General features: G+C 44.4%; 1 protein-coding gene across 1 annotated transcript; it reads left to right on the top strand.

Moving 5' to 3' along the window:
* Nucleotides 1-27,220: 27,220 nt before the first annotated feature.
* Nucleotides 27,221-71,737, top strand: GJA9 (gap junction protein alpha 9). Its single transcript, XM_083171136.1, has 3 exons — nucleotides 27,221-27,387; nucleotides 30,567-32,161; nucleotides 71,544-71,737. The coding sequence occupies exon 2, from the start codon at nucleotides 30,588-30,590 to the stop codon at nucleotides 32,157-32,159; it is 1,572 nt and encodes a 523-aa protein (XP_083027262.1). The 5' UTR covers nucleotides 27,221-27,387; nucleotides 30,567-30,587; the 3' UTR covers nucleotides 32,160-32,161; nucleotides 71,544-71,737.
* The last annotated feature ends 352 nt before the right edge of the window (nucleotides 71,738-72,089 follow it).

The following is a 72,089-nucleotide window of genomic DNA, read 5'->3' as shown; positions in this document are numbered from 1 at the left end:
CTGCCAATGTGACAATGATTTATGGTGCTGAGCATCGGGAGCCAAGGCACACTGATTGCACAAGTGTGCAGTGCATTTCTGGGAGTTAACTAAGTCCCATGACACTTTGCACCAGAGGACAGAGGCTGAGAAGTTTGTGCTGAGCTCTGATTGGTGGAGCTCATTACATGCTTCTCAGGTCCATGGAGAACAGCAGCAGCAGCTTAGTCATAGGAGGGTTTTTAATCAGAGGCAGCACTAGGACTGTGAGGTCTCCTCCAGAGTAAGGGGCAGAGGGACAAACACAGGCTTTTCATGTGGTGTGTGTATATATATATATATATATATATATATATATATATATCCCCTGCAGGTAACCATTGACCAAGTTTATTCTGCCTTTACTCTGTGTTTTTACAGTATAATATTCGCCCATGCAGTGTGCGGCCAGTAATGACAAGTGCAAGGGGGACCCCCGCTCTAAAGTACCCCGGGCCCCCCAAAGGCTTAATCTGCCACTGGTGCAACTTAAATGTAGAGATTGTTTTGGTAATAGTGTGTGAGGCCATGCGGATGCATGCTTTACAAACATAGCTGTAGGCCTATAATTTGTACAGCAATGTCCTAAATTTAAAATAGTAAGGAGTGCTTAAGCCACAACAATGTCATAACCCTTAAATAGCACAGGCTAATTGTGAGGTTAGAGGACAGTCCCCCAAAACCAAAGTACCAATTGGGATACAGCATACATTCATTGATGAAGGAGTAATTGAATTAATGTTATTTACTATGTACAGTATGTGTGTGTTAACATATTATTTTTTAGTACTGTGTTTACAGCAGACCCATCTTCAATGTAGTTTACAAATGTATGTGGCCTTCACACATAACTCTGAACTTTTTATTATGTACAAATACAACAAACTTTTGTGTATGTTATATATTAATTTTTTTTTTTTTTATCCCTTCACTACAGACACTGAACAGCAGCAGGAGGAGGTGGCAGCCCTAATGCGGGAGATCGTCCTCACCCTCCTGTACCTCCAGATCCTGTTTGGCCTTCTGGAGGCCCGCATTTAATTTTTTTTTATCCCCCCCCCCCTTATTATTTTTGTTATCAATAAAAGTTTATGTACAGTTCGAAATTGCCTGTGTTTTTAATCAGAAATATGTTAGAGGGCTTGTAAGGGTAGGTACATACAGATGTGTACTGTAAGTTATACTTGTAATTTGAGGTGAGGGGTAATGATTGATGTGTGAATGTGTGTGTTTTTGAGTAAAATAACACATAGTGAAAATGCATGAATGTTTAATGTTGTTAGATTAAAACATCACACATAACATCAGGGTAGGTATACATGTTACACATTGTGGACAAAGTAATTATGGACATAATTTAGTACATATACAGAAACACCAACATAACTTGATTTAAAAGTAACAGCAATATGGGGACACATAGATAGTGATTAAAATGCCACATTAGAACATAACAAATATACATGTAATGAGGGTTAAAATGTAGTTTTATTAGGTCTTTATTAAGGTAGACAATTGAGTTAATAGAAAACAATAATTGAATAACAAATAGATTAATTAATCAATTGTCAGATTAGTAGTTGAGAGGCAAGATTTGCAGGTCCATATATGTGAAGGGTATGGCAGCGTACACGGACGTACGCTCACTCTCACGAGCGGTGACATAACCTGTGTTTTCCATTGAAAACAATAGGGAGCCGTCTGTGCAAGCTGGCGTACGCTCAGATCTCCGCAGGAAGACGGTGGGAAGATGGACGAAAGACGTCCGTAAACGGCGGCGTACGCTCAGTTGTACGCCTGTTGTCGGAGAGCAAGGGCTGGCCCGTCCGCGTACGTTGCCGTACGCTCATGTGTACGCCACTCCCCTTCTACGTTATTTCTGCCCGTACGTAAGCGGCTGATTTGTGGGTGGACCTAACCCTAACGGCCGCGTACGGCTAGCGTACGTTAATAGCGAACGTACGCACGTTTGGCCGCTCCGATCAGAATAACCTCCTAAGTGAGAGCCGTAGGGGGTAAATTTAGAAGGATGACTTTATGTACTTGTTCAGCCTAACCGACGAGTCCATGTAAGCCTCCCAGGCTCGGTGTTCCTATGTCTCAATTAGATCAGCCTCAACCCCTAGATCAGTGGTTCCCAAACTATGGGCCTAGGCTCCCTGGGGTGCCCCAGGATACTGGCAGGGGTGCCTCGGGTTGGTGGTCCGGGACCAATTCAAACTATTTATGTTCAATTATTTCTGGACAAAACCAGTGCTGGTGGCTGCCAATCATAAAATGTGTACAATCGGAAGCAAATCCTGCCCTTTACCACATAACTGACCCTAAGAGAAATATATCAACAGAATCTACTTGATTTGATATATTTTTGGGGCCTGGGGGTGCCTTGGAAAAATTCTGATACTCTAGGGCATGGGTCCTCAAACTGCGGCCCTCCAGATGTTGTGAAACTACAAATCCCAGCATGCCTTGCCACAGTTTTAACACTCCCTTATAGCAAAACTGTGGCAAGGCATGCTGGGATTTGTAGTTTCACAACATCTGGAGGGCCGCAGTTTGAGGACCCATGCTCTAGGGTGTCGCAATTAGAAAAAGATTGGGAACCCCTGCCCCAGATACAGCGTTCCTAATAAAGTAGTTCAGCTCAGGGACCATCCTTCTCCAGGGTATTTCTCCAGAAGGGTGTGATTATTACTGCAGAATAAATAGATTACATAACATGGCGGTGGAAGCGCAGTACCAGCTAATGAGTTATTTAGGAGCATCAGCCTCTAAAGCTTGGATTAGCTGTATTCTAAGGTACAAGACCTGTCATTTGCTTTGCAATGCTAAAATTACGATGAGTGAGGGAAAGGTGACATGATTGGCGGTAGAACACATCAGGTAAGCGCATGGGCAACGCTGTGTTCTCGCACAGTAATATTCCCTTCTAAAAATTTCCAGCGCTCCAGGCTATGCTACGGACGCATATCTGGATTAGGGGTCGTTCAAATCAAAATATTTGCTTTTAGAATGTGTCACAAGCAGCAAAATAAAGAAAGGCAAAATTTCTAGCATTGCAGTAATAATCATTATTTTCGATAATAATATTCCACAATAATACTTCTAAAATGTATTGGATGCCAAGAACGAAATGAGTTTTGGTGGGCATACGTGTACAGGTGAATTAAAATATAGACTTTAAGTTCAAGGCAGCAATCTATGGGTGCATACGTCCCCTGTAACGCACTACGTAGTATGGGAACAATGTACATCACCACTACCAATTAAATAGCAGCAATGCCATGAATAAATAAATCAGGATTATAACACCTTTAGCCTGTTATTCACTAGCCTTAGCGAACGGATCTGCTGTGGAGAGGCGAGGAATACTTCATCGTCAAGTATTCGATGGGGTGTTCCATTTCTCGCGCATAATTTAAGGGGTTACACACCTTTACACCGGGGCGTTGAAGTGTCCCCGTGTCAGGGCTGTATCTCTCACTACCTTTAGGAATTGCTTTTTGTTGGCCCTGCTTATTCTGAACGCTGCGCTAGGCTCCTGGGTGGTTTCCGTTCGCTATTCGGACATTTTGGTGTGCTAATTGCTGATGTTGGAATGGAGGAGCGGTTACTTACCTGTCCTTTCTGGGAATCCAGATTGCCGCTGTGTATGACCTCTGTTACCTGAAGTCATTTGTACCCATGGGTCACTTGTCTGCCACTCACTAATAAGGGCCGCTGCGGGCGTGGCCAGATCCCATCATCTGGTTCGCTTGTCTACCGTAATTGGGCAGGATGGAATCCAGCTGGCTCTAGTAGTTGTCAATGCAGGGCTGCAGCCATCTACCCACTAGGCCGGGTCTTCTTGGTTGTGTGGGCTAGGGGCAGCTCGCCCTGCAATGTTTGCACTTCGCAATTCTATTTAGGGAAAGTATGTTCCGGGCGTTGGGTTGGCTGATCTGCGCAGTCAGGAACTGCAGGGTGGTACTGGCGCATTACCTAATGGGTATTTTCTTTTTGATTTTTCCAAAAAATGCCCTCCCCTCCCCACCACCCCATCACCTTTTGCTTGCTGCTGGTTTAGGTTTAGGGTTGCGCAGACTCTGCTTACGATACGCTATTGTCCGGGAGGAGTCTATCCTTGCTGTTTTGCTACAGCTGCATGGTGCCCCTCGGGTGTCTTATCTGGTAGTGCTTTCTAGGACCCGCGCTGCGTTTTTTGCTGACATCAGATATCCGACTAGTCCCCGGGGTTTGGGGGTTTAAGATTAGGCGGCCGAGATGGATCTGACGGCTGGGGGCGGAAGTGTGTCCTTGGTTCCTGTGGTGCCCTAGGTCATCCTCCCAGTGGCCTTGGCAAACATTTATACACTGGTCAGGCTTTCCTTTGCAGGCTCTGGCTCCTGCAGTTTGGTGGCTCTCTGATGACCTGATGTCAGTTTGCTGGGTCGAGGTGGCGTTGTCCAGCTAATTTCCATTGGGAATTTGGAATCCATTCCCACTGCCTTGGGGCTGCCACATCGGCTATAGCCGCTCAATTGGCCTTGTCGAGCTTTAAATCGCTAGGAAGATGGCGCTCCGCAATTTAAATAGTACATTAGGCCTCACCTACTGCGCTGTAGGTCCTTGCGCTTTGTATGTATGTGTTTGATTGAGGTCATTTGTTTATTCCCCCATCCTTGTCCATCCTACTCGGGGATTAGCTACGCTCTGCTGTTGGGCCAGCGTCCGGAGTTTTCTCGCTTTTTGCCTGAACTGACGGACTGAATTAGATCACTCTGATTCGGCTATAGTCTCAATTAAGAGTCCCTCAGCAGGTCCAGTCGTTTTTTCTCCGGCCGAGTACACCCGTTTTTTCCTTATACCCTTCCATTACCTTGCCCTCCCCCTGTTTGTCTCTTTCCATCTTTGTTTCCTGGTATGGCTTCAATTGGTATTGGAGCATGTCTTAAGCACCTAAAATTGTGCTTCAACATAACAAATTTATTTTCTTTTTGGCAGATCCTCCTATTATACTTAGGTCAACCCTTTAATATAAATACTACTAGTCTCCTCTTATAGCTTCTCCTTTAGAGGTATGGAGAAGGATAGGCTCAGAGTGTGCATAGTTGAACATTCATTTGTGTATTGGGCAGCCGGCTGGGCCTCATCTGGGGGTAGGCCGGTTGCGAATTCTCTGTTAGTCTGGTGGCTTGGAGTTCGAGGGCCGTACTGGCTTGAGTTTAGAGGCGTTCCTTGATGTGAACGTCCGCCAGTGTCTGAGGTCTTTGGTACTTCAGCTGGAGGCAACAATTTGGGAAAATGTCCCGATTGAAGCGGTCGGCCTTGATCTTGAGTGATCTTGCAGCCATTAATACAGCTTGGTTTTTCTGCACCTTGGTTGGTCTCCAATTGTTTCCCCGACTCCGTTTTGAGAGATGTTAGAAATGGTAAGGCTTCAAATGAGGCTCGGAAGCAGCTATATCGGCGGTGGCACAGTGGGTTCTAGCTGCCAGAGGTGCTGTTGACCCACAGGAGAGGATTAGGTTTTGGTGCCATCAGGTCTTCCTGCCTAACGGGGTGCATTTGGTTAGGGATGGTTCATTAATTTTGGAGGATCTATCTCTGGTTGTAGCTCAGTGCGTTAGGTTGGTGGCCGGGCGGGGATTCTGGGCTCAGAGTCCCCGCTTTGGCGGGAAAGAACGGCAGGTGAATAGAATTAGTTCTTATTCAAATGATGATGCTACGTATATGTTTGCTTTTCGGTGCGCTCGCCTCTTATTGGCTTAGGCCTTCGCTCGATCTCCCGCTCGGGGGGCAGCGAACCCATCAGATGGGTGGGTAGTCAATGCAGTAGGTCAAGCGGATACCGCTTGTTAGGGTAGGCTTGATTACGTATGCAGATTGTGTGGGTGGAGCTTAGTTAATTAGCCATTCTTTCTGGGCCACCATTAATTAATTCATTATTAATAAATTAATCTAGCTTAAAAGTGCTAAAATAAATCAGCTAACAATTTCTGCCAAACCTAAGTCTCCGAGTCTTTATTTCAGGTTTAGTTTGTAAGTTTTGAAATGTGATGTATATACATGCTAGAGGTCACACACATCAGATGCTAGGATGTTTAATGTGTGTGTGGGTGTACATGTGGTAGGGACTGATGGGAATAATCAAATATTCTCTGTAAAGTGCTGCAGAATATGTGTGCGCTATATTCATAACTGGTAATAAATAAATACAAAATAAAAAATCTGTAATGTAAATATCTGCAATGGCTTATTATGGACAATATTATTTTTTCACAACATGTCTTTCAGATATGAGAACATTGCTGTTATTCTCACAAAATATGATGTTTTCAGGGAAGAATTAAAACTATACTCGGATAGTAATTTGGCAAAGACTGACAGGATGCAGAATAGCATTAACTGTTTAATCTGTTTCGTATTACAGAGGATGTGCAAGTTGTCAAACGGAATACAGTCTCAAGCAGTTTATTATTACAATAAAACTCAAATAGCTATTTGTGTTCATTTAGTCTGTTTACTGCAGAATGCTGCTTGAATAAATTGGGGCAGGGTTTCCATTTAACTATGAAATCGGACATGACCGATTGATTGACTTTCTGTTGCTCACTGCCAGACTATGCGACTATTGATTGAGCTTGGTCCTATGCAGAGTAAATGCTGGGAGTTAAGTAGAATTATAAGCATCAGCGCTGAAGAGTCTATGGGATACTGATCACGCTATTATGTGATGACCACGCATTTTATGTCAAAGAATGACAAATCAAATACATGAATGTTGGTATTAACTAGTATACTTAATGGGCCTGATTCAGAGATGGACTCTACTGAAGGGGTGTACACACAGTAGGATGGCAATGCAATTTTGACTAGGGGGTTTATTCTGGTTCACTCCTTCTGGCAAATTCCTCGTTAGATGGACAAAACCATGTACACTGCAGGGGGGCAGATGTAAAATGTGCAGAGAGAATTATTTTGTTTCTGTGCAGGGAAAATACGGACTGCTTTTTTACACTGCAATATAGATCTCACTTTGAAGTAAAACCCCACCCAAATCTAACTCTCTATGCACAAGTAACATCTACCCCCACCTGCAGTGCACATGGTTTTGTCTATCCAAGAAGGAATTTGCCAGAAGGAGTGAACCAGAATAATCCCCTAATTCCATAATGGCTAAGCCCATGGGTGATTTTGACCAAGGCCCATGGGCGGGCCCTGTCTTTAGGAGGGAGGGCCGCTGATCTCCTCAGGGCCAACATAACGCTGAGTAAGTCTTGACTTATGCGACGCTGCTGAGTATGGGTTGTCTGGTGATCACAGTTGATTACTGGATCTTTTATGCTAAGGCGTAACTCCCGGAGGCAATGGAGACTTTTGCCGCCGGGCGTTAGCCATCAGGGGGGGCGAGTGACAGGAGAACCCCCCGCTCCCCCGCTCTGTACATGTCTCCTGTCACTGCGGCCCCAATGCTCTCCTGTCAACCCGTCCCGTCAGATGGTGGTGCCGCTGCTGCAGAGCTAGTGTGTGGACAGCTGAGCAACGGCTCAGCTGTCCAATGATAATTGATCCTGCAGCATGCGACAACCTGATTGGCTGCCCGGAGGAGGAAGAACGTGGATCCCTGTGTGCACAGAGCAAACTCAGCGACGGCACGCAGCGGCAGCGCTGAGTTTGCTCTGTGCACACACACAGGGATCCACGTCCTTCCTCCTCCAGGCAGTCAATCAGGGTGCCGCAGGTTCAATTATAATGGCTGTCCACACTAGCTCTGCAGCAGGGGGATGCCGAGTGAGTGCTCCTGCTCTATGTTACAGTAAACGTAAGACTGGCTGTATTGTATGATATATATATATATATATATATATATATATTAATGTGTGTGCGTGTGTAATATGTATGTGTGTGTATATATATATATATATATATATATATATATATATACAGTACATAATAAAATGTATGGTAGCTACTTCATTTGAACTTACGCCACTTGAGGCACACGCCTCATTTACCACTAAAGCTAGAGGGGTAGCCATACTCACACATAAAACACTAGCTGCAAAAACTAATAAAAGTATTGTTGACCCGGAGGGACATTTTATTATAGTGGAGATATCCATACATCAAGAGCAATTTGTCCTATGTAATATTGATGCCACCAACGATTATTCCAAATTTTTCTTTGCTAACCTTCTGTCAAAATGATACCCTTATGCTGATTGACACTTGATAGTGGGAGGAGAATTTATTATGGTAGATATACCCTCACTGGATAAATCATCAAACCCTAAAAAATCTCCCCCGCAGCCTGCACTGGGCATTCGAGGATTTACAGACCAGCTTCACTTGATTGATAGCTGGAGAATGTTACATCCAAAGGAGAGAGATTATACGTCTTTCGGCCGCACATGGCACGTTGTCACGTATCGATTTTCTGCTTCCGTCCATTGGTCTTTGTGGCAAGTTGCTAGATGTGGATATTGAACCCATATGTCTCTCGGACAATTCCATGATATGGCTTACATTGGAGAACGCCTTAGATGTTGGAACGCACCGCCAATGGCGGTTCCCCTCCTATTTGGCAAATTCCAAGACATTTAGGGAAGCCATAGTGGCCAAGTGGATGGAATATCAACATACTAACAAAGATAAGAATTCTGATCCCCTGATGTGGTGGCAGGCGGCTAAGGCAGTGTTGAGGGGGGAGATAATATCCTTTATCAATAAATATCATAAAGATAGATCAGTAGATATAATACAAGCCCAAGATACATTAACAAACACATATGCTATTTATAAATCTTCTCCTAACCAAGCTAATAAGCTACTACAGAAAGAGTAGTAGATAAGTGGAATAGCCTCCCATCAGAGGTGGTAGAGGCAAATACAGTAGTACAATTTAAACATGCTTGGGATAGGCATATTGATATCCTTACAAAAAATAAGGATCAAATATGGTTTGAGGTAACATGTTTAAAAAAGGGGCACACTAGATGGGGCAAGTGGTTCTTATATGCCGTCAAATTCTATGTTTCTATAAGGTATACACAGGCAAAGACCCAATTTGATTTACTATTAGAATCTCAGACACTGAAACAAATAACCAACACTAACTTCCAGTTTTACCGTTACGGTAATAAAAATGGACGTTTATTATCCAATTTAATAAGAGGATCTAGACCCTCCGCGTATATCAAAACTCTGAGAGACACTGGGGATAATAGACACCATAAAGGATCAGAGATACTTAAAATCCTTCAGGAATTTTACGTTAAGCTTTACTCCCAGGAAGAACGGAAGTACCTACTAAAATATCCTACCCATTTAAACTCAAAACGAGATCCATTAAATATTTAGGTATACATGTCCCTGGAAATATATCGCAGCTATACCAACTGAACTATACTCCTATTATCATAGAAATCATAAGGCTGTTAGATGTATGGAGATCCCTGCCGTTGTCATTGTTGGGAAGGCAGCCGTTTTACAGTCAATAGTCTTCCCCAGTCAATTATCTCATTGCATACAAATGCTCCCAATGAAACTAACAGACGTGTTTGATCCTAACAGACGTGTTTGATCCTGTGGGACAGCTATTGTCTTTTCAAGATATGTTGAGTAAAAATTCTTTACCAAAAAGGGACTTTTTCATGTATCTCCAGGTCAGACACTACATACAGACCAGACATAGCCCCATGTTAATAGCTAAGAAGACAGATACTGTATAATGCAACAGGTGCTCAGTTTGAGTTCTACTGGGCCTTACAGACTGAAGTACTTGTATAGTGATCTTCTTCCATCTAATCCAGAGGCTATCTGGACTGAGATGCTACCTAAATGGCAGGCAGATATCCCGGGTATCACCTCGGTTGAGGTGCTAAATAAACAAATTGAAAAAATGCTAAAAGTCTTGCACTCAGCCATGCTACAAGAAGTAGACATTAAAATACTGCACAGAGCATACATCTCACAGACTCAAAGGAAATACTTTGAACCAGGGGAGAACCGAAGGTGCTTAAAATGTAAAGGCTCTAATGCAACCTTTTTCAAAGCGGGAAAATTAGGAAATTCTGGCATAAGGTAATGATGTTTATTAACAACACATGTAATGTACATCTAATTAAAGATCCCCTAGCCATGCTATGTGTTAACTTCTCCAATTGGAACATTCAGGGGAGGAAGGTGGAGTTACTCCCATTTCTCACCCTAACAGTTACTGTAGCTAAAAAAGTAATTCTGAGCAATTGGACCATCTTGTCCCCACCCTTTTTAGGGGAGGTCAAATTAGCCTTAACACAGTTTAACACATACTTTGACAGAAGAGCTACCCTGCCCCTGGTGGAGGAAGGTGTGAAGAAGTTTCATGCAAAATGGGGAATCTACATTTCCTCACTGGATGATGCTACACAGACTCATGTGATGAAGTTGTTCGAGGGTACCACCTGGTACCTGCTTAGGATAATTAGAATGCACCGAGTCTTGAACGAGGGTGGGAAGAGGGAGGGGGAATTGGGAGGTTAGGTGTAAAGATAAATTGTTCGTAATAATTAAGATATGACAAATAAGATGTATACAACACAATTTAATTGATACATTTATCGAAAATATTGTTAATTGGATCACATACTTTGATACATATAACTTTTGCCATCAAGAAGATGGATAGAGGGTTATGCCGAATAAACTTTACGTTTGATATGCTGCAAATCACTAGATTAATACTGGATTATGTGATCTGAAATGTTGTCTCCTGCATACAAAAATTATACATAATGCTGTACCATTGGACCAGATGTAAGTATATGTTTTGATATAACCAATAAAATTGTTTTATAAAAAAAAAAAGGTAGAATTATGAGCAGGAAACATAGAATTTGACGGCAGATAAGAAACACTTGGCCCATCTAGTCTGCCTCTTTTTTAAACATGTTACCTCAAATATTTGATCCTTATTTTTTTTTGTAAGGATATCAATATGCCTATCCCAAGCATGTTTAAATTGTACTACAGGTTGAGTATCCTGTATCCGTACATCCCTTATCCGAATTATTCCAAAAACCATGGTTCTTGGAATCATTCAATTTTTTTTTTTTAACCCCCTAACCCTCTTTTTATACTTACCAAGTCCCCAGGCGTCCACAGCAGGCCTCCGGCATCTTCTCCAGGGTCTCCAGCATTCGGTGACCCTGCATCGAGCATTTTGGATAGGGGATACTCAACCTGTACTGTATTTGCCTCTACCACCTCTGATGGGCAGCTATTCCACTTATCTACTACTCTTTCTGTGAAGTAATTCTTCCTCAAATTTCCCCTGAACCTTCCTCCCTCTAGTTTCAGTGCATGTCCTCGTGTTCTGTTGCTCCTCTTCCTGTGAAGAATGTCTCCCACCTGTACCTTGTTAAAGCCCTTGATATACTTGAAAGTTTCTATCATGTCCCCCCTTTCCCTTCTCTGCTCCAAAGTATATATATTAAGATCTTTTAGTCATTCCTGGTACGTTTTGTGATGTAGGCCATGCACCATTTTAGTTGCTCTTCTTTGTACAGTCTCTAATGTATTTATATCCTTCTGGAGATATGGGATCTAGAACTGAACACAGTACTCTAGATGAGGTCGTACCAATGACCTATACAGTGGCATTATTACTTCTTTCTTTCTACTGCTGATACCCTCCCTATGCAACCAAGGAGAGGGCATGATCTGTGCTGTGCTTAGTGAGATCTGCACATGCACTCTACAGAAAACACATGGATACATATCAGTATGTATCTCAGTATGGTAGTTCTCGAGGACTGGAGTTGGCTACCCCAGGGTTAGAACATCACTACTTAGCCTACTCTGGGTGAAGGCAGCCAGCTCTGGCGGCAGGGAGGCGGGGACGTTGTTGTGACAAGAAAGGGGTGGACCTATGAGGGTAAAGCACTGTTTTGGGCATTGCTAGCACGATTGTGTCACCGTGGTCACGACCCCTCTGTGCAATGCCGGTATTACCGGCATTGCACAGCAGTGGGCGGGCAACAATGATGTGATCCACGTCATTTGGTCCCACAAACTTCCCACTGAGAGTGAAGGGGTCACAGGAAACTGGTGGCAATGCAAGGGACTTGACCCCCTTTCCAGGCGGCAGGAGGTGGACCTGGTTTATGTTCTGGAAGTGTAAGCAACCCTGGTGCATATGCAATAGACTATCCGGCAGCCTACATTATGTAAAGTATATGTAATGTTAATGTATGTATAATGATTTCTATACAAAGCATTTCTAGACCTTTTAGAATATGGATTATTTAAACATACAATATATATACAGTATTCCCTTCAACATCTACACTTTTAATTTTCTTCTGTCCTGGTGTGTGTATAAATAGGTTAGAACAGTGGTAGCCAACTCCAGTCCTCGAGAGCTACCAACAGTTCACATTTTCCAGACAACCTAGCTGCTGCACGGGTGCACTCATTGATAGCTGAAACATTTTAAAAGACCCACAGGTGGAGCTAATTACTTCAGTTGTGATTCTGTGAGGAGATCTGGAAAACACTGGGGGTGATTCTCTAAGACAGAAATGCGGTAAAAACCCCGTTATCGGGTTTTTACCGCATTTCTGTATGCTTTGTCCCCCCTCCGCAGTGGCAGCGCTGCGGAGGGAATCGCCAGCAAAAGCTGGTGATTCCCTGCAGAAGCCTATGGGCTTCTTACCGCAGCGCTGTTTGATGGATTGGATCCTTCCTAGCATGCCCTGCGGCCGGCGCGTCACTCTGCGCATGCGCAGGTGGACACCCCGGTCACAGACCCGGAAGTCCAGTGCCGGCGCCGCATCGCTAGGGACAGCTCTTATCGCAAGAGCTGTCCCTTGCGTTAATAACCGCATATGTTAGAGCAGGGCTGGGCAATTGCGGCCCTCCAGATGTTGATGAAATACACATCCCAGCATGCCTTGCATCAGTTTCAGCATGGCCACATAGCAAAACTAATGCAAAGCATCCTGGGATGTGTAGTTCATCAACATCTGGAGGGTCGCAATTGCCCAGCCCTGTGTTAGAGCATATGCCGTTATTAATAATGCGGTGGCCGGTGAAGGGGGGCGAACAGGGCTGCGGATGTTACAACATCCCGCCCATTATCTGTTGGTAGCTCTCGAGGACTGGAGTTGGCTACCCCAGGGTTAGAACATCACTACTTAGCCTACACTATTTAAAGTAAGTTCTAATCAAATCTCATATATGTAAATATAGGCATTTTATTCAGGTTGCAGTAACTGTCAATATTATAGGACTCTTGATTTACTGTAATGATGGAAGAATGATTTAGTTCTATTTATAGACCCAGACATACAGTATGGTATGGAGATACCCAGACACAATGACTTGGGGAGGCAGGATGTTCATATATGTAGATCAATACATATAGATTAGAAAACATTGTGTAACCAACATTTCAATGTAGGAATTACTAAAAACTGCAGTGAATACAGAGTAGATACAGTAGCTTACTGCTTGCTTTATCTGGATAATAGTGTAAGTCAGTGGTTCTAAAACTGGTTTGCCTCAGGACACTTGCAGGGGTGCCCTGTGTTGGTGGTTCAGGACCAATTCAAATTATTAATGGTTAATTATCTATGGACAAAACCAGTGCTGATGGCTGCCAATCATAAAATGTGTCCAAACAGCAAATCCTGCCCTATACCAGATAACCGACCCTAAGAATCGTATATAAACCTACTTAATGTTATATTTATTCTGGTTTTTTTTTGGGGGGGGGGGGGGGGGGGGGCTAGGGGTACCATGGAAAAAACTCTGATACTTTAGTGTGCCGTAATTCAAAAACGATTTGGGGCCGCTGGTGTGATTCCATAAGTCACTTGAGTGCATTTACCAAATGAAAGACATTATTTGTTCTGTAATATTCTCTGAGGACTTAAGGTTTTAATTAAAATAATTGTGTTCAAACAAGAGTAAAACATACAAACCATTTTCTATCGAGATTGCTGTACAGTAACAATACAAACCAACATTAACAGTTTTGATCCAAAAATAATAATACTTTAATATTGTGCCTATAAGCATTAACCTGCATAGAGCTCCTAAGATTGTCCCTGAGGTACTCGGAACTTTGTGGCAGTGTGTAAACATAGAGGACAAGGTCATGCCAGATTTGGGAGAGGTCACAGTGTTGGGGGGGTTGTGCCTTTCCCTTCCTGAAAAACAATGAAGCTTTACATGTGTGCATCACTGGCATTTGCACTCAATGTATGTGCACCATAGTGAGGAGGAAATAACTCCCAACTTCCCAGTACTAGTAGAAGGGACAAAGCAGCCTGCCTAAATTGGCACAGTTAAAGGGTCTACACACATAGCAAGTGTGCAGAGTGGTCTGAGCGATGCTAAATCACTCAGCACATAGCACTGTGTGCTGAGTGAGCTGCTCCGGTAAGAGAACACTGGCAATGACTAGATTTATGGTCCCTGCTCATTCTTATGTTACTGACTATAGTGATGACGTGCGGGGCCGCAAATCGCTATCACTATGGCACCTACACGCACAGTCATAGTCATATTGCTTAGAAAATGGCTAAAAATCGCTATGTGTTTAGGGCCCTATTACACTATTAGAAGTTATCAAGCTGTGCTGTAGAAACCTGAAACTTTACACTTGGAGAGTATACCCAGCACATATAACACAATTCAAACAGCACATATAGAATCTGTTGTAATTCCTACACCCAGGGCCCCAGGCGGGAGGGGTGCCCCGACGCTCAAGTGCTCCACGGGGTGTGTGTGTGTCCGCGATGTGGCTTCCCTGCCGGTGGGGGCGCGATGTGGCCGCCAGGCCGGTGGGGGGTGGGGAGGTGCGATGTGGCTACCCAGCCGTGCTACTGGAGGGGGGTGTTAACTCACCGAACACCTGCTCCTTCCTCCGGCTCTCCTGCTCCTCTGGCCTCTGCACCTCTGCTGCTGTGGTGGTAGCTTTCCAGCTCACTAACGCCTTCGAGTGCCTACAGCATTCATCTGATTTGGATGTAAATACCCTCAATTTAAAGCTAAAAGTCTGCAGTTAAACACATCTTGTTTGTTTCATTTCAAATTAATTTCGGTGGCGTATAGAGCTGAAAATATGAGAATTGTGGCAATGTCACAATATGTATGGACCTGACTGTATTTTTGTTATACTGCTTGGATTGCACCTGAAAATATTTCTTAGTTAAAGTGCAAGATTAAGGTGAAAATTAAGAAAAGTACGGTACAGTAGGTTTGAGTACCAAAGGCCAACCGCTCTGGGCATTGGCAAAATTATGTGGTTGAAATGGCTTGGAACATCCGCCAAACTCTATAATAACCTGGTTCCATAACTGGTTTTCCAGAACCTCAGGTGACGTGTGGAGGTGGCACCTTAGAAGTCCAACACCTGCTGTTTACATTATGTTCAACAAGGATTCCTCTCTCACAGTCATCATGCATTTTGGAGACAAGGAAATGCAGAGAAGATAAACTGGACTAGAGAATAACCAGAAAAACTGGACTAGAGTTGCTAGAAGACAAACTTTAACTGTACAGACTTTAACCTGGAACACTTGAAGAGTTTCCTTCTATGGCATAACCCAGGAGCACAGATACATGCAGCACGGGTTGAGAGTGATGTCAAGCCCCGTACACACGGGGGAGATATATTGCTCAGCAATATATTGCTAGCAATACATTGCTGAGCAATATATTGCCCAGTGTCTCCTTTTCATCAGCGACCAGAGATGGTCGTTGATGAAAGGGAACCTCTGCCGGCGGTGCCGCAGAGGTAATCAGCTGGTCGCGATTAGAATGGGGCTGAAAACGGGAGCGCGCACTCCCATCACTGGCAATATGGTCACCTGCGACCATATTCCCAGCGATTCCAGCCCCTATCGCCCCCGTGTGTACGGGGCTTTACACTCTCCATTTAAGCCAATTATTAAGTGGAATTTAGATGGCTGAATATAAGCTGATTGGTACTGCAGTCAGGTGATTCAAGGATAGTGCTGTGAGTGGTGGAAGAACTTGTGCTCTATATATTACTTATAAGCCCATGTGTATACCATCATATTAATCCATATTAACCAGTCAGACCATCTGCGATTACCGTACTGTGGATACATATACAATATAAGCTTTGTCGGCACTTGGATGTCAACCAAAGTGAGCTGGAACCAACAGTATATTTGGTCTAGAACACTGATACTAACATTACTCACAGCAAATTTATCCCCAAAATACTCATGGGAAACAATTACTGTTTACATCCAGATGCCGACCAGTAGGTACTGCAACTAATATATTGAGCACATAACCGACACACTGGGGAGGCATTAACAAGCTGTCTGATCTGATGTGGAAATAGTTCATTCTTTCTGACAAAATCCTTCTTAGATGGACAAAACCATGTGCATTGCGGGTGGGGCAGATGTAACTTGTGCAGAGAGAATTAGATTTGGGTGGGGTTTTTCTTCAAAGTGAGATCTATATTGCAGTGTAAAATCATGCAGTCAGTATTTTCCCTGCAGAGAAACAAAAAAACTCACCCAAATCTAATTCTCTCTGCACATGTTACATCTGCCCCCTGCAGTGCACATGGTTTTGTCCATCTTAGAAAGATTTTGTCAGAAAAAATGAACTAGAATAAACCCCTAAGTGTGAATTTTAAGACATATCATATTATTAGTTGACACACTGTCGACAATTGCTGTCTGTTCTGATGAAGCAACAAGTGTGGTTTCTTTATTCATAAGCCACACCAATATTATATAATTAGTCGACACACTATCGATAATTGCAGCTCAATTATAAAAATACAACCCAATCCCAGGGGAATCAAGCTGCTAAATGTCCTTATCTCTCATGACAAGTGATTCTATACTCTATACAGATCTCTGGTTGCCAATACTCATATCCTTCAAACTCTACAGCAGGGGTAGGCAAGTAATTTTTAACGGAGTCCGGATAGTTCAAATTATTTTGATCGAGGTCCACAAAATCAAATACAGTATCAGTATTGTAATTAAGGGTCACCTTCTGATGACAAAAACCAAACTGCCATACAAAACCTCATTCCCTGTGCCCCTCAGGACTGCCCCCCCCCCCCCCCCCATACAAAAAAAAAAAGTTACATTTTTTCCCATGGGGGCCACAAAGCTCCATCCCATTGAACTGGGATGAACAGATTACCCCCTTCTCCACCCCCTCCACAGCAAGCAGCAACCAAATTGAAAGAAAAAGAAAGAGGCAAACATTTTAAACTTACACAGCAGTATTCTGCCCACTGCTGCCGCAGCTGTATTCTGCCCACTGCCGCCCCCACTGTGTTCTGCCCGCTAACTCCGCCGCTGTATTTTCTGCACCGCCACTATTCCTGCCTCTGTTGCTTGTGTTCCTGGGCAGACTGCCAGAGATTCTCAGCCCTTGCATTGCGCGGTGACATCACTGGTGCATCCGCGCAATGCATCACTGGGACCGCTGAAGCCAGAAGAGGCTTCAGGAGGCGAATGGGGCCAGGAGAGAGGTAATGGCCACATCTCGCCAGTCCACCGGTCCGCATTTTTGCCCTTTGTGGTCCGGAGGTGGACCGCGGTCCGCCAGTTGCCTACCCTTGCTCTACAGTATCGATACCCCAAGGTCTGTATCCATGAGCATAAGAGTTGGGTATCTTTCTCTGTCTCATCCTCAAATGGAACCCTCTACAGTACCATGTCCCAGCGAGTCTTCAGAAACCTCTAACCAGGGAAAAGAGGTCTTAGCTCTAGATACGGATTCTAGCTCCGATTATGAGGATGATAATGACTCGACTTCTTTCTTTAGAGATCCTAGTCTACCTAACCATTTATTTCCCCAGTAACAAATTCCATTGAATTTTACAGGTTGTTATCCGAAAGCCCCTGCCCATCGTACAAGAGTTAATTTGAGCCTTAGTGTCCAATTTTCTCGCTCCTTAGTTCCAGACAAAGACATTTCCACTTACGTCAATGATGGATGGGCAGAATTGTGACTATTTTTGAAGTTTCCTTAGGTGTCCAGGGCCCACTGAAGAAGGGCAGTCTCCCCACTATAGGTGGGCCATGAAACTTGCTCGGTACTTATGTAATATCTGGGCTCCCGTTTTTCTTATGAGACCACGTTCCCTCGCGGGGCTCGCTGCGCTCGCCACGCTTCGGGTACGGTGGCTCACTGCGCTCGCCACACTATATAAAATCAACTCCATGCGTAGTTGGATAGTAGGGGTATGAAAAAATGGCCTGCATTTAACATGGGAGCCCAGATAATACATAAGTACCACTTGCTCCTTATGTCATTGGCCCTTATTCCATTATCAAAGTCATAAATCCTGTTACATATAAGTTAAAGTGTCTATCGGCTCTGGAGATATCCAATTCATTCCATATTTCTCTCTTAAATTCATTATGCCTTAACCGCTTTCAGAAGAAATTCCTAAGACACCAGTAATACATTTTTATAAGGGTGAAGAATTCGAGATTTATAAAAAACAAACCACATTTTTAGATTTTCGTAAGGTTAGGTCTCCTTGGCAGTATTTAGTGGAATGGAGTGGCTTCAGGCCTGAATATAATTCTTGGGTCGATGTTTCTGATGTCCATGCACCAAAGTTAATTAATCAATTTCATAGGTTACATCCTCAAATTCTAGCTGGGTGCCCGGAGGTCACTCGAAAAGGAGGGGGTACTATCATGGTTACTCTCCCGCTCAGCGGTGGCTTCCCTTTCACTGGATGGGGGTCTGATGCCATGTTGGAGGTTGGTAGTCTCGACAGAGGCCTGCAGGAGTAGTGTGGTTTGGTTTCCGATCGGTGCTGAGAGGCCAGCGCCCCCATCTTGAATATGGGCAATGTACCTTTGACCAGTCTGCACTCCCTTTCCTGTGCCTCCTGACCTATAGGAGGTGAGTGCTGGGTATTTAGTCTGGACTCTCTGACTAGAAAGCGGTCAGTCCAAAGTGAGCATCTTTGCACTACTTGGAGCCTGCAGATTCCCTTAGGCCTACAGTAGCGCACGCAGGGGGGGGGGTTCTGAATACCCAGAAACCCCCCCCCCAGGGGTCTAAGGGCCCGAGGCTCAAAGCTGAGGGTCCCCTCTTCTCATGGGTACAAGAATTCTGAAAATCGGCCCTTGGGAACCGGAGATATCTGACTTCAAAGCAGTGGTCCCCATCCAAGCCTGTTAATTGCTTTTCCCAGTCAGATATTTCAGGTTCTGGGAACTGGAGATATCTGCAGTCAAGCAAGCTGTCCTCCCACCAGAAAATTATGAATAATAAGCCCACTCCACTATACACCCCTCCTCTATGTATTAAACATCCTCTACCACCCTGGAAGTTATGTATCAGGGCCCCTTCATTCAGCCCAATGCCCCCTTCTCCCACCATCTGTGCAGTAAAGGGGTAATTAGTGGAAATTAATGATCCAGGCCCTACATGCTGAGCGATTGATATAATACCCCCTACCACCTGCGGGACATCAAAGCTTCCCCCACCCCTACCGTTGGAGGATCGGTAGGGGCCCCAATACATTGCTATGCCCACAGGTCTACACTGCTGTTGACACCCATGTATGTATGTAAATATATATATATATATATATGTATATTTTATTATTATTATTATTTATATACATTTGGTCTATCTACTTTAACTGACCCGGCATATACTGGGTCACCTAAGTGTCCATCTCCGTGCTTTGCTCCCCCCTTTAGAAACCCCCTTCTGAAAATCCTGTGTTTGGCCCGGGCCTATGCTGTTTACTCTGCTCAGCCTGCCACCGCTTTCACCTGAGGATCATTCTTGCTACACCTGCTGATGATATCATCTCTCCTGTTGGTGTTTATCCCATCTGCACAAGTGGACGACCCAGTGCTACCTCTGTCCTCTTTGGCTCCTTCATCTGCATCTTTCCAAGTCATCTGGATTCAGCTAAGTCACAGTATTATCATTGTTCTTCAAAGCCAAAGTTAAAGCATTACAGAGACTTTCATTGTTTATCTTAAAGTCACAGTATCATCTTTCTACAAAGCCAAAGTTTAAGCATTTTGAGACGTCATTGTTTCTCTTAAAGTAACGGTATCATTGCTTCTTCAAATTCTAACTTGGTTTGTATCTTCATGAGCAAGAATTACATAAACCTTGCAAGCTTTAGCCTCAAGTCGTCTGTCTCCTGCTGCATCACCGACTCAAACAAACACTACAGCTGTGAATATATATATATATATATATATATATATATACACATATATCTTATACAATTGCCCAGAACTGTCACTCTGTGAGTGTATAACGCTCGGGGGAGTCATAGCGTGAATAGCCTATCAGGTACTGATCTATGACAGTGGCAGGTCTGGCCTGTATGACTATGTAGGAGATGAGCCTCCGTCTCTCACCTCTCTGGTGGTGTTGCTGTGTGGGGGTGTCTGCCTGCGGCCTTCACACATGGCGCTACAGCCGCTGCCCAGCATTTCTCCGCTACCCGCAGCCTGCAGCCACCCTGGTGCAGTGCTGTATGCCGCAGACCTGCTCCGAGGGTGTTGATGTGTGCGACTGTGGCTCGCACATTACATGGTACATGGCACTCATACCTCTGCCCGGCTGTCCTCCGTTACCCGCAGTCTGCAGCCATCCAGGTGCCCTGTCCAGCGCTGTACACCGCAACCCCGCTGCCCTGGCACACACACCAGGTACAGGGACAGACTGTATCAGGTGGGAAGCAGGTGGGAAGCAGGTGTTCAGCCGAAGTGCGTGTTCGGCCACCTCCCACCGCTGTGTGTAATACAAGGGAGGTAGTTGCAACCACTGTATGTAGTGTAGGCAGGGCTATTTTTGTGCAGGCTCCAGCAGGAACTGAGGCCCTTATTCTAGTTCACTCTTTCTGACAAAATATTTCTTAGATGGACAAAACCATGTGCACTGCAGGTGAGGGGATTTTTTTGCCGAAAATCGCGTCGAATCGCATCTAATTGTATGCCTTAAGGTAAGGCATACAATCCCAAAATCGGGAGCCCAGATACTACATAAGTACCGAAATTATTTTTGGGCACCATCAGCCCACGCAAAACCACCTTTTGAACCTGCGCCCAGGCCCCCCCGGGTCCTAATACTCCGACGGGGTGGGGAAGTGGGCGAGCAACTTACTGGGGTGCTAGATACACTACTAAGTGTAGATGCTGGTGCACCTATGACATTGACTTCCATTTGCTGTATTTGTGCCTGCATACCTATTAAGGCATTGGTCTGCGCAGTACACGATTGGCTAAGTGCAGCTATACTTTGCGCAAGGCTGCCAATATGGCTATTCTGTTCCCTTACAGCAGAAGTAAGATCTGCAAAACGGGTGTCAATGCTAATAGCCATGCGCACATGAGTACCTACACCAACCCGTACACTCCTTGAAATTTTTCTTAATTGAAGAAAAGTGTGACGCATGTACCCCTGGATGTTGCCTATTTGCAGGCTTTGGGAGGTCATAAACTCAATTTGTTTCTCCTTGAAATTTAACAAAGAGTTAGCTACTTGTGCAGCAGAAGCTGCTGTATGGGGTGTCTTTGTGGGTGGGGGTGGGTTGGGAGTCACCCCACTTGGTGGAAGATCACTCTGTGATGACGTCTGTATTTCCTCCTCAGCCGCGAAAAGGTCTCCACGGGTTCTAGAATGATGTCCATTTCGTCCATCATCATATCAGAGGATTCTGTTGGTTGTGTTCCTAGTTGTACAGTACCTGTGGATACAGATGAAGAGGTAAGTACTGATGCATATATAGGCCATTCTCTCTTCAGTACTGTTTTTGAAAGGGCTTGAGATGCTGAACGCACATACCTAGGGGTATTATGTACTTACACATGTACCCCGATACTGCATGTAACATTGACATTAATAATAAGTGAGATGGCTAGGTCAGATTACATTCATTTCAGTTGCAATGTAGCAGCAGGAGATGAATGTAGTGTGAGATATTGTTGATGTGACATGGGTGTGTGTACTGTATGTGTAATGGCCTGTTTTTTGTTACTTTACCTGCTTCCACAGATTCTGCTCCAACAGGCCTTCTTTTCTGTGATGCGTGAGCACTTCGGGACGGACAATCTGTGAAAGAAAAGATGGGCAGCCATTATTTACCTTGCAATGGATAAGCATTTATGCCAAATATGCATTGAAATGACATTACTGGACAAAACTTCCTTTGGTTAAGTATACAAAGAAAAATTTGGGATAAAATACTGCGCTTAGGGACAAGCTTGAACCTGTACGGCGAGTGTGTCACCAAACACACCAAATGTAACAATGGAGAAAAGGAAGATACCGACAGTTTTTTCAAGCGCTCCTTCTATTTATACAGCCAGATGTCACTCCGTCCCAGATGTTTCTGATGATGACTCATGTGACATAAAAGGAAAGAAACCACATATAGTGTAATACCTTCAAGTGTGATTTCTAACACTTATGAATTCTATATGTTAAGCACCGTACCCTATGTGATGGTCCACTAAATGAATGGTGGACAAATCACACTCTGGTTTGAGGGAGTGATATGACTCCAATGGATACTCCAATATTCTCCAAGTTGTTCCACATAGAAGAACCAGAAAATATGTGTCCAAATGGTGAAAGAACGTTTTAATAAGTAAAAAAGAAAACAATAAAAGATTGGGTGTAAACAATGGACTCTCACCAGATCAATAGGTCTACTGTGCAAAAGCAGACATACATAGCATAAGATGATATACCACAGGCGTCCCTAGATGCTTCTTGCAGATGTTCAAATCCTGGTGTATTGTCCAGTGTCTACTGGACAACGCGTTTCAGACTATATGTCCTTTATCAAGGCATATGTCCAAACCTGGGTCTTTATACCCACAACTCCATTTAAAAAGCAAAACCTATTGCCAGACATGGATTCCTATCCTCTAAAACATTCCCTTTTGCCGCTGCATTATGTGTCCACTTTGTAGATCAAACACTGTCTCCCAGGTGCAAATCCTAATTACATGTGCGCTGTTACTTCCTCCTTTGTCCGTCGCCATCCGCCGAAACTTCCTTGCGTTCCACTGACGTCGGCGCCGGAAGTCGTCTGCGTTCCCCCACAAATTCTGTCTCTCGGCGGACATTCCCCTCCGTCCAGCCTACTTTCAAGTATGTTCCGTCTTGTGGGGGATCACGTGTGCGTTCCACAGATTATAACCAGGATGTTCATGCAGTTCACCGCGGTTTTTGTCCTTAGGTCCGCATGTGTATGGGAAACTTTCAAGTAAAGTACTAGAATCAATATTGCAGTGTCCCAGAAATTCAAACAAGAAGAAAATACATATTATTACACACTCTTCAAAACACTATTTTAAAAATACATAAAAATGAAGTCATTTAAAGTGCAAGGTACATCGATAAAATATTAAGATAAAAATACAATAAAATTTATAAGAACCACTTCAATTCAAAATATTCATTGAGGCCACCAGATATTAATGTTTTATATTGGTAAATCATATTAATTTCAGTCCTAGCTAGTTTTGTCGCAGTATTACCGCCTCTATCGCCAACACTGATCTTTTTGAGGGCTGCAAAATTTTTTATATGTTTAGGGTCACATTGGTGCTCTTCTTTAAAGTGCAACGAGAGTGCATGTGTTTCCAAGCCCTTTTTTATATTACGGAGATGTTCTCCGATTCTAATCTCCATGGACCTGCTTGTCCGACCAATATAAAACTTTCCACAGGCACACTCTATAATATATATATAATATTAACAGAGTGACATGTCAAAAAGTCCTTAATATTGCACTTTTGCCCATTAATTAATAATTCGGTAAGTTTAGCCCCGAAAGTGTTGGTCACACATTTACAACCTAAACATGCTCCACATCTAAAGAAACCCTTGGTATGTATTATATCTCTTTTTGGTGAGCTTGGGCACAAGCTTTTGGTAAGTTTAGACTTTAGGTTTGGTGCCCTTCTAAAAATACACTTCGGTATATCAGGCAATAGGTGACCAATTACTGGGTCTTTCTTTATGATCGACCAGTGTTTCCTGAAGATAGTTTTAACCTTACTATGTTGAGTGGTAAAATCTGAGATGAATGACCACTTAAACATATCTGTTTCTGATGTACTCGGGGGTTATTTTTTCTTTAATAAATCTTTGCAGTCAATATTTTGTACGACTGACATGGACTTGTCCAAGCCCTGTTGTTTATATCCACTGGATAAAAATTCCTTTTCATCTCCTCGGCTTGACTCGTATACACATCCGGCTCAGAGCAATTCCTCTTAAGTCTTTTGAATTGCACGATGGATATCGAGTCAAGCCACGTTTCCTGGTGGCAACTGTCTCTGTTTATATATGACCTGGAATCTGTCAGTTTGATGAAGTTTTTAGTCTTGTATGTCTGCTTTTGCACAGTAGACCTATTGATCTGGTGAGAGTCCATTGTTTACACCCAATCTTTTATTGTATTGTTTTTTACTTATTAAAACGTTATTTCACCATTTGGACACATATTTTCTGGTTCTTCTATGTGGAACAACTTGGAGAATATTGGAGTATCCCTTGGAGTCATATCACTCCCTCAAACCAGAGTGTGATTTGTCCACCATTCATTTAGTGGACCATCACATAGGGTACGGTGCTTAACATATAGAATTCATAAGTGTTAGAAATCACACTTGAAGGTATTACACTATATGTGTTTTTTTTCCTTTTATGTCACATGAGTCATCATCAGAAACATCTGGGACGGAGTGACATCTGGCTGTATAAATAGAAGGAGCGCTTGAAAAAACTGTCGGTATCTTCCTTTTTTCCTTTGGTTAATGACAACATTATTTAGTTCCCACATTATTTGACATATGTTTTACACCTGAAATTTGCTTAAATTATTATTAAACTATTTGACACATTACAACTGGTGCAAAATCTGTGGTATGTAGGCGTGGCACCTAAACCACCAGTACACCAATGTTTTTGGGCCACATACATGTTAAGCTGCTAGAAAGAATGTTAAAGTGTTGATCAATATCAGCAGTTGTGGAACTACAAGGCCCAGCATTATGACCAATTTGAAAGTAGGAGCAGCCAATTTTTTTTGTCTGACCTTGATGGCCTATGTAGTTCCACAGCAGCACTTTACTTAGCATAACAATACAAGCAAACATTACAGTTTAAAAACATTGCCATGTATGCTTAAGATTGCATGTGGTCACACTTACCAGCTCTGGGTGGCATCGCCGGCCTATCGGTATCCGCGACGTGCATGCCAGGCAGGACCTCAGGGGGTATGATTCTTTTTAGCTTGACCTCATAGGACGTATAGCAGACAGTGGTGGGGCTTCTCCAACTCCATGACCATTTTACTTTTCAGGTGTCTCTTTATGTCGTTGAACCTCTTCTTGACGTTTCTGACCAGGCGCTTGTTGTGACTTACAGCGTTCACTGCCTGTGTGATGTCCTCCCACATAGCCCTTTTCCGCTGTGCAGTGGTCTTGTGGAGACTTTTCCCCAGTAACCGGTCAAACAGGGGTATGATAGCCCGGACAAGCGCAACATTCTCCTCGTAGGAGAATCTCACCTTTCTGCCACTTTTTGTGCGGCCAGCTTCAACCTCCTCCTCCTCAATTTCTACTCAAGCCATGTACCCCTCCTACTCCATGCCAGTGTCTTCCTCCTCCTCACGTCCATCTTCTTCAACCTCTGACATGTGGCCCTCCTGCAGCTGCTCTGGGTTATGGAATAGGTCCTGGGTATAGGATGGGGATGCCAGCGGATCCTCCACCTCCTCCTGCTGGGGCTGGTCCGCCAGGGCCTGGGCTGGGGCTGGCTTTGCTGCAGCATGCTTGCCACACTGCTGCCACTCCCTGTAATGGAGGATGACCTCAGCAGTCCTCTGCTGCCTCTCCCACTGGTTCCTCTTGGCTGGCTGCTGCCACTGCTCCCTCTGCCACTGCTCCCTCTGCCACTCCTCACTCTGCCACCAACACCTCTTCCTCTGCTCACACTGCCACTGCTCCTCTCCATGCTTACTTCCTATCAAAGAGTGAAATGGCGCCAGTGCCCCTTTATATAGGGGGTATGATGCATAATGGAGGGGATCGAGGTGGGCCAATAGGTTAGGGGGTTCTTAGTCATGCGGAGACAGTCTTGTAAATCGCACTCCGGTTGGTCCAAAACTCGCACATGACCGGCAGAAGAAATCACACTTTTATGTGTCATAAAATCGCACCACTTCGCCGCAAATCGCACTACATCGCACTTTTCAGCCTCCAAAGCACATCCCATTAAATATGCGATTTATTACAAAAAAATGCGATTTCAGAAAGTGCGAAGAGCGGCGATGTGGAGCGATATAAAAAAATTGCTTTTATCTCATCCCATAGAATGTCACCCTGAATTTCTAAAACCAGGAGCAGGCTCTTTGAGCCCGCGGTTATTAATGGCTGGGCGAGGGGAACGCACATTGGGTTTTTTATTTATTTATTTATCTATTTTTACACTTAGAAGCTTTATTATCTATTTCACAGGCATATTTTTGGGTCAATTTGGAATCACTATTCGAATGAATGGTGATTCCGATTCATATTCTTTCAATGATGTATGCATTTGTATTCCTGAATAGGAATATGAATACGCCTGTCAAAAGAATATGAATGGCCGTATACTGGCCTTTGTAAATTTGGAAATATGAATTAACAACTAGTAATTGCTATGAGTACCCCTATTTGTAGCCATTAGAATGTTAGTAAATTTTCCCCATTGCATTTAGTAGGGCAGTGACACAATGGAATGCAGCATTGTGTTATTGTGTAACTGTATATTTAGCAGGTAGTTAATTGGTATTAAAGGTAACATTTACAAAATTGAGAAAGGTACCATTGCTAAGTATGTTATATAAGCAGCTTACAATGAAAACATTAATTTCTGTGACATAGGTATTTAATGATAAACAAAACTGATCAGAGAAGCCACAGACAGTGAAAAAAATCCAAGTTTACGTTTAGAATTGTCAGGCAGAAGTATTTCACCTTTTCTACATAACATGTCCCTCAGGGGCAGTTTTCAATGTCCTTTTGAACCCAGCGATAAAATAGCTATGTACCAATTACTGTACAATAACACTACCAAGTTGCTTTGTTTCCAAGCATCTCCACTAGCCAGGAACTCTATTTTAGCAAGCTTCTGGAATAGAATGGGTTATCTAAACCATTTACATGTAGCTGGGAGCGATGTCAGGCTGTACATACAGTACATTGATTTTTATATGCTGAGTATAAGATGAACACACAGCTCCAGCTTTTTTTTCCTGTCCCCATCACAATGATAGCTTCACAGGACAAACAAGATTTGCTCCATGGAGTCCTACTTGAGCCAGAGTAAATCAAAAAGGTATGCCGTAGCTGCTATCTATCTATCTATGCACTATGTATATTAGTCTTAACTTATGTATCTTTGTCTTTATTCTGATTCAGTTTGTCCTAATTTGTATCTCATCTGGTTGTGTAATAGAAAAAAATCTCAGCTATAATGAAAGCACATTTTATAGAAAGCAATCAACAGTCAGACAAGGAACTGTAAATCAGGGGCCATAAAGTAATATATAAGCTATAAAGACGGAGATTTTCTGGGAATGTATTACTATAAGGTCAGTATTAGAATGTTCAGCCATTGTGACTATATTTTTTAGCTGGGTGAACATTAGTGACAATGGACAAGTCCTCTGTTGCTCTCAAAATGGGTTTGACATTTCTTTAGACAAATCATCATGACAATATTTTCAGTTTAGTGGTCTAGACATCCAATTTTATTCATTATTTTCCAGTGTTCTCTTTCTTTTTTTCTTTCTTTCTCTTTCTTTTCTTTTTTTTTAGAAATATATTGCTGTTATTGCCTTTTACTGGTAAATCTTAACAATCAGACACTTGAATAATAATATATAACATATATTTAAAAATATTATTTTTCAATATGTTGTCATTTACGAATTATCAGTACACTTTATGTTCTAGATGTGCAGACATCATATCAGTGGGTAGTGACTTTAGGTAAACTATGCATATTTTCAGATATCCTCTCAAACTCCTAATAATGAGCACATAACAATGATTGAACAAATATTCTTTTTTTTTTTTTTAAACATTAGAGTTTTATTGGCAGGACAAATCGAAATATGCAAGTACATACAGTAGTGCCAGCACACATAGGGCCTTATTTTGGTTCATTCTTTCTGACAAAATCCTTCTTAGATGGGCAAAACCATGTGCACTGCAGGTGGGGCAGGTGTTACTTGTGCAGAGAGAATTAGATTTGGGTGGGGTTTTACTTCAAAGTGAGATCTATATTGCACTGTAAAAATAAAGCAGTCAGTATTTTCCCTGCACAGAAACAAAATTACTCACCCAAATCTAATTCTCTCTGCACATGTTACATCTGCCCCCCTGCAGTGCACATGGTTTTGTCCATCTAAGAAGGATTTTGTCAGAAAGAATGAACCAAAATAAGGCCCATAATGAGAGAAATCTAAGACAGTGGTCAAATGCACAGGCTAAGCACTTGATTCTCTATCATAAAAAACACCTCTGAATTATAACTTGCTTAAAGATCAATCAGGAATCAAAGGGAAGTTGTCCTAGCTCAAAGTGAACATGGAATTGACAATACAAAAAGGTAACAAAATATAGTATAATAGGAAGACAGACACATGAGGATGGAGACACAACTTGGGGAGACAAGAAAGACATATCTCACAGCAAACCAGAGAAACCAATTAAGCGGAATCATCAATCAATCTCCGGCGAGTGTAAAAGTACTAGATCAGTTGAGTCACTCTGAGTAACGGATTGACCCTGCCTCTCTCCATATGCACACCACTTGAACCATTTTATGTGTGTTGAGGAGGACAAGGAGGAATACCTGCCCCCAGCCGTCTCAAAAGTGAAATGTTTGTGAATATTATTGATAATAGTATAAATGCTGGGTACTGAGGGGGATTTCCATAATTGTCCTATAGCTGCTTTAGCAGAGATTAAGATGTGTCCCAGCAGGTATTTATCACAGCTAAGAAGAGGGAGTGAGGTATGATGGAGCAACGCCACCAAAGGGTCGCTAGGGATAGGCATCCCGATGACCTCGCTAATTAAAGAGAACACTTCACTCCACAGCGGCCTCAATAATGGGCATTCCCAAAAGACGTGTATAATAGATCCAACACAGCCACAATTCCTCCAACATAGGTTGGAGGTCGAGGGCCAAATAAGGTTGAGTCGCCGCGTAGTAAAGTAGGCCCTATGACATAACTTCTAAAACATTTCACAATGGTGGAGGCATTTAGAGATCTTAAAGCAGGACCTAAATATCGATTCCCACTCAGAGTCTGAGAGTACCCGAGACAGGTCACGCTCCCAACTAAGTTGAGACACCAATTTCTCCTTCTTACCTAACAGGACCGTATGCTGGTACCAGCGGGATATGCCCCCTCTATGGTTAGGTGAGGGCAACCTAAGGGACATGGTCGCAGGGAAACATGGTGACCGCTTCCCCCTGTGAGCAGAGAGCCAGTGGCGTACTTGTAGGTATTTAAAAAAATCCTGTTTGGGGATATTAAATTGTTGCTGTGTCTGGGAAAAGGAGAGTAGGGAGTCAGTATCAAAGATATCCTTTAAACACACAATACCTTTCTCAATCCAAGAGTTAAGCCTAAGCTCGGGGATAAGTCTAGCTAGCGTTTTAATGGATGGAGCACCTCCTGTTTTTGCGGGTCCTGGCAATTCTATCGCCATTGCCAGGACCCCCCTACCCCCCCCCCCCTAACCCTGCCCGTCTCCCCGAAGCAGAGATGGGCAGGTATTCTGCTCCATGTCGGCTAATGATGGGGACGCTTGTGGGTGTGAGACGTTCGCGTGCCCCCGTCAGATGGAGCGCCTCTCCGCCAGCTCTCGCCAGCGGAGGGGATCTGGCGAGAGCTGCCGCTGAATGAGAGGTGCTCCATCTGTATAATCAATTAAGTCCCCTCTGCTTAAGTATGAATATCCTTAAAATGAAGACTGTTAGGGTGCCTTGATGACAAGTTTGGTAACCACTGGTGTAGGCCAATATTTGAATTGTTAACTGTGAGTAACTTACTCATATAATACATGATCACACAATGAAATACAAACTTTTCTGCATAGTTAGATGCTAAAAATATTCAGAGACATTCCTTATAATCTTTGTCAGTATACTTCTTCTTCAGTATCATCCTTTTGTTATATGGCACCACCAGTGATCCACAGCACCAAATTACATAACATGGTATAGAAAATCAGAAAACGGCCCTGAAATAAATATCAGGGTGGCAGAAAACCGAGGAATTTGATGCCATCGGAGGGAGTTTGGGGTAGAAGATCATTTAAATAAGACTAGGACAAGGACATGAGGGAGGAAGGTCCTGCTGGTTACAGCTTACATTCTAAGGTGTAGATTGCTACCTAAAATACAATGAAATTGGATGATGATGATGTTGTACAGTACTATGTTTTTACTATGTCCTTGCTTGAATTAATTGCACCATGTTTTACTTTTTATTGTAGTGTTGAGATGGTGGACTAAACATGGGAGACTGGAATTTCCTTGGGGTCATTCTGGAGGAAGTCCACATTCACTCCACCATAGTTGGAAAGATCTGGCTTACCATTCTCTTTATATTTCGTATGCTGGTCTTGGGTGTGGCAGCTGAAGAAGTATGGAATGATGAACAGTCTCAGTTTGTATGCAATACAGACCAGCCTGGATGCAGAACTGTCTGTTATGACCAAGCATTTCCTATATCCCTGATCAGATACTGGGTGCTGCAGGTTATATTTGTGTCTTCGCCATCATTGGTTTATATGGGCCATGCAATTTACAGACTGAGAGCGCTTGAGAAAGAAAGGCACCGAAAGAAAGCTCAGTTGAAAGGAGAGCTTGAAGGAGTAGACTATGAGTTCACTGAGGAACGTAAGAGATTAGAACGTGAATTGAGACAGCTGGAGCAAAGAAAACTCAACAAAGCTCCCCTTCGAGGCTCTCTCCTCTGTACTTATGTCATACATATATTCACCAGATCTGCTGTCGAGGTCGGCTTTATGGTTGGCCAGCATTTACTTTATGGAGTTCAGCTGAATCCTCTCTATAAATGTCAAAGAGATCCTTGTCCCAACGTGGTTGACTGTTTTGTATCCAGACCTACCGAGAAGACAGTATTCATGCTATTTATGCAATGTATAGCAGCTGTATCTCTATTTCTTAACATTCTGGAAATAGGACATCTTGGGGTGAAAAAAATCAGAAAAGGATGTTTAGTACGATATAAATTTAAAGACGAATTTGATGATTTTTATGTCATTAAACCTAAGAAACACTCCACAGCAACTCACACATGCATTGGTACATCTTCTAGCCCACAAAAGACCCTTCCCTCAGCACCCAGCAACTACACATTATTGATGGAGAAGCAAAACGATCCAGCTGTATATCCAATTTTAAATCCTCCTTGCGGATTTCACCCTAATGTAGATATGCGCACAGAGACCAGTGATACTTGCATTCTTGATGAGCAAGAAACCAAATCTGCTAACGAGGTCAACTGTGCAAACACGGCAGAAAGTCACTTTCACAGCACCAGCTCTAACAATAATGAAAGCATAAATGAAACACTTGCTTCTGGGAATAAGACTGCAAAGAATCCTCCACAGCGGAAAAGTGGTTTTATCCGAAGTGCTTATTCCAGTATGGAAAGTGCACATGGTTTTCATATGGGAAGAATGACTGAAATACCCTCAGATGACATGGATGATAGCTCTGTACAAAATAGTAGTTGTGCATCAACTAGTAATGTATTACGGAAAACCAGGAGGATCAGTGCTCCATGGCATAATTCTAGGGTGGGTGAGAGAAGTGGATATATGCAGGAATCTACATGCAGAGGACGGTATAGTTTTGGTGCTAATAAATTATGGGCACTCTCTAAGTCGGACCTAAAGGGAATCAGCCGACCAGGTACACCAGATGCTATAGGAGAACAGAATCCAGAATACAAGCAGAATAAGGATTGTGATGGCCCTGTGACCCTCTCTCCATCTCGGCGGATGTCACTGGCAAGTAACGCCAGCAGCCGGCGAGTACCCACCGATCTAAAGATCTAACAGTAAGTCATTTTACCTACACATAACACAGAATGCCATCATTTAATAGTTGCGGTAGATTACTAATTTTGTTAACCTTAGTAGTTTTTCTTCTCTCAGGAAATAAACTACTTAGGACTTGTGTGAACGTGCTGGAAAAATCATTTCGATTTACTGTATTACTCTAGCTATGATTTACAGCAGAATATGAGGACAAAGTCAAAAGATAATTGTAACTTTCTTAAGTGCTAAATGGAAACTCCAGTACTGAGTTGGAATCCCAACACTGGAATCCCGATGTAAAGAATGCAGGTGGCTTCTGGGTAAGTATTACCCTTACTCCAGCTGCTAATCCCCCATCCCCCGAGTGCCTAACCCTAACCCACACTCACCTTGGGAATCCGTTGGCATTTTCATTGTTGGGATCCTGACCACATCCCACTGGACCTTATGAGTCATTTGTTGCAGGAGATTAATGAGAACACATGACACCATTTTTTTAATGCTTTGAACATCTATAAGGCAGCACCTACCTCAGGGTGGACAGGTAACTGATGATCAACATGGAGGTTGTACTGTATGATCTAATTCTGTAATGAAAGTTGTTGATGTTAATATTACTGTAGCCAGTGGTCGAAGTGGAAATTTTGAAGTGGGGTATGGAAAGACAGTACAGTTCCCCTGCGCACGTCGAAGGCGCACGCTCCCGAAAAGGGGGCGTGGTCACATAAAAAGGGGGCATGGCCATTACACATTATGCAACACATGTAATGCCCATTACATATTATTTCCCCAGTAGTGCCTTATCTTTCTTCTGCCAGGGCTTCTTCCATGGCCAGTTCTTCCTTCCTCTTTTTTTCTGATAGGTCTATTGTCCTCCCTCTCTGATCAACCCCTCACAGCACAATACCACTTCACATCACATAACCCCTTACCCATTACAGTGCCCCTCTTCCATCACAGCAACCCCCATGTTATCACAGCACAGCACCCACCTCCCATTACAGCACATATCTTCCACCACAGCATCCCTCTCCCTTCACTGCACCCACTCCAATCACAGCATTGCAACCCACCCCACCACAGCCCTCAGCTTCCCTCACAGCACAGCACTTCTCACTCATTACAGCATACCTCACCCTTCACAGCACAGTGCTCCTCACCCAATTCCTCATACCTCCATAAACTCCCTTTACAGCACAACACCTCTTTTTGCGCTCCTTACACATACCTCCCATCAGCCATACTCCAACACCTACCCTAACAGCACCGCACACCGCACACCTCTTCATCGGCGTTGGTGGGCTCTGGTCTCTCCTTCCTGCAGCCTGCTCCCGACGTAGGCTGTACAAACAGCCATCACTGCCCGCACTGAATCAGCTGCACCGGCGACTGTGACGGCTGTCAACTAAGGCACCGATCCATCATTCCTCCCGCGCCGTGCCAGTAGTTCCGCCCCTGGACGGGGGGACAATGGTGCAGAAGCATCCTGCAGGGCTAGAAGCCCGGCGGCGTTACTTCTGCCCCTGCCCGCACAATCACTGCTGGCTGTGCTCTGTAGCAGCCGGGTGCACTGGGGACCAGAGCCGGACTGGGACCAGAAATTGGCCCTGGCATTTTGTGCACACAGACCCACCGGCAGTAGATGGGACCCTTGCGCGGCGAAGCCACGCAGCAAAAAGGGGTGTGGCCTCATGGAAAGGAGACGTGGCATCACAAAAAGGAGGCATTACACATCATGGAACATGCCGTAATGCCCATTACACATTATGGAACACACCATTATGCGCATTACACATTATGGAACACACAGTTATGCCCATTACACATTATGGAACACACCATTATGCGCATTACACATTATGGAACACACAGTTATGCCCATTACACATTATGTGACACACAGTTATGCCCATTACACATTGCCGCACACTGTATTGCCCATTAAATATTATGACACACACCTTAATGCCCATTACACAGTATGGCACACACCGTGATGTCCATTACAGACTGTCATATACAAAACAAGAGCACAGGACACTTACTAGTAGTAGCTAGTCTTGCAGTCTGTGGCACTGGCAGCACAGCAGGACGGATCCGACTACACCACTCACGTGACTGGCTCTGTCCGGCCCTCTGCTTAAATAGCACCCTGCCTTGGCGCCCTGTAGCTTTTCCCGCCAGCGGGAAATGAATGATGTATACCAGGGGTGGGCAATTATTTTAGCTGAGGGGTCACTTAACACTTACAGTAAATATTCGAGGACCACACACAAAATATCTTGTATATACAAGCTCCTCTCTCTCCCTGGGCACCGTTACTAGCTCCCCTCTCCCCTGGACCCATATAGCAGTCTCTATCCCCCCTCCCCATGATCCATATAGCAGTCTTTATTCCCCCCTTCCCTGGACACATATAGCAGTCTCTATCCCCCCTCCCCTGGACCCATATAGCAGTCTCTATCCCCCCTCCCCTGGACCCATATAGCAGTCTTTATTCCCCCCCTTCCCTGGACCCATATAGCAGTCTCTATCGCCCCCTCCCCTGGACCCATATAGCAGGCTTTACACCCCCCCTGGACCCATATAGCAGTCTCTACTACCACCCACCCCCCTCCCTCCCTGCTTCCTCCACATACCCGGCACCCCAGCCCCCCTCAACAAACAGCACCAGCTTGCCTATGGCAGCACGTGGCACTGTCTTGGGAAAGAGGACATGCTGTTACAGTAGTGTACCCTCAGAGTGACACCTGTTGCAGTCCCACCATGCACAGCAGGGTAACATGAAACATTCCCTGCCTGGAGAAGGGTACCTACCCCTCCTCACCCATAAGCTGCCCCACTGCCTCCTGGCAGCACCGCGGATGATACATCGGCGTACCTGCATTGTTGATTATGAGGAGTTTGTCTGCCACTGTGCCCGCTTTCTGCATCTCCCAGGCTGCCTGCACCATCCTCCTCACCCCATCGGCGTCGCCCATGCCCAAATCTGCCACCACTCAGCACACATCGACCTCCGGGTGTCTGTGTGCCAGCTCCGCTGCCAGCCCCCACATCGACTTCTCGGTGCGGGACACAAGCAGTGCAGAACCCGCATCACCCTGGTGTGCAGCTCTCCGGCAAAGCTCTGGCCGAAGCCACTGTCAGGACGCCCCGGCAAAGCTCTGGCCGTCTGTCAGGACGCCTGTCAGGACGCAGAGCACCGTGCACAGGTTGCATGCTCCGTCCTCGCTCATCCAGCCTGATAATAAGTTAATGACTCGTGGTGTGTGTGGGGGGGTAAAAGTGCAGCCCACAAAATCGTCCCACAGTGCCAGATGACCAGTCCGGCCCTGCTGGGGACCCCTGCAGTAGATCTGCTGTCCGAAAAAAAAATAGTGCTCGAAGTGAAGTGCCGGTATGTCATACCGTTGTATACTGGCCCACGTCGAGCACTGACTGTAGGAACAAACAAAAAAGTGTCAAATTACATAATTTGGGCTGTTTATATAATTTTGGTTTTAAATCAAGACCCAAAACCTAAACCATTGTTCTCAAAATGGGCAAAACCATGTAAACTGCAGGTGGGGCAAATGTAACATGCAGAGAGAGTTACATTTGGGGGACTTATTTTGTTTCTGTGCAGGGTAAATACCGGCTGCTTTATTTTTACACTGCAATTTAGCTTTCAGTTTGAACACTCCTCAGCCAAATCTAAATCTCTCTGCACATGTTACATCTGCCCCACCTGCAGTGCACATGGTTTTGCCCATTTTGAGAACAAATTTTGCCCTGCGATCAAGTTTGAATTAGGCACCATGTGGTTAACTGTGGTGATGGGCCTCATTAAGCCATGGATGCAGTGCACATACATACTGCATCTTTGGACACTAACACCAGAGTGTAAATATGCAGCAGGAGGCATCTTTGGGAAAAGACGCCTCCTGACAGTATCACAGATCCGAGTACTGCATAATAAAAGGTAGCACTGGATAATCTTTGAGACCCTCATCCATATAAGTAACTCTGAGGTTACGAAGATTGTCCCTCATAGCTTCATAGCCAAGGCTAGGAAGTCTGCATCAGAAGATACAGACCCTGCCCTTGTCATTCACAGTATAACGGGGGCAACATGCTTCAGTTCCACCAATTGCAACTCAGCGGACACGAATCAGAACCTGTTCTGCACATGTTCACATTGAGTTCTGCATATGCACAGGTGCCTTACCATCAGAGATGTATGCAAACTTTTGAATTTGCATAAATCTCTTAATGAGGCCCTATGGCAATTCAAGGCTATGATATGGATTTCACCACCTTACTAAACAGATATAGGAGGCAGAATTAACCCCTTCACGACATTTGACGTATATATACGTCATGGCCGGGAAGTACTTCCCGACCGTTGACGTATATATACGTCATGGCTTAAAACTGTCACTGCGTCTAGAGACGCAGTGACAGAGGGACGATGTCTGCTGTCCCTGACAGCAGACATGTCCGTGCATGCCCAGGGGGGGCGGCGATGCCGCCCCCCCGTCGGCGATCGCTGTGATTGGCTGTTCATTGTGAACAGCCATTCACAGCGTTTTCTGTGTCACCGGCGAATAACGTTCGCCGGTGACACGGGATCGGAGGTTATTGGTGCTGTAAAGTACAGCACCAATCACCGCGGGGTGTAAGGGTGACACTGGTGTCACCCCACCTCACCCCTCCCGCCCCCAAAGGCCGTGATTGGTTCGTCGGACCGACGGACCAATCACAGCCATGGAGGGGGGTTTAAACTAACGGTGACTGCACTGCAGACGCCATTCCGGTCTGGAATAGCGTGCAGTGCGGTCACCGTGCCCAGCTGCCGCCTATACTGACCAGAACCCATCCAAAATACTTACCTGATCATTGATATTGCTTATGCTTGTGACATCTTGTGACATCCTGTGACATCTTGTGCTGCTGCGATTTATTAGATAGAGAGAGAGTTAGAGAGAGAGAGATAGAGAGAGATAGAGAGAGATAGAGAGGCCTAGTGCTATATTTTGTGCTGCTGCAGTGTGATAGAGCTATAGATAGAGAGATAGAGAGAGATAGAGAGAGAGAGATAGAGAGAGAGATAGTGACAGATTGTGCTATATATTTTTTATATAACTGAAAGAGATAGAGAGAGATAGAGAGAGATAGAGAGGCCTAGTGCTATATTTTGTGCTGCTGCAGTGTGATAGAGCTATAGATAGATAGAGAGAGATAGAGAGAGATAGAGAGAGAGAGATAGAGAGATAGTGACAGATTGTGCTATATATTTTTTATATAACTGACTGCTGCCCCCCCTTTTGTGCTGATCAGTATAAATTAACTGATCAGCAACTTTTTGGGGGCGCAGGTTTTTTTTTATATATAGATATACCTGTCAGTGCTGCTGCTGCAGTGTCATAGAGTGATAGATAGTGAGAGATAGAGAGATAGAGAGAGATAGTGACAGAGAGTGATAGAGAGTGCTAAATTTTGTGTCTGCTGCCCCCGCCTTTTGTGCTGATCACTATATCTGAGGTGATCAGCAACTTTTTGGGGGTACAGAGGTTTTTTTTTTTATATATACCTGTCAGTACCACCAAAGGTTGTGCACCTGCTGCCCCTCACTGGTAATCAGTGTCGCATCACTGATCACCTTTTTTTATTTTTTTGTGAGTGCTGTGGGGTCTTTTTTACATTTTTTTTTTTTACACACACTGTGATTTTGTGTGTGTCCTGTGGCCACTGTGCGCTGATCAGTGACGTACATCACTGATCAGCTTTTTCGGCACAGGGTTGATCTATTTTTTTTTTTTTTTGGATCAAATTCCTGTTGCCTTTGAGCGCTGTTCAGTGACGGACGTTACTGACCAACATCTGTGCTCAATTTTTGGCGCAGGACTTTTTTTTTTTTTTAACCCCTTCCATTTTTTTTTTTTTTAACCCCTTCCATTTTTTTTTAACCCCTTCCATTTTTTTTTTTAACCCCTTCCATTTTTTTTTTTTTTGAACCCTTCAATTTTTTTTTTTTGTATTTTTTTTTTTCTGCACTACATACACACTACACACTACATACCCCCCGGCTTGAAATAAAGTTTGTACCCCCCCCCCTACACTATACACGTGTTGAAACATTTCACTACCAGTAACACAAAAATATAAATGGCATCCCAAATGTCATCCCAAATGTCGTCCCAGTCATCCAGGAGAATGTATTCGGTGGAGGAGGCATATGCCATGCTTGCCTTTGACTCTGACACAGCCAGTGAGGCAAGCGGGGAATTTGAAGGATTTGTCTTAAGCTCCTCTTCCTCCTCTGATGATGAGGGACCCCCTCAAAGACGCCCCCGTAGAGCAGCTGAGACCCCCCCCCCCAATAATTGATCTCGTATGGACCCCACCACCAGACAATTTTGAGCCCCAGGTTCCTGAGTTTTTGGCCATCCCAGGAATCCAATTTGATTCAACAGGTCTCAGAGAAATTGACTTTTTCAAATTATTTTTCTCTGATGATTTTATAAATTTAATGGTGGACCAAACTAATTTATATGCCCAGCAGTTTATTGCTCAAAACCCCACGTCATCATTTGCTAGGTGGACCCCTGTAGATGCAGTAGAGATGATGACGTTTTGGGGTCTGGTGTTACATATGGGCATAGTAAAAAAGCCACAAATTAGGCAATATTGGAGTACAGATGTTCTGTACAGCACCCCATTTCACCGTATGGCCATGCCCCAGGCTCGTTTTGAGGCAATCCATAAATTTATACATTACACCGATAATGCACAGTGCCCACCCAGAGATGATCCCACCTTTGACAGGCTATTCAAAGTCAGGCCGGTCATTGATCATTTCAGTGCCAAATTTGCAGAGCTATACATCCCTGATAAATGTATTAGTATCGACGAGTCCCTTATACATTTTAAAGGAAGGGTTAAATTCCGCCAGTACCTTCCCAGTAAGAGGGCAAGGTATGGCATAAAAATGTATAAGCTGTGTGAAAGCACCACAGGGTACACCCACAAGTTTAGGGTATATGAAGGGAAGGATTCAAGAATTGAACCGCCAGAATGCCCCCCCTCCCTCGTAGGTGTTAGTGGAAAAATTGTCTGGGATTTAGTGCACCCCTTCCTGGATAAAGGTTATCACCTCTATGTGGATAACTTTTACACCAGTATCCCCCTGTTTAAGGCCCTTGGTTCAAGAGGTACAGCAGCTTGCGGTACTGTGCGCAAGAACCAAAGAGGCCTCCCCAAAACGCACATTGCCCAAGTACTAAGAAGGGGTGAAAGCAGGGGAATATGCACCGAAAATATGTTGTTGGTCAAATATAAGGACAAGAGGGATGTCCTTATACTGACAACAATTCATGGAGACAGTACCACCTCCATCCCTGTACGAGGTACCAGTACCCACACCTCAAAACCAAATTGTATCCTAGATTACAATAAGTACATGGGCGGAGTGGATCTTTCAGATCAGGTACTGAAGCCGTACAGTGCCCTGCGGAAAACAAATATCTGGTACAAGAAGCTGGCCGTGTATATCATCCAGATGGCACTGTATAACGCTTACGTGCTATTCCGTTCTACCGGCCAGAGGGGGACATTTATGCACTTTCAAGAGGAAGTCATAAAGGGCCTAGTATTTGGGAACCAGCAGGCAGAGGGCCCCAGTACTTCTAGTACTGGCCCCCGTATTGTACCAGGGCAGCATTTTCCCAACGAAATCCCCTCCACTGCAAGAAAGGGCAGGACACAAAAAAGGTGCAAAGTTTGCTATAAAAAGGGAATAAGAAAGGAAACTATTTTCCACTGTGAAACTTGCCCCGACAAACCCGGCCTATGTATGAAGGAGTGTTTCAAAATATACCACACATCTATGGATTATTAGGTTCATCATTTCACCGTGCTTCGGGGGTCTTGCTAATGCCATATAGCACCCACCATTCATTCCACCAGAATCTGAGCTGCAAAATCCAAAAATCACTCCTTCCCTTCTGAGTCCTGCCATGCGCCCAACTGGTATTTTTTGGTCACATGTGAGGCATTGCCGTACTCGGGAGAAATTGGGGCACAGATTTTGGGGTGCTTTTTCTCCTTCATACCTTCTGAAAATGAAAAATTTTGAGCCAGAACTGCATTTTTGTGTAAAAAAAATGTAATTTTTCATTTTCACAGCCCAGTTGTACCACAATTGGTGAAACCCCTGGGGGTTTGAAATGTACACTATACCCCTAGATGAATTCCCTGAGGGGTGTACTTTGCAAAATGGGGTGACTTGTGGGGGGGTTCCACTGTATTGGTAATGCAACATAGCACCCACCATTCATTCCACCAAAATCTGTGCTCCAAAATCCAAAAATCACTCCTTCCCTTCTGAGTCCTGCCATGCGCCCAACTGGTATTTTTTGGTCACATGTGAGGCATTGCCGTACTCGGGAGAAATTGGGGCACAGACTTTGGGGTGCTTTGTCTCCTTCATTCCTTGTGAAAATGAAAAATTGAGCCAGAACTGCATTTTTGTGTAAAAAAAATGTAATTTTTCATTTTCACAGCCCAGTTGTACCACAATTGGTGAAACCCCTGGGGGTTTGAAATGTACACTATACCCCTAGATGAATTCCCTGAGGGGTGTACTTTGCAAAATGGGGTGACTTGTGGGGGGGTTCCACTGTATTGATAATGCAACATAGCACCCACCATTCATTCCACCAGAATCTGAGCTGCAAAATCCAAAAATCACTCCTTCCCTTCTGAGTCCTGCCATGCACCCAACTGGTATTTTTTGGTCACATGTGAGGCATTGCCGTACTCGGGAGAAATTGGGGCACAGATTTTGGGGTGCTTTTTCTCCTTCATACCTTCTGAAAATGAAAAATTTTGAGCCAGAACTGCATTTTTGTGTAAAAAAATGTAATTTTTCATTTTCACTGCCCACTTGTATCAAAATTGGTGAAACCCCTGGGGGTTTGAAATGTACACTATACCCCTAGATGAATTCCCTGAGGGGTGTACTTTGCAAAATGGGGTGACTTGTGGGGGGGTTCCACTGTATTGGTGCTTGGGGGGTCTTGCTAATGCGACATAGCACCCACCAAAATTCCACCAGAATCTGAGCTGCAAAATCCAAAAATCACTCCTTCCCTTCTGAGTCCTGCCATGCACCCAACTGGTATTTTTTGGTCACATGTGAGGCATTGCCGTACTCGGGAGAAATTGGGGCACAGATTTTGGGGTGCTTTTTCTCCTTCATACCTTCTGAAAATGAAAAATTTTGAGCCAGAACTGCATTTTTGTGTAAAAAAATGTAATTTTTCATTTTCACTGCCCACTTGTATCAAAATTGGTGAAACCCCTGGGGGTTTGAAATGTACACTATACCCCTAGATGAATTCCCTGAGGGGTGTACTTTGCAAAATGGGGTGACTTGTGGGGGGGTTCCACTGTATTGGTGCTTGGGGGGTCTTGCTAATGCGACATAGCACCCACCAAAATTCCACCAGAATCTGAGCTGCAAAATCCAAAAATCACTCCTTCCCTTCTGAGTCCTGCCATGCACCCAACTGGTATTTTTTGGTCACATGTGAGGCATTGCCGTACTCGGGAGAAATTGGGGTACAGATTTTGGGGTGCTTTTTCTCCTTCATACCTTCTGAAAATGAAAAATTTTAAACCAGAACTGCATTTTTGTGTAAAAAAAATGTAATTTTTCATTTTCACTGCCCACTTGTATCAAAATTGGTGAAACCCCTGGGGGTTTGAAATGTACACTATACCCCTAGATGAATTCCCTGAGGGGTGTACTTTGCAAAATGAGGTGACTTGTGGGGGGGTTCCACTGTATTGGTGCTTGGGGGGTCTTGCTAATGCGACATAGCACCCACCAAAATTCCACCAGAATCTGAGCTGCAAAATCCAAAAATCACTCCTTCCCTTATGAGTCCTGCCATGCGCCCAACTGGTATTTTTTGGTCACATGTGAGGCATTGCCATACTCTGGAGAAATTGGGGCACAGACTTTGGGGTGCTTTGTCTCCTTCATTCCTTGTGAAAATGAAAAATCTTGAGCCAGAAGTGCATGTTTGTGTAAAAAAATGTAATTTTTCATTTTCACAGCCCAGTTGTACCAAAATTGGTGAAACCCCTGGGGGTTTGAAATGTACACTATACCCCTAGATGAATTCCCTGAGGGGTGTACTTTGCTAAATGGGGTGACTTGTGGGGGGGTTCCACTGTATTGGTGCAACATAGCACCCACCATTCATTCCACCAAAATCTGTGCTGCAAAATCCAAAAAACACTCCTTCCCTTCTGAGTCCTGCCATGCACCCAACTGGTATTTTTTGGTCACATGTGAGGCATTGCCGTACTCGGGAGAAATTGGGGCACAGATTTTGGGGTGCTTTTTCTCCTTCATACCTTGTGAAAATGAAAAATTTTGAGCCAGAACTGCATGTTTGTGTAAAAAAATGTAATTTTCCATTTTCACATCCCAGTTGTACCAAAATTGGTGAAACCCCTGGGGGTTTGAAATGTACACTATACCCCTAGATGAATTCCCTGAGGGGTGTAGATTGCAAAATGGGGTGACTTGTGGGGGAGGTTCCTAAATTTTAGCACTTATGGTGCCTAGAAACCTACATGGTGCCTAAAAAAAAATCTCATAAAAAGGAGGCTCCAAAATCAAGTAGGTGCTCCTTCTATTATGAAGCCTGTGGTTTGGTCAACGTGCACACTAGGGCCACATATAGGATATTTTTGAAAACAAAAGAATTGGGGGAATCAATTTTTAGTCACATTTCTCTAGTAAAATCTACTGTATTCGTTAGAAAAATGTATTAAAATTGAAACTCTGCAAAAAAAAAGAAATTTTGAAATTTCACCTACACTTTGTTTTAATTCCTGTGAAACACCTAAAGGGTTAACAAACTTCCAAAATGCTGTTTTGAATACTGTGAGGGGTGCAGTTTTTGAAATGGCATCATTTATGGGGGTGTCTCACATACAAGTCCCTCAAAGTCACATCAGAACTGAACTGATCCCTAAAAAAATCAGTGTTTGAAATTTTCTTGAAAATTTGAGAATTTGCTATTCATATTGTAAGCCTCCTAGTGTCCAAAAAAATTAAAAGGAAGTTGAAATAATGATGGAAACATAAAGTAGACATATGGTCTATGTTAGTTATTAACTATTTTGAGTGGTATGATTATTTGTCTCACAAGCAGAAAATTAAACATTTTGCAAATTGCTAAATTTTCCATTTTTTCACGATATTTTGGTATTTTTCACAAAAAAACACAGACTGTATCGACCCAAATTTACCACTAACTTGAAGTACAATGTGTCACGAGAAAACAATCTCAAAATCACTGGGATAAGTAAAAGCAAAAAAAAGTTATCCCCACTTAAGTGAGACATGTCAGATTTGAAAAAAAGGGCTCTGTCATGAAGGCACAAACTGGCTCTGTCATGAAGGGGTTAAAGGAACACCAGCAGCTTCTTGTCATACGTTTTGTACAATAGATAATTAGTAGGAAGCGGTAGTCTGTTTTTGGTCTAATTTTTTATGATTGTTTCAATTTGCGGATGATTTTAAATGGAACTGATAAACAACAAATCCTTTACTTTACTAAAAGTGACCAAAATTGACTTTTGGTTGTGAATTCCATTTCAAAATTAACTTATATAAAATGTACAATTTATACCCTGAAAAACAACACATGCTGATCAATTTAGATTGATGATAATACCAATCTAAAAAGTTATCCTTTTTAATTATACCCAAATGTATTGTGTCAGTAGTATAGTTTCTCCATAGGATATTTTTATTTAGCTGTGAAGCCACAATTTTATTATCTGTGCTTTTTTTGTCAATAAAAATACAATCATTTGGGCAATTCTCTTAGAAATGCCAAGTTGCTGGTATAGTGCAGTAGCTCTGTAGCCTATGATATATGTAGACTGGATGAAAGAAGGGAGAAAGTATTCTGAACTCCTACAAGGCATGAAATAAAAATAGGGATGTGCACTGGCCCCCATAAAAATCATTTCGGAGATACTGCTACTCATAGGTGCCGATTCTGTGGGTGTTGAGGGCCCGAGCACCCACGGAAATTGATGAGCACCCACCTGCTCAGCAGCGGCCCACCTGCCTGTGTCCCACTGCACCCCCCCTCCCTCGTCGCTGGCACAGGTACTATGTGGGCATTTATGTACCTGCACTGTGGGGGCATTTATGTATTTGGCACTGTGGGGGGGATTTTTGTACCTGCACTGTGGGGGCATTTATGTATTTTGCACTGTTGCCATAATTTGAATATTGGAGACAACTGTGCTGCGTAATATAAATCAGTATTATTTTGTGGTCACGCCCCTTTCCCATTAAGCCACTCCTCTATATTTTTGGCTTGAGCACCTACCAGCAAAAACATAAATTGGCACCTATGCTGCTACTGGTGCTGCTGTTACTGCGGAAGGTGATGCATCTACCTAGTGGGCTGCCACAGTCATATAGTTCTTAGTTTGCCCTGTATCACTTGTTCATATGTCCGTGGTTAAGTAAACAGTGGGTACAACCGTATTTTTCAGGGCACTGAGGACACTTTTTAGGATGTCTCTGAACATCCTGGGTATCACCTGCCTAGTGAAATGGAACATAGATGGGATTTGGTACCGGGGACACGATACCTCCATCAATCATCTAAATCGCACTCCACTGATGGCAGATACTGGATGCACGTCTAACACCAACATAGCCCTCGAGGCTGCAGTTATCCGCTTTGCCATAGGATGAACGCTGTCGTGCTTTGTCTTCACCAACGACTGTTGGATGGTCAATTGCTTAGTGAATGTCATTGCAGTGTTCCAACTTCCCCTCTGGAATGATTAACGACTCCCAGTGGCAGCAGTAGGCGTAGCACTGCAGGATCCTCCGGAGGAATCCCGGATAGAAGAGGATTCAGTAATGCCGGTGACATGGCCTGCAGAACTACCTCTGATCTGGATCGAGGAGGAAATTGAGGAGGAGTGACTTGCTGGTGTGGTTTTCAGGCACTTGGATACAACAGAATCAAGGCATTTAGTTGTCCCTGGACTGCTTACGGTCCTAGCAACAGTTTTTGAAGAAAACAGTGACTTATGAATGAACGTTAGGTGATACATAAGGGAGGATGTACCTAGGTGGCCAACAGCCTTACCCCTGCTCGGGGGCGGATCCAGGAAAAAATGACAGGGGGGGCACCATGATAGAAGAGGGTTTGGGAAGGGGAGGTGGGGTGTTAGTGGTGCCAGTATACATGCTAAGAAAGTGGTGAAAGAGAGGAGATCAGAGAGAGGGCGGGAATGGGATTAAAAATAGGCCCTGGCGTTTAAAGTACACAGGCCCACCTTGGTGACAAAAGTGAAGAATGTAGTTGTGCACCTGCCAAAGGCACGCTACGGAAAAGGGGGTGTGGCATTGAGTGTAGTGTACTACCATATACAACTTCTACACATTATGCAACAAAATACTAGACCCATTTTACTTGCCCCTTATACATGATGCAAAATGGAATGAACGAAAATTCACATAATGTCACATGGATTGTGCCAAAATTCACATAATGCCACACTGATTGAGCAAAATTTCATATAATGCCACATGGATTGAGCCAAAATTAACATAATGCTACATGGATTGAGCCAAAATGTACAATATGCTTCATAAACAGGGACATTGCATGCCAAAGGCATGCATTACAAATTTACACCATAATGCCTATTACATGTTAAGCCACACACGTATTATGCCTATTAAAAATGATGCTACATACGTGCTGCTTACCTACATGCTCATTGCCAAGGGTTCCATGCTCATTGCCAGGGGGTTCCATGCTAGTTTCCATGTGGGATTACATGCTCATTGCCAAGGGGGAATACATGCTCGCGGTAACTGGGGACAGCTGCCGCCAGGCAGAAGTAACCGCCATTGACAGCCAGGCAGAGAGCAGGGGGCTGGCCCGCTTTATTTAGAGCACTGCACGGCCCGGATATTTGAAATAATACCCCTTTCACACCAGGAAATTGCAGCTTTTACACCAGCCTAGTCTCACACCTGCATTTTCTGGTGTGAGGGGAAGGTAAAACCACCCCCCTCTCCCCCTTCCCTTTAACTGGCTATATCGTTTAACTGGCTATATCTTCGAAACCAACTGACCCATTTACATAAGACCAGTATCAAATTGAAGATTTTGGGGAAAGATCCTATGGTGAAAACATTCCAGCTTTGCCCGGTTGTATCTCCGGTTACCAGGGTGCTAGCAATGTGGGTCCGGGCTTGTTTGAAAGCACTGGTCCTCAGCTACAAAATTGTCTGTGTCAGAAATGAGAGGGGGGAGATCTTCTATGCCCCTGCTTATTGCAGCTTTATATAAACTACATATGGCGAGACACAGAGCCGGCCCTAGCCTAAATGACGCCCTAGGCAAAATTTTGTCTGGTGTCCCCTAGCACCGGCACTAGTTCCGCCTCTGACCCTGCTTCCCTTTCCCAGCACCATCAACCCTCATCATAGCAGTTATCATTTTGGTGCTCCTACCCACAATATTTTAAATAGAAACAGTGCACACATTTGGTGCGCAGCCCAAACAGGGGTGTGTTCTTGCTGGGAACAGGCATGGCCACACAATAGTACCCCGAATTCAAATTATGCCACACAGTAGTGCAACTTTATTCACATTATATCATGCGAAAGTGTTCCTTATTCACGTTACATCACACAGTAGTACCATATAACCTTACTCCTCACATTGTTCACATTATACCCTTAGAAAAAAATCCTGAGAAAATATTGTATTTTAAGAACCTCCATGGCCACACTGCAACCCAGCACAAAGCAGTGTCTGCTGAGCAGAGGAGAAGACCTGCTGCTGTCACTATGCCCTTCCATCAGACTTTGACCTGGGTAATTTGTACCCCCTAACCCTTTCTCTTGGCACCCCTGATAATGCCACACAGTAATGCCCCTTACACATGACACACATTATTAATGTCCTTATAAACATAATGCCCCTTACACATCATGCAAACCTTTACTAATGCCCTTCATACACATAATGACACACATAATGCCCATTACACATATGTTGCACATTATTAATGCCCTTATACACATGACACACATAATGCCCATTACACATATGTTGCACATTATTAATGCATTTATACATGACACACCTATTGCTCCTTACACATATGCCGAACACTATTGCACAACCAACCCACCCGCAGACAGCACTCGCACAGCCGCTAACATGACCTCTGCCTCTGCTTGGATACAGATGTTTCCTCATATATCTTGCCTCAATAGGCCATGCCGCTCCTGGCCAGTTCTGCTAACGTTGGGTGCCTTTTTTGCTGAAAATTCATCTTATTTGCATTGTTATGTGACCATAGCACACAAGGAGCTTTCGATGATCAAAATGATATGCGTCATGCCTATATTCTGTGTGCAACTGTGGCTCTACCTGCATACGGAATGCTATGTTACGGTGATTTTCAAGAATACACTATTTAATATGCAGATACAGCCTCACTCACACACAGAATATAGACATGCTGCATATCATTTTAATCAGCAGAAGCTGGTGGTGCCCCATGGCATTTCAAACGCCCTAGGCATTTGCCTAGTTTGCCTATGCCTAGGCCCGGCTCTAGCGAGACAATTGTAGTCCGGATCCGGATAAAAATAATTCCAGACCAAAGAGGTGGAATTTTTGGTCTTCTGCCCAGGCATGGCGACGACATTTTGCATCCCACAGACATCAACTGTATTTCCCGGTGCCTCATTTAAGCAAACCACACCAGCAGCATCCTCCTCGTCAACTTCCTCCTCAGCGCCAGCTACATCAGTATCCTCCTCCTTGTGTACAACATTGACACCATCAATCTCAAAATCAGAAACTGGACTGTGAGAGATCTTTCCAGCATATGCAGAGGGTGTGCAAATGGTGGAAGGAGCCACCTCTTCCCGTACAGTGATGGGAAGTTCAGGCATCGTAACCACGCACACCCTTGGACTCTCCTTGGGGATTTGTGATACCATGTTTTTAGAAGGCACAGTTGTTTGCTGTGTTTTTTATGACAGCTTAACTCTTAAAAAAAATAGCAGGGGGGGGCTTAGTTTGTCGTGTGAAGCTGAACCACTATTCATGATGAACATACTGTAGGCCAGCTCTTAGCTGTTCCTTGCCACTCTGTGTCGTAAATGGCATATTGGCAAGCTTACGTTTCTCCTCAAACGATTTACATTTACTTTTTTTCCTTAAGTTACTGAACTTTGGCATTTTGGATTTTACATGCCGTCTATGATGACATTGGGCATCGGCCTTGGCAGACGACATTGATGGCATTACTTGTTCTATGTCATCATGACTAGTGGCAGCAGCTTCAGCACTAGGAGGAAGCGGTTCTTGTTCTTTTACTAGTTTATCCTCCAAATTTTGGTTCTCCATCATTTTTAAAGGCAGTATTACTGGACTGGACTTTTGCAGCAATATCACTGTATTTTAACGGCAGTATTACTGGACTTATGCAGCCGTACCAATGGACTTTAACGCTAGTGCCACTGGACTTATGCAGCAATATCACTGGACTGGACATATGTAGCAGTACTAACAATGGACTTTAACGTCAGTGCCACTGGACTGGAGTTATGCAGCAATATCACTGGACTGGACATATGTAGCAGTACCACCGGACTTTATCAGCAGTACCAATAGACTTTAATGGCAGTACCACTGGACTTATGCTGCAGTACAACTGGACTGGACTTATGCAGCAGTACCACTGGACTGGACTTAGGCTGCAGCCTATCACTGGACTGGACTATACATTACACACAGTATAACTGGACTGGACTATACAGCACTTTCACTGGACTGGACTATACAGCAGTATCACTGGCACTGGACTGGACTATACAGCACTTTCACTAGACTGGACTAGTATATATACAGCAGACACTATCACTGGACAAGACAGCACTATCACTGGACTGGATGGCGGGACGGCGGCCGGGCGAGCAGTCAGGCAGGTGGCCAGGATGTGCTGCCTCTTCACTCTCCTAGACTGGAGTGAAGATGGCGCCTGGCCGCCCAACCCTTTAAAGGGTCCATCTCTTGCAAGATCCGATGGCAGGATCTCGCAAGGTTCAGAGACAAGCACTCCAAGTCTGGGCAAGAATTCCCAAACAGGCTCAGAGCACGAGTTTGGATTGGTGGTGTTCGGGGGGGTCCTGGATTCCCCATATCCGAATTTCCACATCCCTAAATAAAAACAGTGCAGGAGGCTTTTAATGGATAAAGAGGGGGGACTGGACTGCACACCATATTTATAAACATAATGAGAGGTGCTACCAAGTTAAGGCTTCTAGTACCATACAGGAAAAAAAGAACAATACTGATGCACACTCTAGGCAAAAGTATAAGAGGCTGTTATAAGGTGTTACAGGGTTAAGTAATTCATTTTAAAAAAGTGTTTAGAGTTTTTATGATGCATTTAAATGTATCTATTGTGATGCACATTGTAAGTGTTCATATACTGTTCAATTACTAAAAATATTGAGGAAAACCTGTTTAGCCATTCTAACCTTACAATAAGGACTTTTAAAGAGTTACCAGTAACTCCGGAGGTGCTAATTAAATCCAGAAGTTCTTCCACTGAACACAATTTTATAAGTGAATAGAACAAAGTCACGACTCTGGATTTATGCAGCAGAACAAAGTTGTGTGACCTAGTTTTTGGCTAATTGAATCTGCCCTATATATATATATTGAAGTGTTTTTTTTTTTGTTTGTTTGTTTAAGCAGCCTAACATCTACTCATCAAGGACAGGAATTAAAACTCTAGAACGGCTATCATATTACCAGGAACAAGTAGATAAATATTGCCATAAACATGCTCAGCACTAGCTTTTAGTGAAGTCATTGGGGGAAATTGACTAAAATACAAATAGCTATGAAGACACCTATTTGTAGCCATTCGAACCTATATATTTTAATTTACAAACGCTGATATATGAACATTCGTATTTCCGGTGAATTCGTATTTCCGAATACGAATGCATACACCATCGAAAGAATAAGAGTCCCGTAAATACAGCAGATTAGTAAATCTGCCCTATTTACGATTTGATTTTTCCGGCAAAAAAGGCCGATGCTGGTAGTATCCAGGCATCAGCCGTATTCATATGTTAGTAAATTTCCCCCATTGTGTGATAAACATTATACTGTTGACATTTTGAATGTCAACAATGTTGACACTTCATACCAAACCTATACACATTATCAGTACCAAAAATTTTTTACATATATCATATAACAAAGATATTAATGGAGGCATGTTGTAGATTAGTGTCCCCAGCAGTGCCGGTGCAAGGCACCGGAGCGCCCCAGGCGGGGGGGGGGGGACGCTCCGGTGCTCACCCGCCCCGGCCGCTGTTCAGGAGGGGAAGGGGGTGCTGGTGATCGCAGCGCTTCGGGGGGAAGGGGCGGACGGAGGGGGGAAGGGGACGGAGGGGACGGACGGACGCACGCTGCGGTGCTCACCCACCGCTTCATTTCCCGGGGGGGGGTATAGGAGGTGCCCCTCACCGCTGCTGGTTCCTTCTTCTGCGGCTGGTGGGGAGACCCGTCCCTAGTCCCTGCTGCAGGCGCTGACTGCCTAGCGCTGCTGCCACGGAGGCACTGTTCCCTGCTGACGCCAATGGTGAGGGGCGGGCGGTAGCTGGGACCAGTGTCTCAGCAGCAGCGGTAGCAGCGCTAGGCAGTTAGCGGCTGCAGCAGGGACCAGGGACGGTTTTTAGGCAGCTGCCTAAAGCTGCCTAGTGGTAGCGCCGGCCCTGGTCCCCAGCCAGAATAGCCTTTCTCATAAAATAGGACTAATGAGAGTCAGTAAAGCAAAAGTAGACCCTTTATGTAGGATAGATTGAATGCAAGGGATAGTACAATATAATCTGTCAAATCATTCCATTGACTAGGTCTAGATTTATTAAGAGCATTCCTGTGTTCATTCCCACCCAAATAAATGGATTCTGCTTTATATTAAAAAAAAATAGAAAAATGTGGTGCCCAGTTCTAGCTCTAAGTGGTCTAGAGCTGGTAGAATGATGGTGGAAGGATCACACACACACTGTAAGGCTCCTCTGTATGCTTCCACCAGCCCTGAATAGCCAAGCCTGTTGCTTGTGGAAAAATCGGCGGGATTTCATGCTCTGTATGCCCCAACTACCACTGCCTACCTTGGCTTTAAGGCCTAGGGATGAGTATTAATTTAGGGAATTTTAATCTATGTTTTTAAAAATCCACAAACCATTACCAATGCCTCATAAATCTTGGATTTCTGTGCTTATAATGAAAAAATATATATTGTTGGTGCTTTGATATTTTTTTTCCTACATTGTGTATTCTCAATGGGATTGCAGGTGCTTTGGGTTTTGTAAATCCGAGGATGCATCAGTAACAATCCAAAATATCAATTATACAGTAGTTAGAGTCAAAGCTAAGGGCACCCAGGGGTATGTATGTATGTATGTATGTATGTATGTGTATGTATGTACTGTATGGGTGTGTGAGCTACTAAGTCTACTCCACGGAGCAAGGTATACTTAAAAAACAACAACACAATGTTACATAGGTTACTAAACACTATCTACCATATCCTCACAAATGGGACAGTACTACAAAAATACTCATAACACAAAGAGTAACGCAACTCCCTATACTGCAAAGGTGGTACTACTGTTGGGAGAGGTATTGGCCACCTAGCATTCGGCAATAGCCCCACTGGACTCTGTAACATGCTCGGGACACGTTTCTCGTTGTCATTAGCACAATCTTCGCTGCTTGCCTCGAGGGGCAATAGGGTTCGGATAGGGTACTGCTGGTAAGTTGGTCGCAACTGATCCCCTGCCGTCGAGTTCCACCTGGAGTTTCAAGCTGATCACTCTCAGCTGTCGACCTCGGATTTTTAGTGGCCACATAAGGGCGGGCTTTCCATATGGTGGCTACTCTGCTTTGTGGCTGATCTTTTTTCTTTAGCTCATCCCCCACTCGGGCATAAGAGTACTGTTGGGTACATCCATATGGGCCAGAGTGTTTCCGGTCAAATTCTCAGCTTCCTTGGGGTATATACTATCTCTCTGGGGCTGGCCTTTTGGATGATGGAAAGGTGGAGGACTTCTGGGACGTGGGCGACTCCCGTGACTCTTGCTTCTGGCTATGTATCGGCTTCCCAGAACAGGAACACCATTGGGACTAGTGACGTTTACTGCTTTGAGACCCTTTTCTCTGACGATGTCAAATTCTATGATCTCCCCAGCCCCGAGGCTTCTGTATAATTTTCTTGGGTCACTCTTCTGGATGGCGGTGTAGTGGACGAAGATGTCTTGCTTTGGGTCAGCACAGTCGACGAACCCATATCCACGTTGTACGTGGAACCAGATAACTTTCCCTCGGCTTTTCAGGCAACCTGGGGGGTCACTGTCTAACCCGGCAGATAATTTGCCTGCCCTTATATTGCATTGCCTGCCGTAGAAGGGCTGCCCGTCTTCCTCTGGACCTATTCTTCCTTTTCTCCCCGAGGTTCGGCCCTCCCCCTCGGGGCGTTGGAGTTTAAATGGTCAGACGAAGGACAGTTTCTCTCAACGTGTCCCGCTTCTTGACAGCGTCGACCCTGAAGATTAAATTGATCTGCCGCTCGCCGCCCATATTCCCGAGGTGGGTCCCAGCGACTCTGGTTCAATTGCTGTCTCCCATCTGGCGCCCTCGTTGTTCGGCACGGTTGGCCACTCTATCTTGCGCATTTCTCGCTGCATCGCAGCCATCCCGGCGCTGGAGTGACTGGCCTGAGTCTCCCGATGGCTGCTGGCTATTCTGGATGGCTCGGTCTTTTGGCTGTCTAACTTGTTCGGAGTTTGTAGTCGCGGGGCCTCGAGTCCCCACCATCTCCAGATACTCCACCTTGGGGTCGGAGTGGTTCCCGATGGTGAGGATGGCGGTGTTTTTGAAGTCGGCAAAGGAGTTTCAGGGTCGCCTGTAGACTCAGGGCGAAATCTCGGAAGGTTATACCTGGCCGTTGCTTTCGGCCGTATAACTTCATCTTCAGCTCTGGAAGGAGGGAGGTCTCGAAGATCGAGGCCAGTCGCTTCAGAATCTCGTCCGTGTTCGGTTTCTGGTCATCTGGCCACAATTTGACTTCACGGAGGGCGGAGCCTGTTAACTGGATTTCAACTTTCTGTTCTTCGCTCGGTGTATAGAGCTGGTACATGGACTTGAGCTTGTTCTTAAAAGCGGTGAATGTGGCACACAGCGCCTTGCTGGAGTTCAGCATCCATGGGGCCCCAAAGTAGTATGGTAGCATGATGGGGGCATATGGGGTTGCTGCTGGAGCAGGTACTGCCAATAGTGGGGCAGCCTGTTGGTCGCCATCGGGGGCATAACGGGTGGCTGTCCACCCCCAGCTTGTGGTGCTTCCATCCGGAGTTTGGATTCTACTCCGAGTTGACTGGATCCTGTCCGTGACGCCACGAAAGATGTAGGCACCGGAAGAGGCGTTACCTTAATCGACGCGTCTTGAGTCGGTCCCACCAGTCTTCTCCATATCCAGACAGACAAAAAGCTACTAGGTAGCTAGATGGGCGCTGGCAGAGGATGCTTTGTGAAGCTGCTACCACTGGGACTGAGTGGGTCCCAAAAAATTGGAGAAAAGACAAAGAAAAAGGTAGCGCTTGACCAATGAGGATTACAATAAAAAAGTAAACATTTATTGGTACACATACATCATATGACACATTAAAAATTGAAATGTTAAAAACAAATTCGAAAGTAAGGTTCACTGCCCACAGAGCCACTAGTGTCAATGGGTTTTCCAGGACGGAAGAAAACCAAAAAATGGGGATCCGCTCCTATTAGTGCCGCCAGATGAAAGAACAGGGGACCAGTTGGTATAAACGGGGAGTATTGTACTTCCCTTATCCAGAATATGATTGAGATAGGGTATAATTACCAGTGCAGTCCTTGTGATACGTAGCTTTGGGAGATCTTTAATCCTTTTGTGGATGGCATATATGCTGTGTCTTCCCTTGGTGCTGGAACGTGAAGAAGGACCAAATGTAGCACTGTAAAGAGGTAGTCCGGTCCACTGGTAGGGGCGGCTGGTTGGATCCCAACAAGTAAAGTGCAAATGCGTGATGTGGCAGTTGGGGGCAGGAAAATAAAGCAGCTCCTGACGCGTTTCGCTGTCACATAGGGACAGCTTTTTCAAAGGTACCTTTGAAAAAGCTGTCCCTATGTGACAGCGAAACGCGTCAGGAGCTGCTTTATTTTCCTGCCCCCAACTGCCACATCACGCATTTGCACTTTACTTGTTGGGATCCAACCAGCCGCCCCTACCAGTGGACCGGACTACCTCTTTACAGTGCTACATTTGGTCCTTCTTCACGTTCCAGCACCAAGGGAAGACACAGCATATATGCCATCCACAAAAGGATTAAAGATCTCCCAAAGCTACGTATCACAAGGACTGCACTGGTAATTATACCCTATCTCAATCATATTCTGGATAAGGGAAGTACAATACTCCCCGTTTATACCAACTGGTCCCCTGTTCTTTCATCTGGCGGCACTAATAGGAGCGGATCCCCATTTTTTGGTTTTCTTCCGTCCTGGAAAACCCATTGACACTAGTGGCTCTGTGGGCAGTGAACCTTACTTTCGAATTTGTTTTTAACATTTCAATTTTTAATGTGTCATATGATGTATGTGTACCAATAAATGTTTACTTTTTTATTGTAATCCTCATTGGTCAAGCGCTACCTTTTTCTTTGTCTTCTCCATATCCAGTCTGGAGTCTTCTCGCTTCTGCAGAATGGCTAACACAAACCAGTCGACACAATTGCAATGTTGACCTTTTATTCTCGGCCTGCAACTAGGGGCGCCAGCTTCTCTTAAACGTTAGATTAGGGGTATACCTCAGTACAGATTATGACAATACCAAAATGACAATATTATTCACAATACGTACAATAAAATATTTCCAAACAGTAACTGCGATTACTTAATGTTATTACCACTACAGCATTGATTAGGTGCACCGGTGCACAGGAATATTCAGTATTCGCGGTGTCACTTACTCAACAGAAAGGGTCATAGACTCTTTTCCCATGGACTGATCAGCGGTGACTCGATAAACGTAAAGATCCAGTCAGACCTTGAGCACAGTATCACCAGAGAACCGAATCGCACTAGGACTTTACACTTTTCTTATGCAAACATTCCTAAACCACAACAAGGATATCACAATGTCTCAGGCCTATGGTATGCTTGTTACCTAAGACCGGTCAGTCCCGACAAGGGCCTATGCATAGGGCTTTCCGTCCATGGGAACTAATACTAGCGCTTCAAAGTTACAATTCTTAAACTCTGTATAAGGCCGCACTTTGGTCCTTGAGCCACGGGGTGGCAGTGTTGCTCCAGGAAAGTCTTACTCTCACTACCATAATGCTAACTAGTATATTACTAGTGGTTTTGCTGCTGGGGTACGGGTCCCAGACTAAGTCCTGCTAACCTGTTGGCTCTCCGGTTTGGCAATAGGTGATTTTTGAGAAAACACTAAGAAATGTTCCTCGAGGATCAATGGCCATGGGGCAGCCTGAGCTTATACTGAAATGCCCCGGGAGTAGGGATAGGGTACCTGTGTAATGTCGCCAGCTCCAGCTGGGATGGACGAGTCTTCGCCGATCACTGTGCACCCCTTAGGGACCGCTAGAGTGGGCGCCAGGCATTGCCACACTCCACTGCACAGGGACTTCTGCCACTGGACTCTCGATGCTGTGATGCTCTTGGTGCTGCTGGCTATCGATTCTGCGATGCCCAAATTACTACTGGCTGACAATGCTGTGATGCGCAATGCTGCCGGTTAGATACTGCTCTTCCACATGGTGCTGGGCCTGTAAATCACTGGCCCTATGCTGCTGGGCCTATGCAGTGCTGGGCAGGGTGGGCTGCTCCTCGACCTGACAGCCCCCTCACCCTTTCAGCGTGCCCAGCACGGCCGCCTCTCTGACTTTATACACACTCCACCGGATTCCATCCATGTCGCATGCTGCCTCTGGCTTCTCCCAGCACGTTAGTTCTCAGGTACCTTCCTGCTTCCTCCCCTTGGCCTTGCCTCTTCCTCTTGTCTCAGCCTCTCTCAGGCAGCTCCAGGCCTGTCACTCACTGGCTGCTGCTGCATTAACTCCCTATTAGCTGGGGTGTTACATGTGTGTGTGTAAATATACACAAGTCCTTTTTTCTAGTTAGGAACTAGGAGGCACAGCATCAGTTCCGGGACTGAATAGCATCACGGATTGGTAGGATGGTCCCAACCTTTCGTCCACTTATGGACTTCTTCAAGGGGAGCAGAGTACCACTCTGCTCCTCTTGAAGAAGTCCATAAGTGGACGAAACATGTTGGACCCATCCTACCAATCCTTGATGCTATTCAGCCCCAGAACTGATGCTGAGCCTCCTAGTTCCTAACTAGAAAAAAGGACTTCTAAAAAACTATCTTTCTTTTACTGAGCTAAGTACTTATTGCAGTTTTTATTTAAAGCTTAAACAGTGTAATAGCATACTGTTTTTTATATTCACCCAAACTGCCCTTTGTTCCCCATACCAACCCCCTTCTCCCCCTATCTGTATTAATTGCATGTATATCTGTTTTTTTTACAAAAATTTCTATATATTTTGTACAGAACGGGATATTAATTAAAAATCAATTATTTGATTCATGTACAAATTTATTGCATAAAATTTATATAAGTCCAGTCAGGCGCCGGGTTTCTCACAATACCTTTCACAAAACTCTATCCGATTTACCAAGTCGGTTTTTAGCGACCATATTGCCCGCAATATGAGACAAAATCGCGTGTGTGCACAGCCTTAGAATGATTTTGTCAGAAAGAATAAACTAGAATAAGGCCCTGAGTGTAATTATCAAAGCAGCTGGGGAGCATTCTCTACCTGCTGCTTTAAATCCTTCGGCAACATACTATAGCTTCAAATCATTTAACAGAAAAAATAATATGGTGCATTTTTATTTGCTGTTATTGGATTACTAAACTGGATGAAGCATCGCGGGACTTTCTAAAGTAATGCTTAAATAATAATGTATATAATCTGCTATGGCTGCTAACAACATACAATGAGTGTACAATAGGTTTCCAGATGTGCAGTGCATAGGTAGAGTAGATACAATGGGGTAAATTTACTAATGGTGCCCATACACGCACCGATTTCAGTGCTATGCGTTTTTGGCTGTACAATGGTTCTTTACAATTTTTCTGCCAGAATTAAGCATGACCCGATGTGATGGTTATTTTGCTGTCTGCGATGCGATGCTGTGCGATTTAAGCACATTTTTTCACTGGCTTTTTCTGACCTTTATTTTGTTCGAGTTCACATGTTTTAAACCTGCAATAAAGTTGTTGATAACAATTTGTATGTAATTATTTCCCCCCCCAAAAAAAAAAACGTCGTATAGCATCGGCTCGTATGCCTGTATAATGCTGAGCCCGATGCTATGCGATAGTGTCCAAAAAAGTACCTGCTGCACATACTTTTTTGGACATCTGAAATCGGCCCCCGGGAACGCGCATAGCACAGCATCGCGTCGCACACGCCGCACTAATACACCCCGATAATTGTACGCACGATGCGTTTTGTACTTTAAAAGTACAAAACGCATTCTAAAATCGATGCGTGTGTGGGCTGCATTAGATAGGAGTTCTATTTTACATGGGATGTTTCTATTGGCAACCAATCTAATCTACTTATTATTTATTTAGCACCTTCTAGTGCAGGCATTCCCAACCACGGTCCTCAAGGCACACCAACAGTGCAGGTTTTAGTGATATCCAGGCTTCAACACAGATGGTTTAATCAGAATCACTCAGGTACTAATTAAGTCACCTGTGCTCAAGCCTGGATATCACTAAAGCTGCCCATACACGCTGCTTTGTGGGCGTGCTGTACTAGCACAGATCACATTGCATTGCATTGCATGTTCATCCGTTGTGCATGCAATTTGATGCAATTTGATGAAAACTAAGTACAAAAAGTATGTGCTTGCACATACTTTTTGTACTTAGGTTTCATCAAATTGCATCAAATTGCATGCACAACGGATGAACATGCAATGCAATGCAATGTGATCTGTGCTAGTACAGCACGGAAAGCACGCCCTCATAGCAGCGTGTATGGGCTGCTTAAAACCTGCACTGTTGGTGTGCCTTGAGGACTGTGGTTGGGAATGCCTGTTCTAGAAGATAATAAATCTGATTGGTTACCCATAGCAACATCCCATGTGAAATAGAACTGCCCTTTTAGTAAATTTACCCCAATTTGTCTGGTTGTGAATTAAAATCTCTGCACTGTGAAATATAAAGGCACAGAACCATGTATAAGCAGCACTGCACCCTGAAGAAGTCTGCATGTTCACTTCCTCTGTAAACTTGCTGGGTCGACACATACAAGGTTGACATGAGTTATTTTTTTGTATGTTAATTTGTAGATTTTAATGCCCAAATTAGTGTACGTCTGCACTCGCCATGCTTCAGCCACATTTTACATTTTTTTAATCGGATACCATGTGGTTGGTAAAGTATGAAAAAGTTAAAAAAAGAAACCAATGTAAAAAAACAAAAACCTAAAAACTCCTGTTGACCTTTTCATGTGTCGACCATTGTCATGTCGACCATTTAAACATGTAGACCTTTTGACCATGTCGACCAAATGGTTCAGACCTAGACAATATCAACCTATCGGATACTGAAGTTGTTATGGTCACTGAAATGCCATGATATTCTGTGATTGGTCTGCAATTTCAGGAGGTTTTTGACCGGCTGCTAACTTTGCTCAGACTCCTCTAGCAAATACTGAAAAATTTAATATTAACTTTGGTTGTAAATAAAATATTTTTTTGTGCATCTGTAAACTTACTGCACACTCCCCATACAGCAGGCATTAATAATGCTGGCCATACACTAGAACAGTGATTCCCAATGCTGGTCCTCAAGTAACCCCAACAGTTCACGCTTTCGAGGTCACCCGGCAGGTGCACAGGTGTACTCCTTACTCACAGACACATTTTATAAGACAGGTGGAACTAATTATTTCGCTTGTGATTCTATGTGGAGACCTGGAAAACATGCACTGTGTGGGGTACTTGAGGGCCAGGGTTGGGAACCACTGCACTAGCTTTCTGCTTGATAGCACTGAGGTCATGGTTTTGATTCCCACCATATCTGTAACTGTGCAGAGTTTGTATGTTAGCCCCGTACTTGCGTGGGTTTCCTCCGGGTACTCCACTTTCCTCCCACAGTCCAAAAATATACTGGTAGCAGTGGCGTAACTATGAAACAATCTCCCCCCGCCACAACTCTCTTGCACGGCCCCCCCCCAGCTCGACCCCAACCCCCCCAGCTCAACCCCAACCCCCCCCCAGCTCGACCCCCCCCAACCCCCTTACCGTTCCACGTAGTGCCGCTGCGTCTGCCCCGGGACCTTCCGACAGCGTATCAGTCTGCGCTGCGGCTCTCTGTCTCCCTGCTCTATCGGTTCCATAAAAAACATGTCACTCAGCAAATGGCTGCCCCCGTACAGCAGACCATTTTTAAGGATGCTAGAGGAGGCCTCCGCCTCCTCTAGCATCCTCAAAAACGGTCTGCATTCAGGGGGCAGCCATTTTCTGTGTTTCACATTTTTTATTGCAGACGGAGCCGGGAGAGCAGGGAGACGGAGAGCTGGCGAAAGGTCCCATGGCAGACGCAGCGGGTAGGGTTACAATAGCCCGGCAGCCCCCCGGCGCCCTCACCTTCCAAGCACCTCCCTGCCACCACGGGAGTCGCTTTAGAATCTCGTCCGTGTTCGGTTTCTGGTCATCTGGCCACAATTTGACTTCACGGAGGGCGGAGGCTGTTAACTGGATTTCAACTTTCTGTTCTTCGCTTGGTGTATAGAGCTGGTACATGGACTTGAGCTTGTTCTTAAAAGCGGTGAATGTGGCACACAGCGCCTTGCTGGAGTTCAGCATCCATGGGGCCCCAAAGTAGTATGGTAGCATGATGGGGGCATATGGGGTTGCTGCTGGAGCAGGTACTGCCAATGGTGGGGCAGCCTGTTGGTCGCCATCGGGGGCATAACGGGTGGCTGTCCACCCCCAGCTTGTGGTGCTTCCATCCGGAGTTTGGATTCTACTCTGAGTTGACTGGATCCTGTTCGTGACGCCACGAAAGATGTAGGCACCGGAAAAGGCGTTACCTTAATCGACGCATCTTGAGTCGGTCCCACCAGTATTTTTCCATATCCGGTCTGGAGTCTTCTCGCTTCTGCAGAATGGCTAACACAAACCAGTCGACACAATTGCAATGTTGACCTTTTATTCTGGGCCTGCAACTAGGGGCCCCAGCTTCTCTTAACGTTAGATTAGGGGTATACCTCAGTACAGATTATGACAATACCAAAATGCCAATATTATTCACAATACGTACAATAAAATATTTCCAAACAGTAACTGCGATTACTTAATGTTATTACCACTACAGCATTGATTAGGTGCACCGGTGCACAGGAATATTCAGTATTCGCGGTGTCACTTACTCAACGGAAAGGGTCATAGACTCTTTTCCCATGGACTGATCAGCGGTGACTCGATAAACGTAAAGATCCAATCAGACCTTGAGCATAGTATCACCAGAGAACCGAATCGCACTAGGACTTTACACTTTTCTTATGCAAACATTGCTAAACCACGACAAGGATATCACAGTGTCTCAGGCCTATGGTACTCTTGTTACCTAAGACCGGTCAGTCCCGACAAGGGCCTATGCATAGGGCTTTCCGTCTATGGGAACTAATACTAGCGCTTCAAAGATACAATTCTTAAACTCTGTATAAGGCCGTGGTCCTTGAGCCACCGGGTGGCAGTGTTGCTCCAGGAAAGTCTTACTCTCACTACCATAATGCTAACTATTATATTACTAGTGCTTTTGCTGCTGGGGTACGGGTCCCAGACTAAGTCCTGCTAACCTGTTGGCTCTCCGGTTTGGCAATAGGGGATTTTTGAGAAAACACTAAGAAATGTTCCACGAGGATCAATGGCCATGGGGCTGCCTGAGCTTATACTGAAATGGCCCGGGAGTAGGGATAGGGTACCTGTGTAATGTCGCCAGCTCCAGCTGGGATGGATGAGTCTTCGCCGATCACTGTGCAACCCTTAGGGACCGCTAGTGTTGGCGCCAGGCATTGCCACACACCACTGCACAGGGACTTCTGCCACTGGACGTTCGATGCTGTGATGCTCTCGATTCTGCGATGCCCAAATTACTATTGGCTGACAATGCTGTGATGCGCAATGCTGCTGGTTAGATACTGCTCTTCCACATGGTGCTGGGCCTGTAAATCACTGGCCCTATGCTGCTGGGCCTACGCAGTGCTGGGCAGGGTTGGCTGCCCCTCGGCCTGACAGCCCCCTCACCCTTTCAGCGTGCCCAGCACGGCCGCCTCTCTGACTTTATACACACACCACCGGATTCCATCCATGCCGCATGCTGCCTCTGGCTTCTCCCAGCACATTAGTTCTCAGGTACCTTCCTGCTTCCTCCCCTTGGCCTTGCCTCTTCCTCTTGTCTCAGCCTCTCTCAGGCAGCTCCAGGCCTGTCACTCACTGGCTGCTGCTGCATTAACTCCCTATTAGCTGAGGTGTTACATGTGTGTGTGTGTAAACATACACAAGTCCTTTTTTCTAGTTAGGAACTAGGAGGCACAGCATCAGTTCCGGGACTGAATAGCATCACGGATTGGTAGGATGGTCCCAACCTTTCGTCCACTTATGGACTTACTAGTACTACTCTGCTCACCTTGAAGAAGTCCATAAGTGGACGAAACGTGTTGGACCCATCCTACCAATCCTTGATGCTATTCAGCCCCAGAACTGATGCTGTGCCTCCTAGTTCCTAACTAGAAAAAAGGACTTCTAAAAAACTATCTTTCTTTTACTGAGCTAAGTACTTGCAGTTTTTATTTAAAGCTTAAACAGTGTAATAGCATACTGTTTTTTATATTCACCCAAACTGCCCTTTGTTCCCCATACCAACCCCCTTCTCCCCCTATCTGTATTAATTGCATGTATATCTGTTTTTTTTACAAAAATTTCTATATATTTTGTACAGAACGGGATATTAATTAAAAATCAATTATTTGATTCATGTACAAATTTATTGCATAAAATTTATATAAGTCCAGTCAGGCGCCGGGTTTCTTACAATACCTTTCACAAAACTCTATCCGATTTACCAAGTCGGTTTTTAGCGACCATATTGCCCGCAATATGAGACAAAATCGCGTGTTTGCACAGCCTTAGAATGATTTTGTCAGAAAGAATAAACTAGAATAAGGCCCTGAGTGTAATTATCAAAGCAGCTGGGGAGCATTCTCTACCTGCTGCTTTAAATCCTTCGGCAACATACTATAGCTTCAAATCATTTAACAGAAAAAATAATATGGTGCATTTTTATTTGCTGTTATTGGATTACTAAACTGGATGAAGCATCGCGGGACTTTCTAAAGTAATGCTTAAATAATAATGTATATAATCTGCTATGGCTGCTAACAACATACAATGGGTGTACAATAGGTTTCCAGATGTGCAGTGCATAGGTAGAGTAGATACAATGGGGTAAATTTACTAATGGTGCCCACACACGCACCGATTTCAGTGCTATGCGTTTTTGGCTGTACAATGGTTCTTTACAATTTTTCTGCCAGAATTAAGCATGACCCGATGTGATGGTTATTTTGCTGTCTGCGATGCGATGCTGTGCGATTTAAGCACATTTTTTCACTGGCTTTTTCTGACCTTTATTTTGTTCGAGTTCACATGTTTTAAACCTGCAATAAAGTTGTTGATAACAATTTGTATGTAATTATTTCCCAAAAAAAAAAAAAAAAACGTCGTATAGCATCGGCTCGTATGCCTGTATAATGCTGAGCCCGATGCTATGCGATAGTGTCCAAAAAAGTACCTGCTGCACATACTTTTTTGGACATCTGAAATCGGCCCCCGGGAACGCGCATAGCACAGCATCGCGTCGCACACGCCGCACTAATACACCCCGATAATTGTACGCACGATGCGTTTTGTACTTTAAAAGTACAAAACGCATTCTAAAATCGATGCGTGTGTGGGCTGCATTAGATAGGAGTTCTATTTTACATGGGATGTTTCTATTGGCAACCAATCTAATCTACTTATTATTTATTTAGCACCTTCTAGTGCAGGCATTCCCAACCACGGTCCTCAAGGCACACCAACAGTGCAGGTTTTAGTGATATCCAGGCTTCAACACAGATGGTTTAATCAGAATCACTCAGGTACTAATTAAGTCACCTGTGCTCAAGCCTGGATATCACTAAAACCTGCACTGTTGGTGTGCCTTGAGGACTGTGGTTGGGAATGCCTGTTCTAGAAGATAATAAATCTGATTGGTTACCCATAGCAACATCCCATGTGAAATAGAACTGCCCTTTTAGTAAATTTACCCCAATTTGTCTGGTTGTGAATTAAAATCTCTGCACTGTGAAATATAAAGGCACAGAACCATGTATAAGCAGCACTGCACCCTGAAGAAGTCTGCATGTTCACTTCCTCTGTAAACTTGCTGGGTCGACACATACAAGGTTGACATGAGTTATTTTTTTGTATGTTAATTTGTAGATTTTAATGCCCAAATTAGTGTACGTCTGCACTCGCCATGCTTCAGCCACATTTTACATTTTTTTAATCGGATACCATGTGGTTGGTAAAGTATGAAAAAGTTAAAAAAAGAAACCAATGTAAAAAAACAAAAACCTAAAAACTCCTGTTGACCTTTTCATGTGTCGACCATTGTCATGTCGACCATTTAAACATGTAGACCTTTTGACCATGTCGACCAAATGGTTCAGACCTAGACAATATCAACCTATCGGATACTGAAGTTGTTATGGTCACTGAAATGCCATGATCTTCTGTGATTGGTCTGCAATTTCAGGAGGTTTTTGACCGGCTGCTAACTTTGCTCAGACTCCTCTAGCAAATACTGAAAAATTTAATATTAACTTTGGTTGTAAATAAAATATTTTTTTGTGCATCTGTAAACTTACTGCACACTCCCCATACAGCAGGCATTAATAATGCTGGCCATACACTAGAACAGTGATTCCCAATGCTGGTCCTCAAGTAACCCCAACAGTTCACGCTTTCGAGGTCACCCGGCAGGTGCACAGGTGTACTCCTTACTCAAAGACACATTTTATAAGACAGGTGGAACTAATTATTTCACTTGTGATTCTATGTGGAGACCTGGAAAACATGCACTGTGTGGGGTACTTGAGGGCCAGGGTTGGGAACCACTTCACTAGCTTTCTGCTTGATAGCACTGAGGTCATGGTTTTGATTCCCACCATATCTGTAACTGTGCAGAGTTTGTATGTTAGCCCCGTACTTGCGTGGGTTTCCTCCGGGTACTCCGCTTTCCTCCCACAGTCCAAAAATATACTGGTAGCAGTGGCGTAACTATGAAAAAATCTCCCCCCGCCACAACTCTTTTGCACGGCCCCCCCCAGCTCGACCCCAACCCCCCCAGCTCAACCCCAACCCCCCCAGCTCGACCCCCCCCCAACCCCCTTACCGTTCCACGTAGTGCCGCTGCGTCTGCCCCGGGACCTTCCGCCGGCGTATCAGTCTGCGCTGCGGCTCTCCGTCTCCCTGCTCTATCGGTTCCATAAAAAACATGTCACTCAGCAAATGGCTGCCCCCGTACAGCAGACCATTTTTAAGGATGCTAGAGGAGGCCTCCGCCTCCTCTAGCATCCTCAAAAACGGTCTGCATTCAGGGGGCAGCCATTTTCTGTGTTTCACATTTTTTATTGCAGACGGAGCCGGGAGAGCAGGGAGACGGAGAGCCGGCGAAAGGTCCCATGGCAGACGCAGCGGGTAGGGTTACAATAGCCCGGCAGCCCCCCGGCGCCCTCACCTTCCAAGCACCTCCCTGCCACCACGGGAGTCGCTTTAGAATCTCGTCCGTGTTCGGTTTCTGGTCATCTGGCCACAATTTGACTTCACGGAGGGCGGAGGCTGTTAACTGGATTTCAACTTTCTGTTCTTCGCTTGGTGTATAGAGCTGGTACATGGACTTGAGCTTGTTCTTAAAAGCGGTGAATGTGGCACACAGCGCCTTGCTGGAGTTCAGCATCCATGGGGCCCCAAAGTAGTATGGTAGCATGATGGGGGCATATGGGGTTGCTGCTGGAGCAGGTACTGCCAATGGTGGGGCAGCCTGTTGGTCGCCATCGGGGGCATAACGGGTGGCTGTCCACCCCCAGCTTGTGGTGCTTCCATCCGGAGTTTGGATTCTACTCTGAGTTGACTGGATCCTGTTCGTGACGCCACGAAAGATGTAGGCACCGGAAAAGGCGTTACCTTAATCGACGCATCTTGAGTCGGTCCCACCAGTATTTTTCCATATCCGGTCTGGAGTCTTCTCGCTTCTGCAGAATGGCTAACACAAACCAGTCGACACAATTGCAATGTTGACCTTTTATTCTGGGCCTGCAACTAGGGGCCCCAGCTTCTCTTAACGTTAGATTAGGGGTATACCTCAGTACAGATTATGACAATACCAAAATGCCAATATTATTCACAATACGTACAATAAAATATTTCCAAACAGTAACTGCGATTACTTAATGTTATTACCACTACAGCATTGATTAGGTGCACCGGTGCACAGGAATATTCAGTATTCGCGGTGTCACTTACTCAACGGAAAGGGTCATAGACTCTTTTCCCATGGACTGATCAGCGGTGACTCGATAAACGTAAAGATCCAATCAGACCTTGAGCATAGTATCACCAGAGAACCGAATCGCACTAGGACTTTACACTTTTCTTATGCAAACATTGCTAAACCACGACAAGGATATCACAGTGTCTCAGGCCTATGGTACTCTTGTTACCTAAGACCGGTCAGTCCCGACAAGGGCCTATGCATAGGGCTTTCCGTCTATGGGAACTAATACTAGCGCTTCAAAGATACAATTCTTAAACTCTGTATAAGGCCGTGGTCCTTGAGCCACCGGGTGGCAGTGTTGCTCCAGGAAAGTCTTACTCTCACTACCATAATGCTAACTATTATATTACTAGTGCTTTTGCTGCTGGGGTACGGGTCCCAGACTAAGTCCTGCTAACCTGTTGGCTCTCCGGTTTGGCAATAGGGGATTTTTGAGAAAACACTAAGAAATGTTCCACGAGGATCAATGGCCATGGGGCTGCCTGAGCTTATACTGAAATGGCCCGGGAGTAGGGATAGGGTACCTGTGTAATGTCGCCAGCTCCAGCTGGGATGGATGAGTCTTCGCCGATCACTGTGCAACCCTTAGGGACCGCTAGTGTTGGCGCCAGGCATTGCCACACACCACTGCACAGGGACTTCTGCCACTGGACGTTCGATGCTGTGATGCTCTCGATTCTGCGATGCCCAAATTACTATTGGCTGACAATGCTGTGATGCGCAATGCTGCTGGTTAGATACTGCTCTTCCACATGGTGCTGGGCCTGTAAATCACTGGCCCTATGCTGCTGGGCCTACGCAGTGCTGGGCAGGGTTGGCTGCCCCTCGGCCTGACAGCCCCCTCACCCTTTCAGCGTGCCCAGCACGGCCGCCTCTCTGACTTTATACACACACCACCGGATTCCATCCATGCCGCATGCTGCCTCTGGCTTCTCCCAGCACATTAGTTCTCAGGTACCTTCCTGCTTCCTCCCCTTGGCCTTGCCTCTTCCTCTTGTCTCAGCCTCTCTCAGGCAGCTCCAGGCCTGTCACTCACTGGCTGCTGCTGCATTAACTCCCTATTAGCTGAGGTGTTACATGTGTGTGTGTGTAAACATACACAAGTCCTTTTTTCTAGTTAGGAACTAGGAGGCACAGCATCAGTTCCGGGACTGAATAGCATCACGGATTGGTAGGATGGTCCCAACCTTTCGTCCACTTATGGACTTACTAGTACTACTCTGCTCACCTTGAAGAAGTCCATAAGTGGACGAAACGTGTTGGACCCATCCTACCAATCCTTGATGCTATTCAGCCCCAGAACTGATGCTGTGCCTCCTAGTTCCTAACTAGAAAAAAGGACTTCTAAAAAACTATCTTTCTTTTACTGAGCTAAGTACTTGCAGTTTTTATTTAAAGCTTAAACAGTGTAATAGCATACTGTTTTTTATATTCACCCAAACTGCCCTTTGTTCCCCATACCAACCCCCTTCTCCCCCTATCTGTATTAATTGCATGTATATCTGTTTTTTTTACAAAAATTTCTATATATTTTGTACAGAACGGGATATTAATTAAAAATCAATTATTTGATTCATGTACAAATTTATTGCATAAAATTTATATAAGTCCAGTCAGGCGCCGGGTTTCTTACAATACCTTTCACAAAACTCTATCCGATTTACCAAGTCGGTTTTTAGCGACCATATTGCCCGCAATATGAGACAAAATCGCGTGTTTGCACAGCCTTAGAATGATTTTGTCAGAAAGAATAAACTAGAATAAGGCCCTGAGTGTAATTATCAAAGCAGCTGGGGAGCATTCTCTACCTGCTGCTTTAAATCCTTCGGCAACATACTATAGCTTCAAATCATTTAACAGAAAAAATAATATGGTGCATTTTTATTTGCTGTTATTGGATTACTAAACTGGATGAAGCATCGCGGGACTTTCTAAAGTAATGCTTAAATAATAATGTATATAATCTGCTATGGCTGCTAACAACATACAATGGGTGTACAATAGGTTTCCAGATGTGCAGTGCATAGGTAGAGTAGATACAATGGGGTAAATTTACTAATGGTGCCCACACACGCACCGATTTCAGTGCTATGCGTTTTTGGCTGTACAATGGTTCTTTACAATTTTTCTGCCAGAATTAAGCATGACCCGATGTGATGGTTATTTTGCTGTCTGCGATGCGATGCTGTGCGATTTAAGCACATTTTTTCACTGGCTTTTTCTGACCTTTATTTTGTTCGAGTTCACATGTTTTAAACCTGCAATAAAGTTGTTGATAACAATTTGTATGTAATTATTTCCCAAAAAAAAAAAAAAAAACGTCGTATAGCATCGGCTCGTATGCCTGTATAATGCTGAGCCCGATGCTATGCGATAGTGTCCAAAAAAGTACCTGCTGCACATACTTTTTTGGACATCTGAAATCGGCCCCCGGGAACGCGCATAGCACAGCATCGCGTCGCACACGCCGCACTAATACACCCCGATAATTGTACGCACGATGCGTTTTGTACTTTAAAAGTACAAAACGCATTCTAAAATCGATGCGTGTGTGGGCTGCATTAGATAGGAGTTCTATTTTACATGGGATGTTTCTATTGGCAACCAATCTAATCTACTTATTATTTATTTAGCACCTTCTAGTGCAGGCATTCCCAACCACGGTCCTCAAGGCACACCAACAGTGCAGGTTTTAGTGATATCCAGGCTTCAACACAGATGGTTTAATCAGAATCACTCAGGTACTAATTAAGTCACCTGTGCTCAAGCCTGGATATCACTAAAACCTGCACTGTTGGTGTGCCTTGAGGACTGTGGTTGGGAATGCCTGTTCTAGAAGATAATAAATCTGATTGGTTACCCATAGCAACATCCCATGTGAAATAGAACTGCCCTTTTAGTAAATTTACCCCAATTTGTCTGGTTGTGAATTAAAATCTCTGCACTGTGAAATATAAAGGCACAGAACCATGTATAAGCAGCACTGCACCCTGAAGAAGTCTGCATGTTCACTTCCTCTGTAAACTTGCTGGGTCGACACATACAAGGTTGACATGAGTTATTTTTTTGTATGTTAATTTGTAGATTTTAATGCCCAAATTAGTGTACGTCTGCACTCGCCATGCTTCAGCCACATTTTACATTTTTTTAATCGGATACCATGTGGTTGGTAAAGTATGAAAAAGTTAAAAAAAGAAACCAATGTAAAAAAACAAAAACCTAAAAACTCCTGTTGACCTTTTCATGTGTCGACCATTGTCATGTCGACCATTTAAACATGTAGACCTTTTGACCATGTCGACCAAATGGTTCAGACCTAGACAATATCAACCTATCGGATACTGAAGTTGTTATGGTCACTGAAATGCCATGATCTTCTGTGATTGGTCTGCAATTTCAGGAGGTTTTTGACCGGCTGCTAACTTTGCTCAGACTCCTCTAGCAAATACTGAAAAATTTAATATTAACTTTGGTTGTAAATAAAATATTTTTTTGTGCATCTGTAAACTTACTGCACACTCCCCATACAGCAGGCATTAATAATGCTGGCCATACACTAGAACAGTGATTCCCAATGCTGGTCCTCAAGTAACCCCAACAGTTCACGCTTTCGAGGTCACCCGGCAGGTGCACAGGTGTACTCCTTACTCAAAGACACATTTTATAAGACAGGTGGAACTAATTATTTCACTTGTGATTCTATGTGGAGACCTGGAAAACATGCACTGTGTGGGGTACTTGAGGGCCAGGGTTGGGAACCACTTCACTAGCTTTCTGCTTGATAGCACTGAGGTCATGGTTTTGATTCCCACCATATCTGTAACTGTGCAGAGTTTGTATGTTAGCCCCGTACTTGCGTGGGTTTCCTCCGGGTACTCCGCTTTCCTCCCACAGTCCAAAAATATACTGGTAGCAGTGGCGTAACTATGAAAAAATCTCCCCCCGCCACAACTCTTTTGCACGGCCCCCCCCAGCTCGACCCCAACCCCCCCAGCTCAACCCCAACCCCCCCAGCTCGACCCCCCCCCAACCCCCTTACCGTTCCACGTAGTGCCGCTGCGTCTGCCCCGGGACCTTCCGCCGGCGTATCAGTCTGCGCTGCGGCTCTCCGTCTCCCTGCTCTATCGGTTCCATAAAAAACATGTCACTCAGCAAATGGCTGCCCCCGTACAGCAGACCATTTTTAAGGATGCTAGAGGAGGCCTCCGCCTCCTCTAGCATCCTCAAAAACGGTCTGCATTCAGGGGGCAGCCATTTTCTGTGTTTCACATTTTTTATTGCAGACGGAGCCGGGAGAGCAGGGAGACGGAGAGCCGGCGAAAGGTCCCATGGCAGACGCAGCGGGTAGGGTTACAATAGCCCGGCAGCCCCCCGGCGCCCTCACCTTCCAAGCACCTCCCTGCCACCACGGGGGCTGCGGGGCGATAGCTACGCCACTGACTGGTAGGCTAATTTGCTTCCAACAAAAATTAACCCTAGAATGTCTGTGTGTGTGAGTGTACATGTGGCAGGGAATATAGATTGTAAGCTCCACTGGGGCAGGGACTGATGTGAATGTCCATTTTCCTGAGTTTGTGAGCAAATTGCGAATTGTCATTTGCTCCCATAAAGTACCAGATTTTCAGTTCAACCAACCTATTATAACCCTTTTCCACTAGCAGAAATAACCCGGTAATCTCCACGGGGACGCGCATCTACCGAGGTTTTTCTGCTAGTGGAAATGCTCCCTGTCAAATAACCCGGTTTGGATTCCCCGGCAATCCTACCAAGGTAATGATCAGGGTAGCACTCGGTTTGCACCTGGGTTCAGGGTTAGTGGAAACGCTCCCAGCCCGTTATATTTGAAAAACAGAGGTGATTGGAGCTTCTGGGGTATGTTTATGTGCATTTTGTACATGTCTAGGTGCACCAATGGCTCAGGTATACTGCAAACAACAGTTTTCACAATAGTTTTACGTGTCGTGTGTGAAGACACTTTTGAAAAGGTTTCATATTGAATATTTGGGACTAAAATAAAGGCAAAACTTTTTCAAATAAATATTTATGGTCTATTCTTTAGTCAGAAAATGTTTTGTTTAATGGAGGCCCTTTTGGGTAGGGGTGGCCCTGTTTTATGACCTCCCCTTTGGTAAAGCCATTAAAAAAGGCCTTTTCTTATGTAATCTATAGGAAAAAACACTGGCTTTACCTGGGTTAAGTGTAAATATACTGGGTAGCACTGTAGTCGAAATGTGTCTTAAACCCAGGTCCAACCCGGTATCAATCCGGGTACAAATTACCGGGTCTGACCCAGGTTGCTAGTGGAAAAGGGGTATTAGTTGGATGAAAGTTGGTGAGTCAGCATACAGTAGTGCAAAATGAAAGCTTTACATATACTGTATAGAGAAGTAGAGTAGACAAGCCTCCTAATATCAATATTTTACAAATTAATAAAAGTTTGTTTTTAAAACTGTACTCAATATATTTCAAGTCTAATTTGCATTCATATCTATATTTTTGCTCCACAGGTTATCGTCCTGCAATTGTCCTCATTTATGAAGAAACGTAGAGACTGCAGCAAAATCTCAAAATTTCTTTAATTCATTTTAATCCTGACAACACCAGCAGAGACAATATACTGTACCAAGGACACCGTTTTCAAGAGCAAATTTTGAGCAATGTATTGTATCCATGGTATACAAGACTATTACACCGCAGTAAACATAAAAAACCTGCTTGTTTTTATACAAAGCAACTCTGGAAAGCTGTTGTGACCTTACTTTTCTGTATGAAGCAAAATATGACAGATGCAATGCCTATGCATTCCAGAAGTATTGTAGGGTTTCTAAGAGAATAAAAGAAAAGTCATATTTTGCAAAATGCTTTGTGTTCATTAATTGCTGTCTTACAAAGCAGAATACACCCTGGAGCATGAGACATGGGGAAGGGGATGCAAGGTAGGCTTTTGTCTGATCACAAATGGTTACTTAACCAGAGTGCCCAAACATTTAATTTTCTATGCACTATGAGTATACGCTTAACTGTTTTTTTGTGTTACATACTGGGCCACAACC

This window comes from Crinia signifera, chromosome 2 (genome assembly GCF_055691185.1).
Source record: "Crinia signifera chromosome 2, ASM5569118v1, whole genome shotgun sequence".
NCBI classification, from domain to species: Eukaryota; Metazoa; Chordata; class Amphibia; order Anura; family Myobatrachidae; genus Crinia; species Crinia signifera.
This window is presented reverse-complemented; position numbering and strand designations above follow the sequence as displayed.

Coding starts and splice junctions, on each gene's coding strand:
- GJA9 (XM_083171136.1), top strand. CDS start 30,588: ATGGGAGACTGGAATTTCCTTGGGGTCATTCTGGAGGAAGTCCACATT.